General features: G+C 36.8%; 3 protein-coding genes across 4 annotated transcripts in view; 1 reads left to right on the forward strand and 2 right to left on the reverse strand.

The window, feature by feature from the left end:
- Positions 1-473: 473 nt before the first annotated feature.
- LOC116866182 (killer cell lectin-like receptor subfamily F member 2) lies at positions 474-31,779 on the forward strand. Of its 2 annotated transcripts, none has more exons than XM_032854943.1 (7): positions 474-550; positions 21,905-21,996; positions 22,827-22,925; positions 24,143-24,232; positions 27,683-27,837; positions 28,846-28,958; positions 31,540-31,779. In XM_032854943.1, the coding sequence occupies exons 2-7, from the start codon at positions 21,906-21,908 to the stop codon at positions 31,670-31,672; spliced, it is 681 nt and encodes a 226-aa protein (XP_032710834.1). In that variant the 5' UTR covers positions 474-550; position 21,905; the 3' UTR covers positions 31,673-31,779. The 2 variants fall into 2 exon arrangements, with proteins under 2 accessions (XP_032710834.1, XP_032710833.1); XM_032854942.1 differs by lacking the exon at positions 474-550 and adding an exon at positions 8,931-8,942 and having other exon boundaries at positions 21,902-21,996.
- A 6,908-nt stretch (positions 31,780-38,687) lies between these two features.
- Positions 38,688-46,835, reverse strand: LOC116866185 (C-type lectin domain family 2 member D-like). The gene is made up of 4 exons (XM_032854945.1): positions 46,705-46,835; positions 42,410-42,579; positions 39,940-40,043; positions 38,688-39,148 (listed from the first exon to the last, which is right to left on the reverse strand). The coding sequence occupies exons 2-4, from the start codon at positions 42,548-42,550 to the stop codon at positions 39,025-39,027; spliced, it is 369 nt and encodes a 122-aa protein (XP_032710836.1). The 5' UTR covers positions 42,551-42,579; positions 46,705-46,835; the 3' UTR covers positions 38,688-39,024.
- Positions 46,836-69,032: 22,197 nt separating this feature from the next.
- Positions 69,033-72,089, reverse strand: part of LOC116866186 (killer cell lectin-like receptor subfamily B member 1B allele A) — a 17,339-nt gene continuing 14,282 nt past the window's right edge. Inside the window, exons 5-6 of the mRNA XM_032854946.1 lie at positions 69,953-70,065; positions 69,033-69,374 (exon numbers count right to left, since the gene is read on the reverse strand). Coding sequence (XP_032710837.1) covers positions 69,260-69,374; positions 69,953-70,065 — 228 coding nt within the window. The 3' untranslated portion in view covers positions 69,033-69,259. The remainder of the gene's footprint in view (positions 69,375-69,952; positions 70,066-72,089) is intronic.

The following is a 72,089-nucleotide window of genomic DNA, read 5'->3' on the forward strand; positions in this document are numbered from 1 at the left end:
ATGTGGCAGAAACATAGCTTCCACAACTCAGAAAACCCTCCTCCATTTCCTGCACACCAATCCACCTTGAAGTGTTTTCCAGTGAAGACTTCAATTTCATCTCAGGCTTTACCTCTTCAACATGGACTCAAGCTTACCTTCTTGTGTAAGTGCTGTAGGTAGAAGGACTTGTCATGTTTCCCAGGAACAAAAGATGAAGCAACCAGTAATTGCTCAATGAATGACTCAAAACACCCTTCTGACAATAGGTTATTATTGTTTTTTTGTTATGTCACACAAAGGAATAACATACAAATATAATTGCAGAAAAAATTCCTTTTCTAGTTAGCCAACTAAGAACTGTGGACATTGCCAGGGACTGTTCAAGTCCTCATCTTTTTTTTGGATCCTGGGTCATGACTACAGCTGTATGTCTTTCTTCACAGATTATTCTGCTGGCCAACTAGGCATTGTTTTTCTGTGAACACCACTACTATGTTTCCTGGTAAGGTTTCCTCTCTGATGAACAGAGTAGAGATCTAGAGGCCTGTGGTGGCAAAATGTAAATAAGATAATGAGAAGATTGTCAGCATGGTGTGCCTTGGGAAAGCTCATGAAGAACATTCTGTGGTTTTCTTTTCTTTTCTTTTTTTTTTTATTTGTAAGCATATTTTATTTTAACTTTTATTTATTTTTTAAAATTCATTTTCAGTGGTCCAGAATTGTTTATGCGCCACACCCAGTGCTCCATGCAATATGTGCCCTGCTTAATACCTACACCATGCTCACCTAACCCCCCCTCCCCTCTAAAAACCTGTTTGTTTCTCAGAGTCCACAGTCTCTCATGGTTTGTCTCCCCATCAAATTTCCCCCAACTCACTTCCCCACTCCATCTCCCCATGTCCTCCATGTTGTTCCTTATGCTCCACAAATAAGCGAAACCATATGATAATTGACTCTCTCTGCTTGACTTATTTCACTCAGCATTATCTCTCCCAGTCCCAACCATGTTGATACGAAAGTTAGGTATTCATCCTTTCTGATGGAGGCATAATACCTCATAGTATATATGGACCATATCTTCTTTATCCATTTGTCCGTTGAAGGGCATCTTGGTTCTTTCCACAGTTTGGTGACTGTAGCCATTGCTGCTATAAACATTGGGGTACAGATGGCCCTTCTTTTCACTACATCTGTATCTTTGGGGTAAATACTCAGTAGTGCAATTGCATAGGGAAGCTCTATACTTAGTTTCTTAAGGAAGCTCCACAATGTTTTCCAAAGTGGCTGCACTAACTTGCATTCCCACCAACAGTGGAAGAGAGTTCCCCTTTCTCCACATCCTCTCCAACACTTGTTGTTTACTGTCTTGTTATTTTTGGCCATTCTAACTGGTGTAAGTGGTATCTCAACGTGGTTCTGATGGCTAGTGATGATGAACATTTTTTTATGTGTCTGTTAGTCATTTGTATGTCTTCATTGGAGAAGTGTCTGTTCATGTCTTCAGCCCATATTTTGACGTGATTATCTGTTTTGTGTGTGAGTTTGAGGAGGTTTTTTTTTTTTTTAATAGATCTTAGATATCAGCCCTTTGTCTGTAGTGTCATTTCTGAATATATTCTCCCATTCTGTGGGTTGCCTCTTTGTTTTGTTGACTGTTTCCTTTGCTGTGCTTTTGATCTTGATGAAGTTCCAAAAGTTCACTTTTGTTTCCTTTGCCTTTGGAGACATATCATGAAAGAAGTTGCTGTGGCCATTGTTGAAGAGGTTACTGCCTATGGTCTCCTCTAGGATTCTGATGGATTCCTGCCTCAGGTTGAGGTCTTTTATCCATTTCAAGTTCATCTTTGTGTATGATGTAAGAGAATGGTGGAGTTTCATTCTTCTACACACAGCTGTGGTTTTCTACTGCCTTTCAGCTCTACTCCTTCGGGGCTCTCCTTTCTGGTTCCTACTACCCACGTGGAAATTTCCATGGTCCAGTCCTGCCTCTGTCCTCTGACACCAGGAATAAAACAAATGGTTTTTAGCTAACTGATTTAATTCCTAAATAAGTTAACATAAACCAGGGTCTAGAAAAGCTAAGGATCGTTTCGGGTTAAATAAACAGCTTTAATCACGACTGCGTTGCATTGATTACAGTTCCCAGCTGTTCTGGTGCATAGCTCTTGAAAAGAATGTCTATAGGCCCCTCTTCACATCCCTTCCATTCTCTCCTGAACCCATTTGGCTAAGTGTTTGCTTTTTCTTTTACCCCTTCACCCAAATCGGCCCTGTCCAAATCACCTGTGGCTTTCTTTAGGGGGAATCCAGAGCGGGTATCTCCCTCCGGGATTCCTAGGCGCCTCCATGGTCTCGCCAGGCCAGCCCCCAGCTGCTCTCAGGGGCAGTCGGGATGCCGGGGCATCTGGGCCCCCAGCTCCAGACGGGGAAGATAGCTGAAGGCCAGCAGGGGGCCTCGCAGAGCCCCAGAGATCCCGGGAACTCGCCTGACGGGCAGAGCTCCCAAGCCCCGGCCACTTCCTCTCCTCCTCCAGTCCCGGCAGCACAGCGCCACCGCAATCAAGCGGGTCGCGCGGGAGGGCGGGCCGGGGTTGCGCGTCGGACCCGGGGGCACCCGAAGCCGATCCGCTGCCAGTCCGCCCCCACCCCTGCCCCTGCTCCCCTGCGCCCTTGCGAAGGGAAAAATCGCTACTGTGGGTGCACCACTTCCTCCAGCTGAGACCGGAGGTGTTTCTTCCCCGAAGGGTGACAATTCTGCAGAACCGTCTAGTTTATCACGGAATGGAAAGAAAACACGATAGAGCATTGGTTTTGTTTCTTTTTTTAGCCGGGAATATAATCAAATCTACTGCTGGTCCTGGCGGTACCGTGGTGAAACTTGGTATTCCCCTGTGCACAATATCATTTAATCCTTATGGCTACACAGTCCATATGTTCTTGGCAGTTGCAAAGAATCTCTGTCTCTAAGGCGAAATACTCTAGCTAGAACGTTGTCCGTGGCCAAAGTACTTTTAAAGCAAACAATTTTGGATTAAAAAAATAAGCTTACATCTCTAATGGGAGAAAACAGAGAGAGGAATGGTCAATTTTAAGAAAACCCAGGAGTCTTGCATCTGGGTAGGTTATGGGTGTGTGTGTGGGGGGGTGGGGTGGGGGGGCGGGGTGGGGGGGCGTGCTACCTCAGGCCAGAAGGGGAACATTTTGTAATTCCTCAACTCAGGAGAGATCTTCTAGAAAAGTACCCCCATCCCCTCCATCCCCAACTCAGGGTGCTTTTTATCCTGTGGATAAAAAGGATACCACATGACTAGCCGTGGTTCTCTCAGCTCCTTGGCGTTCACAGGGATTAATCTTGGTGGTTAAATTCTCTCCAGTCATACTTGACAAGACAGCTTCAAACCGTGGGCTCTGCAGGGCTTTCCTGAGGGAAGTGCCTCAACAACAGCACCTTAAAACCAGCAGGGAGGTGAGGGACTGTGGAACCTCAACCTCTAGGGATTGGGAGGGCTCCTTTCACTTTGCTGAGGAGGTGACTGGTTTTGCCAAAAGCTCCAGTACCACCTAGGCCCTAGAAGGTAGTGTGGGATTAGGTAAATGTAGGAATCAGGCTGCGTGTGTGGGAAAGCCTTGACTTTGAGCTTATTTCCTGTGTGACTCTGGGCAAGCTACTCAACTTCTTGTAATTCAGTTTTACCTTCTAGAACCATCCTGGGTGAAATAATAAACATTTAATGCATATGTGTAAAAAAGGTAAAAATCTCCCCGGAATCAAATTGGGAAGGGCGACCTTGTGAATGCTGACTCTCTTCTGTAAAAAAGAGAGCTTGCAATATTGTGATTTGGGCACCAAGGGAAAATAAGACCAGGCATATGATCTACCTAGTAAAGATTGAGATATTTGGGGTAATAAAAATAGTAACATGCTCAATTTTGCTTCTTTTTAAGCTATCAATATAATTTTAGTGAAAGTACATTTATTGAAGTAAAAGGGTCCCTTTTGTAATAACATATCTCATAATTAATAGAGCAGTATTGTATGATAAGAAGAATGCTGGAAGCAGACTCAGGTACACTGTGTGCCATCTTCTTTTATCATAGCTATCTGGGTGACCAGTTAACACCTTCACATTTTTTTTCTTTTCTTTTTAAAAAATGAACTATTAGTTTAGATCAATGGCTCTATATTATGATGTGTGTCACAACAATCTGGGGATTTTTTTGTTTGTTTGACATATATATCTCTAGGGGAGCCTCAGTGGCTCAGATGGTTAAGAGTCAGACTCTTGATTTTGGCTCAGGTCATGATCTCAGGGTCCTGAGATTGAGCCTGGCATTGGGCTCCTGACTGAGTGTGGAGTCTGTTTGGGATTCTGTCACTTTCCCTCCCTTCTGCAAACCCCCCCCCCCCAAATGCTCTCTCTGTTTCTGATTCTCAAAAAAAAAAAAAAATCTATCATTTATCTATCATCCACCTATCTATCTATCTATCTATCTATCTACCTACCTTCCTATGTACTGTCCCAAGTCTATTGGATTAGAGTCTTCTGGGTTGTGGACTAGTAATCTGCATTTTTTTAAAAGTTAAGAAGACAAATTTGGAGTAATGCTTATATTTACGATTGATTTCAGTTCCAAAGTAACAAACAAATGTAGTCCATTTCATTATCTCTTCGCACACTCAAATTCTATGATTTCTTTAGTTACAAAAGTACGTTTTATAACACTGTAATTATTTCTACATTGTTTCAATCTATATTGCCATCTCAGGGTCAACAACTCAAATTGTTTATATTAACAGGTTGTTACCATAGGAGTTATGAGACACAAGTCTAAAAACATGTTTTAGTTTTGGGTTAGCTTAAGATTTATTTTCAAGTGTCTTAAGTTTTCAACAACATGAAAAGAACAAAGGAAATTTTTACAATATATGGTGAGTTGCTATGACTAAATCCTGTACAGCTTGTGACTAAGCTCTTCTTTTTTCTAACGATCAGGTAACACAGGTTATGTATGAACAGGAGATGCTATCTTTCCTTTTCACGGAAATTGTGCTTGATTCTTTGACAAGTGCTTCCTTTCTCTACTACTCCAGAAATCAACTCCTTCATTCAGAATTAGTATTATTTCAAAGATGACCATGTCATTATCTTTCATAAGATTATTCAGACTATGTAGTAATGACTAGAGAAAACAACTAGAATATTTGCACTTGTTTGCTAGAGAAAAAAAATGTAAATTAATAGTTCAGGTGCTCACTTCTGACTTGAGACTTATAGACCTTTTTGTTTTTTCCCCAAAGTATAGTGTCAAAATGTATCAAGAATCTGAATGGACATTTTAAGTTAAAAAAAAAAAAGTGCACATATTTCTGATCTCATCCTATGTATTTCCTTAGTATAGTCCAGTAATTAAAAGTAGTCATTCTTTCTATTTGTGTGATGTAAGTTAGGATTTATCCTGGAAAAATAGGTAGCAAATAATTTTTTGAAGGTTTTTATTTATTTATTTGAGAAAGAGAGATAGCGAGCGAGAGCAGAGCAGGAGGGATGGGTAGGAAGAGAAGCAGACTCCCCGCTGAGCAGGGAGCCCAATGTGGGGCTCAATCCCAGGATCCTGGGATCATAACCTGAGATGAAGGCAGACACTTAACCAACTGAGACATACAGGACCACCCCTACCTTCCTGCTAGCAAATATTTTTTAATAATTTTCCAAGAAGAAAGGCATTTCAGGATAAAATAAGAAATCAAGAAAAAAATTAGAAACTATTTGTAAATGAACACAAACATAAAAATTTGTAAGACGCCAGTAAAGTGGTACTTACTGAAAAATTTACAGCTCTAAATACCATGTTAAAAAAGAAGAAAGATCTTAATGAAGGATTATAGTTTTCATCTTACAAAATTAGAAAAAAAAGCAATTGTAATCCAATGTAAGCAAAAGAAAGGAAATGGTTATGATAAAACTGAAAAATCAATGAAATAGAACACAGAAGAACTACAGTAGGTCAAGAAAAAGAAAAGGAATAAAGGGTAACCAGACTGGAAAGGCAGAATTGTAGGTGATTTGTAGAGAATACTAGAGAAAATAGAAAAAAGTTGTTACCTTCAACAAATGAGTTTGCCAGGTTGTAGGATATAAGATCAATACACAAAAATAATAAACTTCAGTGTGTAATTCACATCATATATAAGTAATAACGTGAGGATAAAGTTAATTATCTCTAAATTAATCTGTAATGGGTCATAGATCTAATATAAAGCCCTAAACTGTAATAGTTCTAGAAGAAAACAGAGGAGAAATCTTTTGAGCTTGAGATAAGTGAAGATTCTTTAAGATACAATCCCAAATGCCTGCTACATAAAAGAAAAAAATATATAAATAAATTGGACTTCATCAAAATTAAGAACAGGCTTAGAAAGATGCTCTTAAAGAAATGAAAAGACAGGCCATGGACTAGGAAAAACATTTTTTTCAAATCACATTTCTCATAAAGGACTTGAAGAAAAAATATATTTTACATCCATTATATATAAATATGCATATTTATATTTATTATATATATCACTCAAAACACAGTGATAGTAAAACAAGCAATTGAAAAAAAAGAGTTGAATGGCACTTCACAAAAAAAGATATATGGATGGTAAATAAGCACATGAAAAGAACCTTATCATTGTTAGTCATTAAGAAAATGAAAATGAAAATTAGAGACCAGGACATGTACAAAATCAAGGAGGTTGACCACATTAAGTGTCAACAAATGATGCAGCTTTTGGAACTCATATGATGTTGGTGGGGGAACAGAAAATGGTACAACCTCCTTGGAAAACAGGCTGGCTCTTTCTTAAAAAGACAATGACATTATGTAATACATCTAGAATAAACAAATCTGTAGCGACAGTAAATAGATTATCAGTTTCCTATGGTTTGGTGTAGGTAAGGACTCAGGCGGAAGGGGTGTGAGTGATTGCTAATGGCTACAAGGTTTTATGTTTGGTTGTGCAACCCTGTAAATATGCTAGAAAACATTTTAAGCTGATGGACTTTGTGGTATGTAAATCCTATCTCCATAAAGTTATTTTAAAAAGGTAGCATACACATTTCATATAACTGAACAATTCCACTCTTAGGTTTTTATTTAGGAATATTGAAACATATGTTCATATAGACACTTGTATACGAATATTCATAGCAAATTTATTTCCAGCAGCCAAAATTGGAAATAAGCCAAAAGTCCAATAACCAGTGAATCGTTTAAAGAAATTGTGGTATATTCGGATAAGACAATACTATTCAGTGATAAAATAGCAATGACATCTGACATATAAAATACCACCAATCAGTTTTAAAATAATTGTAGTGAATGAACTAAGTCTGTGAAAAATAAGTGTATACTTTGTAATTCAATTTATATAAAATTCCAGAAAATTCAAACCTAACTACAGTGATGGAAGACATAATCTAGTGTCTGAGGTGGGGCAGAGAGATTTGGGAAGATCACAGAGGAGCAGGAGTAAACTGAAGATAATAGATATGTTCAGATGCATATGTATATCAGATTTATCAATTTGTATTCTTTAAACATGTATATTTTATTTTATGTCAATTATACCTCAATAGATCTGTTAAGAAATTTAAGTATAAGAGAAAATGTAATTAATCAACTAATATACAATAAGTTGTGTTTCTGTCACTAGATGAGCCCCAAAGAGCTCCAGAATTTTTCTAAAAGGTGGGTGTTTTTCTAGTATATTCCCTAGAGGTGTTCCTGCTCAGATAAGACTGATGTCAGACCACAAGAAACTAAACCGATCCAGACAGGCCCAAGATGACAAAGTGGGCCAAAGTTCATTATATTCCCTCATTATATTACATTAACTTACCAAAATCTCCTCCTCAAAGGCATTGTGACAGGAAGTCCTTGACCAAATAAGGAAGGAAAAAGAATGTGGCCTACCTTCCTAGAAATCATGTCCTCCTCCTGCAATCTGGCCTACATTAAGCACTGCTGTTTTGCCTCCCAGCCCTGTCATCTATGCTCCTCCACCTCTCAGAAGAAGGAGCCCTTAGAGCACCTGTTCCCCTTCTACATTCTCTGGCCATTGAATAAGTTATCTGCGTGCCATCAAATAATGCTTTGTTATTTGACTATTTGGCAAAAGGTATTGAATAGGGAAGGAAACTTCTAGCTCCTTAATAGTCCATGCAGTTTTGTGGCTCTTTTTCTTTCATTTTTGCTATGATGTACACATGTTTCACATTTGATTATCAGTAATTCTATCCATTTTTTCATTATGATTCTTGTCTTTTCTAGATAATTATAGAAAATCATTTTCTATATAACTTATTTCTCCCTCTTGAATCTTTTGGTCAAGCCTCCACAGGACTAAATTGTTTAATGGTTGTCCAAAGACCACTTTGCTCTGCTCTCTTCATCTTGGAGACCCTGAAGTTCCTAGTGCTCATTTTGATTATTTTACCCATCAAAATGTTTCCTTAATAACAAGTAATTAGGAATATGGTAGTACTCTTGGTTGAATCAAATGCACAGTAAGTGATTGAAAAGGTGATTACTCACACATTAGTAATCACTGGTAAAATTTCTCATAGGATCAAGAGAAATTGAAGACTTTGAGATGGTATAGAATAGATGTCTTTGGGAAAATGCGTGTGTGTGTGTGTGTGTGTGTGTGTGTGTGTGTTTGCTTGTTTTGAGAAATGTTATAGTCATGTGTTTAAGAGACTGTAGAGATCCATTCTTTTTTTTTTTTTAAGATTTTATTTATTTATTTGTCAGAGAGAGAGACAGCGAGAGAGGGAACCTAAGCAGTGGGAGTGGGAGAGGGAGAAGAAGGCTTCCTGTGGAGCAGGGAGCCCAGTGCAGGGCTGGATCCTAGGACCCTGGGATCACGACCTAAGCTAAAGGCAGATGCTTAATGTCTGAGCCACCCAGGCGCCCCAAGAACCACATTCTTGATCCAGTTCTACATTAAGTAACTTGTTCTCTCCACCTCTTAGTTTCCTCATCTATAAACTAGAGATAATAGCTGTCATAAAGTGGTTTGAATGATTAAATGAAACAAGGTGTCCATTTAATACCACAAATACTCAGAACAATTAAAAAATAATATCTATTATTTAAATGAGTGATATAAATAATATCTGTTTTTATTATTTCAAAATAAGTGAACACCTACTTCATCTTTTTCATTTTCTGCCTCCAATCATAAGTGTGTTTGTGTAAATGAATTGCACTTTGTACCAACTGGGCTTTGTCAATCCCACTTGTGTATTTGTTTACTCAACACATACATATTTTTAAAGCTACATTCATCAAGTGTTCTACTAGATGATGTAAATCCAAACACAGAAAAGAAATGATCTCTGCTACTTACACAGAAATGATCTCTGATAAGCATAAGAATACAAACAATTCTTAGTTACTGAATGATCTTGAGGTCAATCTTAGCTTCTTATTTTGCTTTTTTTTTTTTTTTTAAAGATTTGATTTATTATCCATTCGTCCGTTGAAGGGCATCTTGGTTCTTTCCACAGTTTGGCGACAGTGGCCATTGCTGCTATAACCATTGGGGAACAGATGGCCCTTCTTTTCACTACATCTGTATCTTTGGGGTAAATACCCAGTAGTGCAATTGTAGGGTCATAGGGAAGCTCTATTTATAATTTCTTTTTTTTTTAATTTTCTTTTTTAATAAACATATATTTTTATCCCCAGGAGTACAGGTCTGTGAATTGACAGGTTTACACACTTCACAGCACTCACCTTAGCACATACCCTCTCCAATGTCCATAACCCCACCCCCCTCTCCCAAACCCCCTCCCCCCAGCAAACTTCCGTTTGTTTTGTGAGATTACGAGTCACTTATGGTTTGTCTCCCTCCGGATCCATCTTGTTTCATTTATTCTTCTCCTACCCCCTTAACTCCCCATGTTGCATCTCCACTTCCTCATATCAGGGAGATCATATGATAGTTGTCTTTCTCCGATTGACTTATTTTGCTAAGCATGATACCCTCTAGTTCCATCCACATTGTCGCAAATGGCAAGATTTCATTTCCTTTTTTTTTTTAATTTTTTATTTTTTATAAACATATAATATATTTTTATCCCCAGGGGTACAGGTCTGCGAATCACCAGGTATACACACTTCACATCAATCACCATAGCACATACCCTCCCCAATGTCCATAACCCCACCCCCTTCTCCCAACCCCCCCCCAAGCAACCCTCAGTTTGTTTTGTGAGATTAAGAGTCATTTATGGTTTGTCTCCATCCCAATCCCAATCCCATTTAGGTAGCATAGACATTTCATTTATTCTTCTCCTACCCCTTTAACCCCCCATGTTACATCTCCACTTCCTCATATCAGGGAGATCATATGATAGTTGTCTTTCTCCGATTGACTTATTTCGCTAAGCATGATACCCTCTAGTTCCATCCACGTCATCCCAAATGGCAAGATTTCATTACTTTTGATGGCTCCATAGTATTCCATTGTGTATATGTATCACATCTTCTTTAGCCATTCATCTGTTGATGGACATCTAGGTTCTTTCCATAGTTTGGCTATTGTAGCCATTGCTGCTATAAACATTCAGGTGCTCGTGCCCCTTCGGATCACTACGTTTGTATCTTTAGGGTAAATACCCAGTAGTAAAATTGCTGGGTCATAGGGTAGCTCTATTTTCAACATTTTGAGGAACCTCCATGTTGTTTTCCAGAGTGGTTGCACCAGCTTGCATTCCCACCAACAGTGTAGGAGGGTTCTCCTTTCTCCACATCCTCGCCAGCATCTGTCATTTCCTGACTTGTTAATTTTAGCCATTCTGACTGGTGTGAGGTGGTATCTCATTGTGGTTTTGATTTGTATTTCCCTGATGCTGAGTGATATGGAGCACTTTTTCATGTGTCTGTTGGCCATCTGGATGTCTTCCTTGCAGAAATGTCTATTCATGTCTTCTGCCCATTTCTTGATTGGATTATTTGTTCTTTGGGTGTTGAGTTTGCTAAGTTCTTTATAGATTTTGGACACTAGCCCTTTATCTGATATGTCGTTTGCAAATATCTTCTCCTTCTGTCAGTTGTCTTTTGGTTTTGTTAACTGTTTCCTTTGCTCTGCAAAAGCTTTTGATCTTGATGAAATCCCAATAGTTCATTTTTGCCCTTGCTTCCCTTGCCTTTGGCGATGTTCCTACGAAGATGTTGCTGCGGCTGAGGTCAAAGAGGTTGCTGCCTGTGTTCTCCTCAAGGATTTTGATGGATTCCTTTCTCACATTGAGGTCCTTCATCCATTTTGAGTCTATTTTCGTGTGTGGTGTAAGGAAATGATCCAATTTCATTTTTCTGCATGTGGCTATCCAATTTTCCCAACACCACTTATTGAAGAGGCTGTCTTTTTTCCATTGGACATTCTTTCCTGCTTTGTCGAAGATTAGTTGACCATAGAGTTGAGGGTCTATTTCTGGGCTCTCTATTCTGTTCCATTGGTCTATGTGTCTGTTTTTGTGCCAGTACCATGCTGTCTTGATGATGAGAGCTTTGTAATAGAGCTTGAAGTCCGGAATTGTGATGCCACCAACTTTGGCTTTCTTTTTCAATATTCCTTTGGCTATTCGCGGTCTTTTCTGGTTCCATATAAATTTTAGGATTATTTGTTCCATTTCTTTGAAAAAAAATGGATGGTACTTTGATAGGAATTGCATTAAATGTGTAGATTGCTTTAGGTAGCATAGACATTTTCACAATATTTATTCTTCTAATCCAGGAGCATGGAACATTTTTCCATTTCTTTGTGTCTTCCTCAATTTCTTTCATGAGTACTTTATAGTTTTCTGAGTATAGATTCTTAGCCTCTTTGGTTAGGTTTATTCCTAGGTATCCTATAGTTTTGGGTGCAATTGTAAATGGGATTGACTCCTTAATTTCTCTTTCTTCTGTTTTGTTGTTTGTGTAGAGAAATGCAACTGATTTCTGTGCATTGATTTTATATCCTGACACTTTTCTGAATTCCTGTACAAGTTCTAGCAGTTTTGGAATGGAGTCCTTTGGGTTTTCCACATAGAGTATCATATCATCTGCGAAGAGTGATAGTTTGACTTCTTCTTTGGTGATTTGGATGCCTTTAATTTCCTTTTGTTGTCTGATTGCTGAGGCTAGGACTTCTAGTACTATGTTGAAAAGCAGTGGTGATAATGGACATCCCTGCCGTGTTCCTGACCTTAGCGGGAAAGCTTTCAGTTTCTCTCCATTGAGAATGATATTTGCGGTGGGCTCTTCATAGATGGCTTTGATAATATTGAGGTATGTGCCCTCTATCCCTACACTTTGAAGAGTTTTGATCAGGAAGGGATGCTGTACTTTTGTCAAATGCTTTTTCAGCATCTATTGAGAGTATCATATGGTTCTTGTTCTTTCTTTTATTAATGTGTTGTATCACATTGATTGATTTGCAGATGTTGAACCAACCTTGCAGCCCTGGAATAAATCCCACTTGGTCATGGTGAATAATCCTTTTAATGTACTGTTGAATCCTATTGGCTAGTATTTTGGTGAGAATTTTCGCATCTGTGTTCATCAAGGATATTGGTCTGTAGTTCTCTTTTTTGATGGGATCCTTTTCTGGTTTTGGGATCAAGGTAATGCTGGCCTCATAAAATGAGTTTGGAAGTTTTCCTTCCATTTCTATTTTTTGGAACAGTTTCAGGAGAATAGGAATTAGTTCTTCTTTAAATGTTTGGTAGAATTCCCCAGGAAGCCATCTGGCCCTGGGCTTTTGTTTGTTTGGAGATTTTTGATGACTGTTTCAATCTCCTTACTGGTTAAGGGTCTGTTCAGGCTTTCTATTTCTTCCTGGTTCAGTTGTGGTAGTTTATATGTCTCTAGGAATGCATCTATTTCTTCCAGATTGTCAAATTTCTTGGCATAGAGTTGCTCATAATATGTTCTTATAATTGTCTGTATTTCTTTGGTGTTTGTTGTGATCTGTCCTCTTTCATTCATGATTTTATTGATTTGGGTCCTTTCTCTTTTCTTTTTGATAAGTCTGGCCAGGGGTTTATCAATCTTATTAATTCTTTCAAAGAACCATCTCCTATAGTCATTGATTTGTTCTATTGTGGTTTTTTTTTGTTTGTTTGTTTGTTTGTTTGTTTTTGGTTTCTATTTCATTGATTTCTGCTCTGATCTTTATTATTTCTCCTCTCCTGCTGGGTTTAGACTTTCTTTATTGTTCTTTCTCTAGCTCCTTTAGGTGTAGGGTTAGGTTGTGTATTTGAGACCTTTTTTGTTTCTTGAGAAAGGCTTATACCACTGTATATTTTCCTCTCAGGACTGCCTTTGCTGTGTCCCACAGATTTTGAACCATTGTGTTTTCATTATCATTTGTTTCCATGAATTTTTTCAATTCTTCTTTAATTTCCTGGTTGACCCATTCATTCTTTAGAAGGATGCTGTTTAGTCTCCATGTATTTGGGTTCTTTCCAAATTTCCTCTTGTGATTGAGTTCTAGCTTCAGAGCATTGTGGTCTGAAAATATGTAGGGAATGATCCCAATGTTTTGATACCAGTTGAGACCTGATTTAGGACTGAGGATGTGATCTATTCTGGAGAATGTTCCATGTGCACTAGAGAAGAATGTGTATTCTGTTGCTTTGGGATGAAATGTTCTGAATATATCTGTGATGTCCATCTGGTCCAGTGTGTCATTTAAGGCCTTTATTTCCTTGTTGATCTTTTGCTTGGATGATCTGTCCATTTCAGTGAGGAGAGTGTTAAAGTCCCCTACTATTATTGTATGATTGTTGATGTGTTTCTTTGATTTTGTTATTAATTGGTTAATATAGTTGGCTGCTCCCACTTTAGGGGCATATATATTTAAAATTGTTAGATCTTCTTGTTGGACAGATCCTTTGAGTATGATATAGTGTCCTTCCTCATCTCTTATTATAGTCTTTGGCTTAAAATCTAATTGATCTGATATAAGGATTGCCACCCCTGCTTTCTTCTGATGTCCATTAGCATGATAAATTGTTTTCCACCCCCTCACTTTAAATCTGGAGATGTCTTCGGGTCTAAAATGAGTTTCTTATAGGCAACATATAGATGGGTTTTGTTTTTTTATCCATTCTGATACCCTGTGTCTTTTGATTGGGGCATTTAACCCATTAACATTCAGGGTAACTGTTGAGAGATATGAATTTAATGACATTTTATTGCCTGGAAGGTGACTGTTACTGTATATTGTCTCTGTTCCTTTCAGATCTACTACTTTTAGGATCTCTCTTTGCTTAGAGGACCCCTTTCAATATTTCCTGTACAGCTGGTTTGGTGTTTGCAAATTCTTTCAGTTTTTGTTTGTCCTGGAAGCTTTTAATCTCTCCTTCTATTTTCAATGATAGCCTAGCTGGATATAGTATTCTTGGCTGCATGATTTTCTCGTTTAGTGCTCTGAATATATCATGCCAGCTCTTTCTGGCCTGCCACGTCTCTGTGGATAAGTCTCCTGCCAATCTAATATTTTTACCATTGTATGTTACAGACTTCTTTTCCTGGGCTGCTTTCAGGATTTTCTCTTTGTCTCTAAGACTTGTAAATTTTACTATTAGGTGACAGGATGTGGACCTATTCTTGTTGATTTTGAAGGGGGTTCTCTGCACCTCCTGGATTTTGATGCTTGTTCCCTTTGCCATATTAGGGAAATTCTCTCCAATAATTCTCTCCAATATACCTTCTGCTCCCCTCTCTCTTTCTTCTTCTTCTGGAATCCCAATTATTCTAATGTTGTTTCGTCTTATGGTGTCACTTATCTCTCGAATTCCCCCCTCGTGGTCCAGTAGCTGTTTGTCCCTCTTTTGCTCAGCTTCTTTATTCTCTATCATTTGGTCTTCTATATCGCTAATTCTTTCTTCTGCCTCATTTATCCTAGCAGTGAGAGCCTCCATTTTTTATTGCATCTCATTCATAGCTTTTTTGATTTCAACTTGGTTAGATTTTAGTTCTTTTATTTCTCCAGAAAGGGCTTTTATATCTCCCGAGAGGGTTTCTCTAATATTTTCCATGCCTTTTTTGAGCCCGGCTAGAACCTTGAGAATCAACATTCTGAACTCTAGATCTGACATATTACCAATGTCAGTATTGATTAGGTCCCTAGCCTTTGGTACTGCCTCTTGTTCTCTTTCTTGTGGTGAATTTTTGCACCTTGTCATTTTGTCCAGATAAGAGTATATTAAAGAGCAAGTAAAATACTAAAAGGGTGGTAAAGACCCCAGGAAAATATGCTCTAACCAAATTAGAAGAGATCCTTAATCGTGGTGGGGGGGGGGGAGAAATGGGATAAAAAGAGGTTCAGAAAAAAATAAGGAAACAATTAAAAAAAGAAAATGAATTAAGAAAAAATATAAAAAATATATATATATATATTAGATAAACTAGTTAAAAAACGTTAAAAGAGAAAAGGGTAAAGTTAAAAAACCTTAGAAGAAGAAAAAAATTGAAAAATAAGACTGAAAAAGAAAAAAAAATTAAATTAACTGCAAGACTAAAGAATCATGGGAGAAAGCCGTGAGTTCTGTGCTTTGCTTTCTCCTCCTCTGGAATTCCGTCGCTCTCCTTTGTATTGAACCTGTACTCCTTGGTAGGTGAACTTGGTCCTGGCTGGATTTCTTGTTGATCTTCTGGGGGAGGGGCCTGTTATAGTGATTCTCAAGTGTCTTTGCCCCAGGCGGAGTTGCACCACCCTTACCAGGGGCAGGGCTGAGTAACCAGCTCGGTTTTGCTTTCAGGAGCTTTTGTTCCCTGAGCGCTTTCCGTAGAGTTCTGGAGGATGGGAATGAAAATGGTGGCCTCCCAGTCTCCAGCATGGAGGAGCTGAGAACACAGGGCCCCACTCCTCAGTGTGTCCTCAGAGAATAGCGCCCAATTACTCCCATCTCCCTGGCCTCTGGCCACGCTCCGAGCTGACCGAGCCTGTGACCGGTTCAAGGTAACCCCGAGCTGAGAGCTCACTCCTTGGCTCTGTCTCTGTAGCCAGTGTTATGCCCGAGTTTTTGCATCCAAGAGACCACCAAGGAGCCAAGCACCGATGCAATCTCATGAGGGTTTATTTGACAAGCTTAAGCCTGTGCCCAAGTATACCTGACATAGTGGAGTAGGGACTTGGACCCTGAGCCAGATTATAGTCAGAGTTTTTAAAGGCAGAGTAGGGGTGGACTCAGCGGTGGGTGAGGACAAAAGGGGTGTTCAGAAGGGCTATCAGTGTAAAGAAGACTGTCAGGATATTGAAGGCCTGGTTACTATCAAGCCAAGGCCGTTTTTTCACTAGCATGAAGACAATTGGGAGTTTCCTGGTGGAATGCCACATTCTTGCTATCAAGCGTCCTTGTATTCTGGGCTCTGTTATTAGGAACTGGCCGACCTGGCCTTGTATTCTGGGCTCTGTTATTAGGAACTAGCTGACCATATTTCACTGGTTTCCCAGACTTGCTTCTAAGTAAGTTTCTTGGGGGAGGGGGGGAGGGTCAGTTTAAGTTTTACTTCACAAACAACAAAATGGATTTTAACCAAGATGGAGTTGCTCTGGCTAAATAGGTCCTTACAGCCGGCTTCCCCGTTCTAATACCTGCAAGCTCTGTGACACTCAGACACCCCTGATCCTTCTGTGACCCTGCGGGACCTGAGGCCATGCTGACCCCATGTGGGCTTCACCCCGGTTTAGCCTCTGGAGCTATGTCCTTCAGCGGAACAGACTTTTAAAAGTCCTGATTTAGTGCTCCGTTGCTCCGCCGCTTGCCGGGAGCCGGGCCCTACCCCCGCGGTCTATCTTCCCATCGCTTTGGATTCACTTCTCCGCCAGTCCTACCTTTCAGAAAGTGGTTGATTTTTTGTTTCTAGAATTGCTGTTCTTCTTCTCTTCGATCTCCTGTTGGATTTGTGGGTGTTTGATAAGATAGATAGCTTTAGATAAGCTATCTAGCTGATCTCCTGATACCTGAAGTAGTCTCAACCTGCTACTTCTCTGTCATCTTGACTCCTTCATCCTATTTTTAATTTCTTGAGGAATCTTCACACTGTTCTCCAGAGTGGCTGAACCAACTTGCATTCCCACCAGCAGTGTAAGAGGGTTCCCCTTTCTCCACATCCTCTCCAACACATCCTCTCCAACACATGTTGTTTCCTGTCTTGCTAATTTTGGCCATTCTAACAAGTGTAAGGTGGTATCTCAATGTGGTTTTAATTTAAATCTCCCTGATGGCTAGTGATGATGAACATTTTTTCACGTGTCTGATAGCCATTTGTATGTCTTCATCAGAGAAGTGTCTGTTCATATCTTCTGCCCATTTTTTGACATGATTATCTGTTTTGTGTCTGTCGAGTTTGAGGAGTTCTTTATAGATCCTGGATATCAACCTTTTGTCTGTACTGTCATTTGCAAATATCTTCTCCCATTCCGTGGGTTGCCTCTTCAACGGACGAATGGGTAAGGAAGATGTGGTCCATATACACTATGGAGTATTATACCTCCATTAGAAAGGATGATTACCCAACTTTTGTAGCAACATGGATGGGACAGGAAGAGATTATGCTGAGTGAAATAAGTCAAGCAGGGAGAGTCAATTATCATATGGTTTCACTTATTTGTGGAACATAACAAATAGCATGGAGGGCAAGGGGAGATGGAGAGGAGAAGGGAGTTGAGGGAAATTGGAAGGGGAGGTGAACCATGAGAGACTACCGACTCTGAAAAACAATCTGAGGGTTTTGAAGGGGTCGGGGGTGGGAGGTTGGGGGAACCAAGTGGTGGGTATTAGAGAGGGCACGGATTGCATGAAGCACTGGGTGCAGTGCAAAAACAATGAATACTGTTATGCTGAAAAGAAATAAAAAATTAAAAAAAAAAGATTTTATTTATTTATTTGACAGAGATTGGGAGATCACAAGTAGACAGAGAGGGAGGCAGAGGGAGAGGAGGAAGCAGGCTCCCCACTGAGGAGAGAGCCCCTTGCAGGGCTCAATCCCAGGACCATGAGACCACAACCTGAGCCAAAGGGCAGAGGTTTAACCCACTGAGCCACCCTGTCTTTTTTTTTTTTAAGATTTTATTTATTTTTTGACAGAGGGGGACACAGTGAGAGAGGGAATACAATACAGGGTGAGTGGGAGAGGGAGAAGCAGGCTTCCTGCTGAGCAGAAAACCCAATGCAGCGCTAGATTCCAGGACCCTGGGATCATGACATGAGCCAAAGTCAGATGGTTAATGACTGAGACCAAGGCACCCTTTACTTTGCTTTTTAAATTGCTTTAAGTTCTATTGCCATAACATTGTTATCATTTCCTTTCTTTTTAAGTCATTATCACTTTTCTCCTTTTTTTTTTTTTTTTTTTTTAATGCCTATTTGCCCTCTATTTTGCCCCACTTCCCTCCAGCTTTTTGGAGGATACTCTCTTCAGGTAAACATACTATTAAAAGAACTTCTTCTGGGGTGCCTGGGTAGCTCCGTGGATTAAGGCCTCTGCCTTCGGCTCAGGTCATGATCCCAGGGTCCTGGGATTGAGTCCCACATCAGGCTCTCTGCTTCACGGGGAGCCTGCTTCCTCCTTTCTCTCTGCCTGTCTCTTGTGATCTCTGTCTGTCAAATAAATAAATAAAATCTACAAAAAACCAAAAAAACCTTCTTCTTTAGTTCCAAATCTTCTCCTTTTCATAGCAAGTCTTCATACTATACCTGGCTCCCAATTAGTCAGTTTGCTGCATCATATCCACTTAGATGCATGCTGGTCTAATTTATTATTTTTTTCTGTAAAATTTTGAATAAATCACAAAAGCCTAGAACATATGTGATGAAGTTTTAGGTAAGCCACAGTCTTCAAAATATGCTGAGGAAATGCCAGAACCATTGCAGAGAGGAAATAAGTGCCCAGCAAAGGAAGAGACTGTGGTTGTCCTTCCATAACTGCTTTTCTTTGATGCATAAAAATAATTTATAGGTCTGTACACAACCCTTGGCAGATTGCACCAAATGTGTCTAGAATGCAAACACAGAATCATCCTTGTTCTATCCACCAATAATAAATATTTAAAACCTTTATCTCTATTATTTTCTCTACTGTCACAACAGAAATAGTATCTTTGCTCCTATAAAAAGCAAACTCAGCCTCTTGTACTCTGAAACCCATTTACTCTTGACTTCTCAAAACACTATTGAATTATTCTTTTTCCACACTTCCCTGAAGTATCAATTTTTTCCTTTTCAATGATTCATTTCTATTACCATAAAAATGTTCTAGGACTCACTATATTTTTAAAAAAACTCCCATGACCAGACATATTCCTCTAGCTACTATCCCATTATTCTTCTCAGAGTATACTTGTCAAAAGATTTGGCTAAGTATACACTCTCAAATGCTTCACCTTCTGTTCTCTTTTCATTATGTTTTCTCTTCTCTTCATAAAATAAGTTCTGATCAATGTTACTAATGATTCTACCTTGCCATATTCAATGGCCATTTTGCTATACTTGTGTTTCTTGAACTTTGAGCAGCATTTAACACAGTTGACCACCTCTCATTTATTACAAAATTTCTTCTGTGGATTTCTGAACTTGTCTTTGTATTTCTTCTTCCATCCATAGCTAACCCTTCTCAATCTTACCTACTGGCTTCCATCCCTCACATTTTTTTTTTTAAAGATTTTATTTATTTACTTGACAGATAGATGTCACAAGTAGGTGGAGAGACAGGCAGAGGTGGCAGGGAGTGGGGAGCAGTCTCCCACTGAGCAGGGAGCCCCATGTGGGGCTTGATCCCAGGACCCTGAGATCATGACCCAAGCTGAAGGCAGAGGCTTAACACACTAAGCCACCCGGGCATCCCACAGTCCCTCTGTTTTAGCTCCAACTGTCAAAGTTCCTCAAGGGGCAGGACTCATCCCACTTTAAGCACTTTCTAGAGCTCATTCTGCTTCACTACAGTTCTTTTTCCTGACTTCTGGTACAAATATCTCTCTGCCTATATGACATTTCCCTCTGGATATCTAATAGGCATCTCAAACTTATGTCCAGAATCAGATCATTCTTTTTCCAATTATGTCTCCTCAATTTTTTACTCCCAAGTCTTCTCTATTTCAGTGGAGTACAAGGGATTTAAATTTTAGGACAGTGAACTTATTCTGTATGATATTATAATGGTGGATTCATGATATTATGTTTAAGTCAAAACCCACAGAACTTTATGGCAGAGTGAACCTTGATGTATGCAAATTAAAAAAGTAATTTTGGAGGCTATGGTACTTCAGCATAAAATGCAAAAACTGCTAAACTACTCTGACTGTATTGAAGTGGTATGAAGCAGCCTCACTGAAGGGTGTGGAGATAAAGTCTATGTAATCTTAGAAATGTGTCATCTTAGCTTGTAAGACTAGTAACAAAAGGAACTGTACATAGCACTGTCAATGGTAATTTCCCACAGGGTATGGAATAAAAATCCTAAAACCACAAAATATATATACTGGAATTGAATAATTAAGTAAATGAATGGTGATGGTGGTAGCCATGGTTCTCATTACTGGAACAGGAAGTAATAGAAATGCAAGGGTAAGGGTTAACATGATCCATGTTATAATTTATTAAAGTTGGAGACATCAGTGTGAACTCATGGAACCAACTGAAGGAGTTCCAATGACCAAAGCTGGGACAATGGGAATAACAAAATAAATAAAGTAGTATTGGATTATAACAGAAAATATCAAATAAATATGAATCAGTTTTACTGATATAAATGCTTGATAAAGAAGTAAATGGGAGATTAGACAAAAATCACCTGTAGAAGATTTCTAAATAATTCATGTAGAAACTCTGTTGTGAAAGAGAAATGGTATAACTCTACATTTTTTTTTAAGATTTTATTTATTTATTTGACAGAGAGAGACACAGCGAGAGAGGGAACACAAGCAGGGGGAGTGGCAGAGGGAGAAGCAGGCTTCCTGCTGAGCGGGAAGCCCGATGTGGGGCTCAATCCAATCCCAGGACCTTGGGTTCATGACCTGAGCCAAAGGCAGACACTTGACAACTGAGCCACCCAGGCACCCCTAACTCTCCACTTCTTAAATGTGGGCTGCACATATTAACTTCCTTTCAAGGGTACAGTATGGAAGTGGAGGGAAAAAGAGTAACATTATAGTACATAAACAACAAACACTACTACAGTCAAGTGATCAAAATTAACATCAGTGATAAGGCATGTTGGTAGTATGCACTCTTTATAAATTGTGATAAGAATGTCAACTCTTCTCTGTGATCTTCCTCCAAAAAACTACCCTAAGTGTAATGATGAGAAAAACATCAGACTACCCTGATTTGAGAATATTCTACAAGCTATCTGACCCACACTTCTTGAAACTGTAAATAAAACCAAAACCAAACATCAAAAAACAAGGAAAGAGTGAGATACTGTCAGCCAAGATTATCCGAAAAGACATGAAGAATAAAGGTACTGTGGTATCCTGAATGTGGTCCTTGAATAGAAAAATGTATTCAGGAAAAACTAAGAAAAGGTGTTAGTTGAAAAATGAATTAAGTAAAGACTTTAATTAATAGTAATGCATGAATATTGATTCATTAATTTTGACATACCATACTAATGTAACATGGTAATCATAGGAGAAATTGGGTATGATGTATATGGGAACTTTCTCTACTACTTTCACAGTTTTTCTGCCAGTCTAAAACTATCCTAAAAGGAATAGATTATTTAAAAAAGATGAAGCTCAACTCACTCATGAATCACATCCTTTGTGGTTTTCAGTATTGGGTTTATTTCAATGCCACAGTTTGTAGAGACTGATTCTGCTTTTGATCAGGTAATCTCTCTTTCCATCTCATTCAAATATGGATTATTCTATTTACAGGATGTTTGGACAGACGCAGAACACAGAGAGATCAATGATGCAGAAGCCAAGAAAGCATTCCTATCTTTGCCAACACAAATGGGCATGCAAAGGTAAGGACCCATAACCCTCCATTAGACCACAGATTGTAATACAGTCAGAATTTTCTGTGGGTCTTTTAATCCTAGACTTTTAATGAGAACTTTTAAGGACTTCAACTAGAATCTGTTAATCAGAAAATGTTTTATCTTACTTTTAAATGATGTTTATATAGATCTTGTTAAATTGAATGTAATGGGTCAGATTTGATTTGACCAGGGTTGAAGATTTTGAAAGTGTTATAATGCTATTTTATTAAAGCAAAGTATGTAATTATAAAGGTTAGCATCTGAGGTTTGTTTCATGAATTGATATAAATATAAAACTCCTATTTCAAATAAGGTTTGAGAAGATGGCTGCAATACTCAGTCTTGCTTATGTTTCTCTTTTTGGCACTCATTTTTACTATTATTCAATTATTTTGGCATTACTTGTATTTTGCCTTCCCAGGCTTTATTCCCATTGAATAATATCTGTGTGATTCAGAAAAGACCTAAATGAAGGTAGTTGACAAATTTCAGTGGCAATTGTTTGAATAACCAGCTGATCAACTAATAATCCACCAATTTCATTGTTTGTGAATTGTAGTTTTTGAATGGAAGTGTTACATAAGAAGGATATTTAATAAATAGGAAATAAAACATATTAACCTCGTAGCATCAATAAATCCAATTCTTTAAAGATAATTAAGTATGGGTTCATCTCAAGGTAATTTAAACAGAGATTGTATGTTTCTTCCCCTACTTAAGAAAATGTGCACCCTCAGAATTTTACATTTCTGTGACGCATTTCAAGTTTGTTTTAAGTGCTTAAATGTTTCAGAAGGAAAAATTATTTATTACAGATTACCCTAAATGTCCCAAGTGGCATCGCACTGCTCTGAGACTAAGCTGTACTGTGCTGGTTATACTTATTGCTGCAGTAATAGGACTAACTACTTGGGGTGAGTAAATTGAGAGCTGTATGTTCAACTAGAGAAGTTTACCTTTATTTCTCGAACTTTTCCAGAATCATCTTTCACACTTACCTAACATATCCTTTCATTATTACTTAACTACATTAGTAATAAATGACACAGTTGATGATTTGTAGTGAGTACTTTTTTATATGAGTACTTTTCCCCCCCTATACAGAGGAGACAACAAACTTAGAAATTTAGAAGCCTATTATGCTTATAATTTTAATTAATTCATAAATTGTGTGGGTTTGGCAGTCGTAATTCTATGAAGTGAAGTTTTATATTTTGGTAAAAGCACTTACTTTTATGGAAGTTGATTATTTGGCCCTTAAATAAAATTTTTGGACTTTAGAAGTAATTTGATATTTTGAAGTTTTGACAAAATTTATCAGTTGCTTGAAAATTTAAGGCCAATTTAACTTGAATCATTCCTAAAATGAGCTCTACTTCAAGAAGAGCTATGGGTAATTATATGTTATTGTTTCTGTTTGTTGTGACCTTCTTTTTTTCTTTTTTCAAGGTAGGGGAGGGTTTCAGAGGGAGAGGAAGAGAGAGAATTTTAAGCAGGTTCCACACTCAGGACAAAGCTCTATATGGGGCTTGATCTCACAACCCTGAGATCATGACCTGAACGGAAATCAAGAGTCAGACACTTAACTGATCGAGCCACCCAGGTGCCCCTCTTGTGACCTTCTATGTGTTAGAAATTGAGATAAACATTTTACATACGTTACTTTTTAGTCTGGAGACAACTCTAAGTTTGTTAAACATTTTCCCCTTTTATATGTGAGTGAACTGAGAAACAGAAAATCTACGTAACCTGTTCAAGATCATGCCAAACAGACACAAATTTCAACGTATTTTTAATTTTACTTAGATGATTTTTTATTGTTTTTTTTCTACTTACTTTTTCATAAGTAGAAATCTACTGAGTTTCTAAGTTTATTCATCTTTTTGATTATTTTATTATTTTTATTATTTTTATTTATATTTATTTGATTTGATTTTATATTTATTTGATTTATTTGATTTTTTTTATTTATATTTATTTGATTAAATTATAGGGTTGAAATCCTATAGACAGATTCATCAGCCACCAGTGTGTGCATTCATTTGTAGTTTTGTTTTAATGGATAATTAAAAGGCACAAGCTTATATCTGTAGAAATCTAATTAGTGTTACTACTTTCCTTCACTTAATAGTAAGTCGCCTAAGTAGCAAGAATGGAACCAAAGATTGCGATTGTATAAATATTTCTCCCAGGAAACAGCAGAACAATACAAACTTCACAAGTAAGTGGTTATATTTCATTGTATTGTAGAGGAGGAAAAGCTTTTCCTCTACCCTCTTAAGTTTGGTACCAGGGTGCCTGTGAATTAAACTGTCAAAAGATCAAGTAATAGGAAGAAAAGGTTTATTTGCAAACAAAAGAAGTAGCTTGCTCTACCCGGTTTCAGTGAAAGGTTTATACACCTAGCTTAGAAGGAGAAAGTGAAGGGGAAGAAGTGGCTTCTCTGGGAAAAACAAATATATTTCTTTAGGAAAGAAAAATGGCCTCTTCAGGAGAACAAAGTGGAGATAATAAAGTGAATAATAGTGTCTGTATACACAGGTGCGCGTAGTCTTTCCTTCTTTGTAGTCACAAAATTCCTCCAGAAAGGGGATTTATGGTAGAGTTCTTAGTCATCTTTTTTTTTTTTTTTTTTTTTTTTTCTGGGAGTAAACCACTCCAAAGAGGAATTTATGACAACTTCCAATTTCAGAAGATTCTATTTTTAGTCAGATAGGGAAGCTTAGAGGAGATTTCTTCCTGAACCTGTTGATTATATTAGGCATATACAAAATATAGAAAGTCACTAACTCCTAATACCTTCACCAGTAATAGGAGGTTTTCAGGCAAAACACAGGGTGTGGTTGTTGTAAAGATTTAAATCCATGCCTTCTCCTTCAATAAGTTTTCTAGAGATTTTGGTCATCCTCTTCTTCTTGTTATGAGTGGAAGGACACCCTTACAAATGGAGATTTCCCTTGTAACTGTAACTGTCTCTTACAAAAGGATAATTTCTACTAGGCTTTTAGAACTTCTGTGTCTGCATTTTCTTAAAAACAGCCATCTCAGCATAAACCTCATGCCAAGGAGAGATATTTCGGGGTGGTATATTTTGCTCTCCTTTGGCACTCTTGGGCTTCAAACTCTCCAGTGACTTTCTATAGTCTAAGGGCTATAAATCTCAGGACTGTAAGTCTAAGCATTTTAACATTGTCTCCCTCTGGGACTTGATTTCCTACAATTGCAGTCTCATTTCTCACAATGCAACTCTCCCCTTTGTGCCTTAGGCTTCAGCAAAACAAATCTCAATATGGTAATAAAATGCAAGTAGTCTCTCATCCTCAATTCTTTGTTCATTACTGATCCAATCCATTTCTTTTGGATATTTATCTCTCTGTTGCGACTTGTACTCTCTGAACCCTTCTAACACACACATAAACACACAAACACACACACACACACACACACAGAGTTCAGACTATAACGCAGATATAATCTGGTAAAACTACACATAGTTGGTTTTAGTTACATTTCTCATATAATAGGAAATTAAAAATAAAATTACATACATTGGATATGTATATGTTTTAAAGTAAAAACTTTGTAAACTGGTTCTCACTTTGTCCTTTTATAAAAATTAGCGTTTATTTTTTTCTTACTTATCAATGCTTATTGTAGAATAAGAAAATTAACTTTTTCTCCCAAGTTACAACTATTTTCTAAGTAAAAAATTAGCCCAAACTATAAAGTTTTGCATGGTCGAAATACCATGAATTATGCCAAAATATATGTTTAGACCTTAGGTTAAGTTTGGATAACTAATAAATGCATTCTAATTAAATATCGATGGTCATAGAGAGTGATAGAAAATAGCATGAAAAATATAACCAATGTGTATGCTTATGTTGGCACTTTTCCTTAAGACTTAAGTCTTTATATAACATCTCTGTAATAGGTCAACTCATTGTTTCTCCATTATGGACATTTCTATATTGCTCCCCATATATTAGTCTTCTGGGTTCCTCTAGACCACTTGGAAGCCTTTCTACCATGAGGGTCCCAGAACTAAAGAACTCAAAAATTATTTGCTGTTTTCATCTCATTGTCTTTGGCATATCAATAATAGTCTCCCACATTCTAAATAACCATACTTTCCAGTGGATGAATTTCTTTCCACTTTACCGCACTGACAAGAGCCTGGGTTTCTTTATTGCTGTAATATGTGAATTTCAGGCAAAAAAAATAGAAGAGTCAAGTAAATGATTCATGTTTTGTTTTAGAGAACAAATGCTACCACAGCAAAAGTCATGTCACAATAAACATCTAAATAAGCACAAGACCTTAAAGTCATTTATTTCTGTCAATAATTTACAATACCAAATTTCAGTAAAATGAAAATTTGTCCCTAGCTTTAGTCTGAAGTGTGTTTTGAAGTATTTTTCCTGACCAGTGTAGTTAAATCTAGTTCATTAATATTTCAATGCCCATGTTGTTATGACTTATAAAACAAAATGCTCTGGGAAGAGTGTTGCAAAAATCAGGGTAGTTTGCTGATTCAAAACAGAAACTTAGTATATGAAATTTTCCCCAAGTAATATGATTACTCCTACCATCCCTCAAAAACCTTTACCAGTGATAACTAACTTTTGTACAGAGTATTTTATAATTTACATTTTCATTTCATTTTATTTAATATATCAGACAAGTTTGCACACAAATTTGTGGGTATTTTAAAATATGCAATACTTAAGATATACAAAAGTTTAAATATTTATTTATTTATTTGACAGAGATCACAAGTAGGCAGAGAGAGGAGGAAACAGGCTCCCCGCGGAGCAGAGAGCCCGATGCGGGGATCGATCCCAGGACGCCGGGATCATGACCTGAGCCGAAGGCAAAGGCTTTAATTCACTGAGCCACCCAGGAGCCCCAAAAGTTTAAATAGAATGCAATCAATACTTATGTATCTATCACTCAGCTTAAAATATAAGAAATTATTAGTTCACTTGAAACCTGTGTATACCTATTTTTGAAGATAAGTTTATTTTAATACCTATTTCAAGTTTTTCCTTTTCAGAGATACATGGCAGGCTATTGGGGTCATGGTGAACAGTTTGCTTTACAAAGTTAATAATAAAGCATATTATGAAATACATATATTTTTTGCACCAACAAGGGACTATGAAAAGGATATATATGTACTATTTTTTTCCACAGCAGTTTTCTCCTGATGCCTTTTAGAATCTCCTTTATAGTTTAAGTTTCCTTATGTCTTACCACTTACTATATTGGCAGTATTAGTTATAACCTTGAGTAAATTCCTTAACCTTTACATTTGTCTCCCCCTTTATACTTAAGTTTACTTCACCTTAACTTTAGTATCTTTATTTAAAAAATAAGGAATACAAAATTAATAATTTTATGTATCTTATACGTTTCTTCTAAGGAAAAACATTTCACAAATCTGTGAGCATGACAGGAAATTGTTTGACATGTGGTAATTACTCAGTAATTATGAATACTACTGGCATTTATTTCTTCTAAAGACTATTCATCAGTGGAAAGGGAGTTCTTTTCTTAGAAGTGGGACAAATCTTTACTTTTAAGGGAAAAGTTTACAAGATTAGTGCAAACAATTTTTTGATATTCAAACCTTGCTTTTCTCCTATTTCTTCCTATTTTTGCATTTCAGCAAAACCAAAGCTAAATTTATGTCCTAATAACTGGCTGCAGAAAAAAGGGAAATGCTATAATTTTTTTAAAAACTTTAAATCATGGACCGATAGCCAAAAATCCTGTTTAATAATGAAATCACATCTCTTGATGATCCAAGACAAGGCTGAACTGGTAAGAGCTAATTTGCTACGAAAATTAGCCCTTCTAAAGCTGAAAGAAATAAGTAGGTTTTTAAAAAGATGTATTTCTTATTTATTTGAGAGTGAACTAGAGCAGGGGAGTGAGAGAGAGAGAGAGAGAGAAAGTGAGAGCGAGCTTGAGCAGGGAAAGCGGCAGAGGGAGAGGGAGAAGTGGACTCCCCACTGAGCAGAGAGCCCGATGCAGTGCTCAGTCTCCCGACCCTGGGATGATGACCTGAGCTGAAGGCAGAAGGTTAAGGGACTGAGCCACCGAGGTGCCCCCCAAAGTAGGTTTTATAATAAAAGAATTATACTGCTCATAATTATGGCCATTTATTGAATTCCTAGCAGATGCTAGGCACTGTGGTAGGCATGCTATGAATGTTATCAAATTTAGTGCTCACAATAACTTTGAGATAAGCAGTATTTCCCCTATTTCCAGAAGAATCTTCAGAACTTGGCAGGTTGTAAAACTTGCCTGTTTCACTCAGCATATGAATGACAAAGCTGGGATATCAATGCCATCCTTCCACAAGACTTCTTGGAAAGAAAGACTCTCTTGGCACATTTTCAGTATCTGGCAATATCCTGAGTACCTTGGGTGGGGAAGATGGGCTCTTTAGTTTTGCTCGTGGGTAGGATACCGTAGGTACCGTGTCCCCAAGACTGCACATTGGCAACAGCACGCTGGCAATAGTTCTTGCTCCTTCAAGCCGACCTATTTTTCCCTAGATTTGCCTTTACATCCTCTTTGAGCCCCCTCAGCAGTTGCTGTTCGACCACCATCCCCATGAATTCCATTCAGCACCACATGCCTGCACATAATATATGAGTCATGAGTTGTGAAATCCGTCCCATATCGGTTTCCTTCCCTAAATACATAGAAACTTCTTAAGGCTTCTTAAGATTTTCCTGAATAAGGAGATAAATATCAAGACTTAAGTTTGGACCAAAGTCAGAAGAGGCTATTTTAATAGGGTTTAACTCCATCTTCTCTTAGGATTTCATACAGAATAATATACAAGATGGAATCTATTTTTGGATTGGGTTGAACATCACACACCCACAAAAGACATGGACCTGGCTGGGAGGCACTCCATTGAATGTACAGTTGTGAGTATTTAACATTTGAGTCTCTCAGCAGCCGGTTTCTCCTGAGAGTTGCCTAAAACCCCAGATAGCCAAATGGTTCTATAGACTGCAGACTTTGACCTTTGTTAATGTGTGAACGATTAGGAAATTTGCCTTAGAGAAATGAAGTCTGCTAAGAGAATTTATTTTCTTATTTGAGCTTTGAATTTATCTATAATACTAGAGGTAGAAATGGAAAATTGTAGGTAATGAAAATTCTCCAAATTTCATTTCTTTGAAGTATTAAAAGTTTACCAAACAATCCTTATTTTGATTAGTAGGAAGACTTCAATTATTGGGAAATATTATGGAATATTTTGTACATAATACAAATATCATTTGACTCTTTTTAAATACTGTCACTCAGTCAGCATTATGTGTATCTACTATTATGTACTTCATTCATTTCTGTTTGAATTCCATGGATAGAGAGTGCTAAAATCTTTGGAGGTTAGGCATTAATCCCCAAAACACAGGCAGAAGCTCCTGGGGGTCCAGGGTGAAACTTTCTACTCTAGACATCCAGGTTTCAGGAATTATCAAAAGTTAATTATACTTCTTGAAAATGTGGAATTTTGTTGTGTCTTTCAAAGAGATGTGAAGTTAAGGGGATTTAGGAAGACTATAGATGCTTTGGAGTGATAGACTGGGTGAGAGTAGGGGGAAAAATGCTCTGAAACAGAAAAAGTCACCCTACAAATGAATATTTTTATCCAGAGACTACTTACAATATTTCTTGTTAAAATTTAAACTCCATACCCACCCATGCCATCATACTCTTTGTATATCAAACACTAAATTAATTTTAAAACTTACCATACTTAACATTGATTCTTTTTTTCTTTTTTAAGATTTTATTTATTTATTTATTTGGCAGAAAGAGAGACAGAGAGAGAGCACAAGTAGGCGCAGTGGCAGGCAGAGGGAGAGGGAGAAGCAGGCTTCTCAATAAGCAGAGAGCCCAATGCAGTACTCGATCCCAGGACCCCGGGATCATGACCTGAGCTGAAGGCAGATGCTTAACCAATTGAGCCACACCCAGACATCCCAGCTTTGATTATTTTTAATAGAAATGCATCACCATATTTTTAAAGTGATGCTGTCAACCCACTTGCAAACTTGCTTAGAATTATTAATTTTCCAGTCTTGCTTTTAAAATTGAGGTTTTTTTTTTTTCTGATTTTTTTAAGGTGCCTTGTGGCTTATTTGTTTAAGACAAAAGAAGTTGGCTTAAAATATGGAAAAATAAACAAAAATATGGAAAAACAGAACTTAGGGGAGTTTTTCTTCTTTTGTGTACAGGGTAAAGTATTTGGATATACCCACATATACACAAATGTGTGGAAATTCCCTTGCTGAGGTGTCTATATGAGTTTAAAACATTTAAAAGTGAGGAAGACTTTAACTCCTTCCCTCATACTGTCTGGGGTTACTGTTGCCACATTTAACATGTACAGTGTAGATATACCATTCTTTCTTAGGATCTCTTATAGAAGTAAGGAGGCTTCTTATAGGCAAACAGTGAAGGAATTTTTTTTTTTTAAAGGTTTTATTTATTTGACAGACAGAGATCACAAGTAGGCAGAGAAGCAGGCAGAGAGAGAGGAGAAAGCAGGGTCCCTGCTGAGCAGAGAGCCTGATGCGGGGCTCGATCCCAGGACTCCGGGATCATGACCCGAGCCGAAGGCAGAGGCTTTAACCCACTGAGCCACCCAGGCGCCCCATGAAGGAATATTTTTAAAAGGTGTGACACTTGGGATTTGGGTCAGGAAAATGACAAGGGTAATAGTTTAATTTTCTACAGAAAATTGATTTAATACTTTTTGAAAAACATACATATTTTTAGATGTGTTGATATTTCTAAATCTTTCCATTCCATTGTTGCAGATATTCAAAAAATTGAATCGAGAATCTTTGGAGTAATAAAATGAATTTTTCTCCTAAAAGGGCAGGACTGTCCTCTGTCTTAATCCATTTGGGCTACTATGACAAAATACCACAGATTGGGTAGCTTACAAGCAACAGAATTTTATTTCTTACTCTTCTGGAAAATGAGTCTCCAAGATCAAGGCCTCAGCATGGTCATGTTTTGGTGAGGGCCCTCTTCCTGGTTTGTAGCCATGTGAGAACATAGTGGAAGGGGTTAGGGATCTCTCTGGAGTCTTTTTAATAAAGAATTAATGAGGGTTCCACCTCATGATTTAAATGCCTCCCAAAGGCCCCACTTCCTAATTCATCACTTTTATGGGTTATGATTTTTAACATATGAATTTTGGGGGGAACACAGACTTTTAGACCATACCAGATAACAGTCTTCTAAGATCTTTAATTTTGTATGATCACATGGAACTGGGAAATCAGTGCTTCTCATTCACATTTTTATTTTAATTCCATACAGCCTTTCCATTTAAAAATGACCATTTTTGTTTAAGAAACTATTTGGAGCAACTACCTTCATTAAAGTAATTTTTTAACAGGTGTTCTTTGTCTGAGAGAAAACATACAAAATACACACAGTTATGTTTTCACCTGAATGAGAACAGAATGTTTAACTTTTCCACAGATTTCAAGTCCTGGGCCAGGCTGAAGATAATGCCTGTGCTGTGATAACAAAGAAGGGTGTGTTTTCCGAAAAGTGTTGCAATCAGAGTTACCGGATTTGTCAACGCGTGCTTTCTGCAGACACTGACCTCTAAACTGATCCCAGTTTATCCTTCCTGTAAAAACCATTCACAAGGACTTTTTAATTTATGTATTTTGTTGAAACACATTATTTTTACAACAAATATGGTGATAATGATGATAATGGTGTTGATTTGTGTCACTCTCAATTTGGGCAATCAGCCTTAACTCATCGCCCTAGCTCTACCCGGTCACTGGTGCTATATTTCCACAGTTATCTCCTGTGCATTATGGTGGCTATTTTAGACACAGCTGTCCCTTTGTCTACTCAATAGTTCTGTCCCCGGGGCACCTGGGCAGCTCAGTCTGTTAAGCTTCCAGGTCTTGGCATTGAGCTCTGTGCTGGTGGAGGGAGGAGTCAGCCTGGGATTCTTTCTTTCTCCCTCTTCCTCTGCCCCTCCTCCTACTCTAAAAAGTTGATTAACTAATAAATAAATAAATTAATTAATTTAAAAAATTCTCTACACTTCTCATTCACCATTAGCAAAGGAGTTTTTTTTTTTTAAAGAAGCCATCAGATAGATGATATATTTATTATTCTTTGACTTTCTACTACTGAGTTTACACAATTGTCTGCATCTTATTTCTTTTTCCTCACTCCCTATTTCCAACAAAGGGGTATCTCTCTGTCTGTCTAAATAAAATTTCTAAGTGCTACATTTGGGATTGCTTCTCTTTTCAGTTTTTTCTAGGACAGTCCCTCCTCTATCATCTCCGTTCTGGTCCCTCTTTTCTTCTATCTCCTTTTCTTTCAGCAACAAAACATGCAAGAGCACAAGAAAATTTTCCCTGAACCACATGTGGCTTCCAGTTTCTGCCCAGTTTCTCCCACCTCTTTTAAGTCAAACCTCCTAGAAATTGTTTCTACTTGTACTTTCCTCTTTTCACCTCCTACTCCAGGTTCTTCTAAAATCTGGTTTCTGCTTTTCCTATTTCACTGTTCTCACAACGTCATAAATGCCTTTTTTCTGGCAAAACACAATGAAGATATTCTAGCTTTCATTTTAACTCTCAGCAGTGTTGCTCATTATCGACCTGTTCTTTCTTCTAGAAATATTCTCTAACCTCAGCATCTATGACACAATGCTCTCTTGAACCTGTATCTACGTTGCCTGCCATTGCTCCTCAGTTTTTTTCTGAAGGATCTCTTCTCTCTTCTGATCTCTTCAGTACTGACATTCCTCAGAGTTTTGGGTGAATTCTCAATCATACACAATTCTTGGCTAAACTCACCTACACTGTAAGTTCTATTGTCATCAATTTATTAGTAACTCCCAAACCCATATTTCTAACCCAGAACTTATTATAGGTTTTGGCCACTGGACATCTCTAGCTGGACACCTCAAAGACCCTTAGCCTTCACATGTTAAAATGAAACTCATTAGCTTAATGAATGACAGCAACGTGCCCATTAGTCCAACCAGAGTCCCTGGAGTCAACCATGACTTCTTTCTTTTCACCCATGATATTCAAACTCTCATTTCAACCTGTCAGTTTTACCACATAATTATTTCTGAATTCATCTACGTATCTGCAGACCGGTCCTGTGGTCATGGATTCTCTCAACACTTGTCTGTTTCTAGCTTTGCCTGCCAAAGTCCATTCTCCATATCATGACCACAGTGATTGTCTAAATCTGATATCATACCACATTACTCACTACATATTTCTGTGTAGGGGTTTTTCCTTGCTTAAATCTTTGACCATCTCTGACCAGACCCTTTGTGTCTTGGTTCCTCTTCATTCTTCCCCCCACCACCATGATTGTAATGATGCAGATAACCTAAACTTTATTCATTTTCTCAAATGTGTCATGCTTTCTCTTGCCTCATATCTAATCGTATGTTTGGCTTGGCTTGATATTCTTCCCTTTCATTTCTCCTGTTTAACTCTTGCTTATGTTTGAGAAGGCTAGTTAAATGCATTTGGTGGAAAATATTTCCTTAACCATTCTCCACTCCAGACTAAATTATATGCATTTAATGTATATTCTCATAGTTTCCTGTATGTATCTTAACATTTAATACCCTATTTTTGACTGTTGTTTAATTATTTGTATTTATTAACATACTGTAAGCTCTGGAAGGACATGATCCTCATTACTGTATGGAAGAGACAAGGTGTCTGATGCATGATGGATGATAAATAAGTACTTGTTCTGTTTTTGAGATTATCTGTAACATTTTATTGTTTAACCAGCACAACTTCCTATTTGTACAAAGCTTCCCTTGGCCTCAGTGATCATTATCTGCCTACTCTTTTTTGTTTTGTTTTTTTCAGTAAAGGTCAGTGTTAGGTATACACGAGCTAATAAATGACGTTTTCCAGGTTTATTATTTGTTTGTTTTTGTTTTTGACCTAGAACTTACAATGAGACTTGGAGCAGATAGATTATTACAGTAATATTTTTCAATATTTGTCAATATTGCAATGGAAAACCTACTTTAAAGTCTTATATCCACGAAGAGAAAAACTTAAAGGTCATACATGAATTTAAAAAAATTATTACAAACTGGTATGTGTGAACAGAAGTAATTATAGTTTATAGGAAATGAAATATAAGAACTTCAACTCACTTAAAAAATTAAAAACAAAGGACACAAGTCTATATTTAGTATAATAAATGCAAACATGTACTATTTTTTAAATGTGTACATTTGAGAAATGCAGGAAGAGTGTTAGGAGAGAATTTGCAGTTAAAGAAAAGGAAGGGAAAATGATGAAAAATTAAGAAGTCTGTGGATATTTTTAAAATTCAAAGCTAAGTTATCAATGCACTTTGTACTCAGATTTTGATTTAAATATTTAAGCATTCAATTAAATATTAAAACCTAAAACAATTAGCCTAGCTGGATTTTTTAAAAAATTCTGTTCAAGGATTATTCTTGAAATATTATTTCCCATTAAGTTAGAAAATTTGCATTTGCATCTAAGGAAATATTTTATGCTGAAATTTTGATACTTGAATTCTAAAAACTACTGTGAATTTAATTAGTCATGTCTAAAAATCCTTCTAGTAATCAAAGTTTGTCTTATTGTTTCCACTATAGACTACATATATATATATATTTCTAAGGGGTTAGACTGCCTGAATAATAATAACTAAAGTTACTTTTAGATTACCCAGTTCTCCAAATTAATATTTTTAATTATACAGTGATCCTAATTGTTGGGATGGGAGAATATTAAATGACATAAATCAGAAGATTCTCAATAGAAGATCCTTTAGGAATAAATTTATAATTTATGGCACTTCCAAAGTTTTTATCCTTAAACTTTAGACTTCTTTTGATACGTATATAGGTTTATGTGTATATATGCAGTTGGGGAAAACTGCTGCTTCACTATTGCTTCACTAAAGACTTTGATGAGACCACGTTCAACTTCCCATTTATACTTCTATTAAAGTTGAGTGCTAAGACTCCTTCCCTTCCCCTGGAAGGGAAGACCTGCTAAGATTCTTTTTCTCCTGAAGTCTTATTACATCATTTCTGGCTCCTACTGTTCCTTGACCCTTTTTCACCTTCTTTGAAAATTCTAACACTTTTTCACCTCATCTGATGCATTACCTCTAATAACCAAAAAAGAGCTAACATTAGGTAGATAGGAAATGTGAAAAAGATATAAGGACCAGTTGTACCGCCTGCTTGTCCCCTCAGCACGTTTCTCTCTGACATTGTTGTTAACACAGTAAGGTGCACCTCAGCGCATGCTTCCTTCACGCTGGTTTAACTGAGTAGCCAGTGTCCCACAGTGGACCTGTTGGAATACCCTTAGCTAAGGAACTCTCCATACTGCTTTTCTTCTTCACTCTTGAGGGCTTCCTTCCTTATCCTTATTTTCCCACTGAACATTTTTTAATTCCCAGAAACAGTTGGATTATTTCCCAAAAACAAAGAAATAAAAATGGGATTATTTTAGTAGTTAAGAGGTACACTGGATGGTATGGCAACACAAAGGTGGTGGGTCTGAGATAAATGTTGGGTGTGGCATTAGGCCAAACCCATTTCAGAACTCTCAAGGAGAAAAAAGAATCGTTCAATAAACCCTTAACAGTAAACTGTCCACACGTATTTTTTAAAAGACTTTATTTATTTATTTGAGAGAGAATGAGAGAGAGAGGGGGAAAGTCAGAAGGAGAAGCAAACCCCCTGCTGAGCAAGGAGCCGGGTGCAGGACTCCATCCTGGGACTCCAGGATCATGGCCTGAGCTGAAGGCAGTCACCCAACCAACTGAGCCACCCAGGCGACCTGTTCATATGTATTAAATTACTATTCTGGAAACATGCCCGTAAATACTGTATAGCAACTGAATTAGTATTCCCATTTTCAAAAAAGCATTTTTCAAGTCAAATGAAGAATCATATATTCATTCTTACACAGTGATAAGATTATATTCCCAAACATCTCCCCCTGCCCCATTTATCCTCAATTGCTTTGAATGCCCCGGCTTTTCCGCTAATCATTGTGTAAATTAACATGTTACTTTCATACTTTGTTTATACTTGCTATATATAAAATACACACACATATATATTATATATATACTATAAATATATACATACTAAAAATATATACTTAGTTGTTCTGCATATATATACATAACATATACATATGTACTTAAACATAAGTGCAAATACATTATACTTAAAGGTATAATAAAATTTTAAATCAAATATAAAAAATGTTTTACCTTTCATAAATTGTCTTTCCAAAATTTTATGGATATGCACTTCCAAGCACAATTATTCATTGTTTTCTTGCAAGACAGATGTAAGAATATTTTGATTTTATTTAAAAAACACCAAAACTCTTAATTTGCTTCTAAAGCAACAACTTTATTTTAGTACTAATTAGTACACTTGAGGCAGACAACTTTTAAATCTATGTTATTAAGTATGCAATAGCATTAGGTGCTGTAAAAGCCACAAGTCATACAAAGGGATTCTTGACATTATTGCTCTATTATTAGAGAGGGCTGATACAATGATCATATAATTTTTAACACCATACATTGAAAGGGCAAAGAAAGATTAGTACATTTTCCTACTTGATTTCGGACACAATTCAGTATTAGAAGTTTTGCAGATTTACTACTTCAGAGTATTTCGGCATCTGTCTTCTGAAAAATATGCACTTCTCTCATTTAAGACTTCTGTAAATACACATGAACTAATTTATTTGTCTAAAGTTGCACTATTATTCTACTAGTGCTCTTATGCACACAGATTCAGTTCTGGGACTAAAAATAAACAACCTAAATTTAGAGCTTACCTAAAAAAAAAAAACCCAAAAAATCAAGAAATAAGCATTTATAAAAGATTATTTTTTTATTAAGCAAATAATCATCTGCTCTTTGCTCCCAAGCTCTTTGCATCTTTTGTCATGTCAGCTCACCCCTCAGACCTCTGCAGCTCTGTTTGTATCCATGTCATATATCCAGCCCAGACTTGCTCATGAATTCAAGAATTCCAGAACAGTACAATAGACATCCTACTAAACATCACCTGGATTTCCCATGAGCTCCTAACACTCAGTAATCTGAAAATATCTCTTACTTTACATTATCAAATAAGAGCACCACGATTCATCTACCTAACCTGGGATTAATTCCTGCTGTCTATTTCCCCTTCATCCCCCTCATCCTATATTTCCTAAGATTTTATCTCTGAAAGAGTTCCTCAATCCACTCATTTGTCTCTGTTCTTCTTGACACTGTTTCTGGCACTGTCCTTATCATTTCTTCTTCTAATCAATTGAAAATCCTTCTAAATAATTTCTTTGTCTATCAGACATATCTTATATTGCCCTGAGAATTATTCTAAATTATATATTTGAAGATGTCCGTATCCTATCTGCAAGTATTCAATAACTTTAGACCAACAACCTAGAGCATCAATGCTAACCCTCCCCTGACATCACATAGAATTTCTCCTAAACTCGGCCCTAGCCCTCCCCCGTCCTCCTCTTCCTCCTCACTCCCAACCTCAGCTTCTGCTCTCTCCTATCTCACACCTCTCATCCCAGTGCTTCCAAACTAGTATAATCCCCAGTGGAGCAACATCAGTGCTTTCCCCTCTGCTGGCAATGTTCTTCCTGAGAATTTTCTTCCTGGAAAACCCTTACTTTATTTGTTAATTTAACAATAGTTTCCCTGTAATGATTTCCCTGGGAATGTCTTTGTCAGACTTTGGACACTTTCTTTCTTATGCTGCCACTGAAACTTTTCATACATCATCTACATTTGTCTGTGCACTCCTTACACTGTTTGTTAAGGACCTGTTGAAAGTTCCTCTAGCCCATCTCTGATTTTCTAAAGAATGGGGGAGGGGGAAGTACAGGGAGGAAAAGGAAGTGAAAATGAGTGTGCGGAGAGGGGTTGAAAAGATGGGAAATGTGGCCTGGCTTGTAAAAGATACAAGAATGAGACCTTCTTAAGTGATTTCCCTAAATTCTTACTCATCCCATTCTCCAGTATATGCTCTATTACAAGTGTTCTAATTTCTATCAATAAGTATAGATTGCTCACCCATAGAATGTAGATTGCAGATTTCACTTTTAAGAAAAGGATGATATTTAACAAAGAAATCTTGTTAACCTTGAGTAAACATGAAAAGTTACACATTCTGACACAGAACCTAATTATCATTTTCTCAACTAGAAGCTTGAGCCTCAAAATGCAAATTGCTCCCTCACCCATCTGCTCCCTAAATTTGTACCATTCATATTGTTCATTATGCAACAGCCTCGTGGCATTCACTACTAGAAAGCTGCTGGTCCAGCCTGTTCACTCAGAATCTTGATGCCCTTTGCATGATGGTCTGAACATGAATTTTTTTTTTTTTTTTTTTTTTTTTTTTTTTGCTGCGAGTTTGGTGTATGAAAGAGATTCAATTCACTAGGAAATCAGCACGTTTAAATACAATGCTGAGTTTAATTTACACTACATTCATGAGTGGATCTCATCTTGCCAAACTGAAAGAAAATCAACAACTAATATTGATAATATAAGTAAGGAGATGGGGCAAAAATATTATTAGAGTTCTTGAAAAAAAAGTAACTTTAAATGATCTTAGTCTGAATTCATATGAGTAAATATCTTAAAATATCATTTAAATTTTTCATTTATATTTTAATGTATCAGAAATTTTACTCCATAGGAGGTTTGGGGACATATATTGGGCATATATTTCTTGAATACTAAGTATTTAGTAGATCTATAAAAGTGGTTTAGAGATTTGGGAATAAAAAGCACCAATGAAAATTTCTAAACATGAATTTCATGTACTTTATATTAATACAATATATGTATCTTAAGAGGAATAAAAACTACATTTTGTGTAAGATATCTTAGAACTATGATGTCTTAACTTCTGGGTATACATGTGTCTGGTTTGCTGCAAATCCATTTCCTAACCAAGTGCGTACTGGCACTACTAATCCCAATTCTGTGTAAGTAGGCACATTCTCCAATTCCAATTATTTTAAACCTGAAACAAAACACAGAAGGAAAAATGAAAGGCAATAGATTGGTGAGCACTGTTTGGAAGAATTAGTGAAAAAATATTTTTCTGCCATGAGTTTTTATTTTCTTTAAATTTTTAAAAGATTTTATTTATTTATTTGACAGAGATCACAAGTAGGCAGAGGCAGGCAGAAAGAGAGGGGAAGCAGGCTTCCTGCTGAGCAGAAAGCCCTATGCAGGGCTTGATTCCAGGACCCTGAGATCATGACCTGGGCCGAAGGCAGAGGCTTAACCACTGAGCCACCCAGGTGCACTTTTTAAAAATTTTTTTTCTTAAAGATTTTTCTGCTGTGAGGTTTTATCTCACCCAACACTGCAGTGTTTGAATACAAAGCAAAGTGAATTCATATGCTTTGATCTAAAATGTGGCTTTATAAACTTGAGAAATCTATAAGCTATATGATGGAGACATGCAGGATTTATTGCCAAATGCATTTTATATATGTGTTGTAAAATAGTGTAGGTCTTCACAAACGTGAACAGCAAGTAAAGTGGCGATAAATATACCTACTTCCCACAGTTGTTGTGCAGGTCAAATGAGATCACGATTATGAAGCACTGTTTGGAATACTGTAGGTATTAATACTCTGTACAGTAATATTTACATTACTACTTTTCCTCTGGGCTCATTTTATTTTCCACAACAAAGGAAACATCCAGGAGAATAGTGCATATGGACTGTAACAAATCTTTTTGTGGTGGCAAAGGGCTCAGAGCCCCGACTTTCGGTGTATAAATTATATACCCAGGACTTACCAGCCACTGTATATGATTCCATCTATCCACTTCCACGTCTGTCCTGGTTCTCGACTCAGTCCAATCCAATACTGAGAATGGTCAGAATATCTTTTCAGGAAATCCTTTAATAGAATATATTTATAGGATGAATAGCAAATGCTTCATTCAGTTGCATTTTCTTTTGTCTCAGTATACTCTTTATAGAAATACAGACTTTTATATTTGGAAGTGATCATAGAGGGGACAGCATCCTTATCTGGTTCACAGTTTAGTTCATGGGTTGGGTTACTTCTCTAACAATTATCATAGTAAATTGCATTGAGTAGCTTTCTTTTCTATTTTCCAAAGAGTTTTTAAAAGACAGAAATGGCCTGTTCTGTGATACCTTGCTCCTATTTGCCAGTAAATCCTAGGTTTGGTGTCTTTTAGGATGGGAGAATCTTAACAGTAAGATAGTTGGTTCATCCAGGTTTTTATATATCTTCATAATTTATTCTGATACATTATATTTTCTGATGTATTACCATTAACCTTGCTTTTTTGTTTTGTTTGGATTTGGTTAATAATTGGTTTGCACACTCTTCCTTTCATTTTCTAGCACGCGCGTGTGTGTGTACACGCACTTAGGTATGTCTCTGTAAGTAGCATGTTACTGGACTTTGTTGTTTTTTTAAAAAACAGTCTGATAATTTTCGTCATTTAAGAAACAAATTAGAACATTCATATTTTATCATGATCACTGTTATATTTGGATTTATTAAGGTTGTGTTTTCTGACTACTAGTTTTTCTTTGTTCTTTTACATTTTTTGAATTTTATTGGATTGACAATTTTTCTACATCTTTAATTTATTTGAACACCTTCATTTGTTAGGACATTTTTTACTCCTTGGTGCTTACCATTTATCTAAAAATAAATGCCTGTCTGTACATATCTCAATATAGGTTGTCTATATTTATTATTTAAATAATTGTGAAGGCAATTATCCATTTCTTCAAAGTTTTCAAATTTATGGACATAAAATTATTTGAAGATTTTTGCTTTTAAATACCTACTGTTTGTATTTATTAGGTGCATGTCTTTTTCCCTTTTCTGTGATCAATCCTGTCTATGCACAGAACCAGTTTTGCTTTTGTATATCCTCACTATTTTGTTGGACTCTTTTATGTTTATTCCTCAAATTATTTCAATTACTGTGTTTTTAGTTAAAATATTTCTTTTGTTTTGTTTTAATATTCATCATTTCTCATTTTTTCTCTGCTTTAGTTTTTCTCAATTTATTATTCTATAGAATGGACCATATGACTTCATTTATATTTTTCAGCCATCCAAATGTACTTATCTAAAAATCTTTGTCAGAATGGTCTACCAAATTAATATCAATTTGGGACAATCCCTCTTCTGTCCTTTCCTGGTAGAGTATATGGTCAGTAAATGTTAAATATATCCCTATGCTCCTTGAGGTCTTAACTCTTCTGCCTCCTAACACTTGTTGTTCTACATCTCTATTATTTCAGGTTTGGGGAGATTTGTACTGTGTGGTTGGTTTCTCCATTGATCTTTTTCTGTGCCAGAAGCTCCAGACCTTCTTGGTTATAGTGACTCATTTTAAGTCTTTTCCAGTATCTTTGACAAGTGGTTTGCCATAACTTTCTGCTTATTATGTTTTTGAATATAGTTCCCCCAAAGGCAACTTTAGTTTGGTGTAAAATAGGTAGGTAATAATAGTTCATTAATGAGGGCTTTATTATGGCTTCATGGGTCTGAACTTCATGGGAGGTGGTTTTGGGTTTTCCCTGGATTTTGGTGCTGTATTCCAACTTGAAAATGTAGAGCTGGGTAATATGTAGTTGAACTTCTTTGCACAATAGTTGGGGTCTTTCTAGTGAGTAGTAGTATATAAATTTCTCTATACAGGGCATAGGGAAAATGCCTACTATGTAACTTACTTCTAAATTCTTTTTACTCCCACTTGAAAAGTCAAGTAGGGCAGTCATCTCCTGATAATTTGTACTCTAAGGTTTGCTCTGACCTGATGTGAGCTCTTTCTACAATTAAGCTGATGTGGATAAAAAGGGCTTTGAGGCTGGGTGAGAGGGTCTTTTCTGGCTCTTTCCATTTCCAGTGCCTTCTCCACAATAGCTATGATCTCTGAAAACAGAATTATAATTCAAAAGAATTGCCTTACTAAGTTGAGAGGCAAAGTGGGAGGTTTGGGGGGTCGGGAAGGAAAAAATGAAACAAGATGGTATCAGGAGGGAGACAAACCATAAGAGACCCTTAATCTCACAAAACAAACTGAGGGTTGCCGGGGGAAGGGGGCTAGGGAGAGGGGTTTGGGTTATGGACACTGGGGAAGGTATATGCTATGGTGAGTGCTGTGAAGTGTGTAAACCTGGCAATTCACAGACCTGTACCCCTGGGGTTAATAATACATTATATGTTAATAAAAAATAAAAAAAAATAAAAAAAATAAAGAATTGCCTTACCAGTTCTTCTATGGTGTTGAAGACAGCAAGAGTGGCTAAATGAGAGGCACAGAAGTTCTGGCTTGCTGCCCAGGTTCTTGTACTTTCAGAAAAATAGAAGCACTTTCCCAGGTAACCAATCCAGCCATTCGAGCATGGCATAGGTTCAGTAGAATATCTATGTTTTTCAACTGAAAGTGATTTAATAACATATTAACTACTGGTGGCATAACCTGAATGTCCTGCTCTGAGATATAATAGAATTTAATTTAAAACAGTTATCTTATCCACATCAATGAAATTCATCAAACTAGCTTGGCCCTTTGATCTGAAGCTTTTGGACTTCATTAATCATTCTTTATTTTTCTCCAAATGAGGTCAGCTCCTAAATGTTTGTATTTATTTTTCTTGATAAATTGAAAGAAATCCTTGGGAGATGGCGCTCATGTATATGTTGTTATGGATCAAATTCAGGGGTGGGTGTCTTTTCAAGTGACACACTCACCTAGGAGAACATAGTCATTCTCATGACGTTATATCATGTTTATACAGATAATTACTAAAGTGATATGTCCAACCCAGGCCACTCATCAGAAATTTCCCATATACAACTACCTAATGGACACCCATTCATTGAATAACAAAGTATTTGTGAGTACACACTATGCTAAGCACTGTTGTATATGTTTATTAGAGACATAGTCCCTGCCATCACTGTGCCGAGTCTAGTGGGCAGATAGATATTCAACAAATAATTACAAAATCAAGGAATGGTACAAGCGGAATAGCCACAGGTACTGAGAGACAATGAGTTGAGGGGAACTGGTCTAGTTCAAGGATGGGAATTGGAGTAGACATTTCAGCTGACACTTTAAGGATACAGAGAGCTGGATCGCCAGATGAAGAATGAGGAAGGCATGTTCTCAGAAAAGAGGAAGTGAATGTGTAAAGGCCCTGGGGTGAGTGATCTTTTCACTTGAGAAAAGAAGATCAATCCAAGTGGAGTATAGATAGAAAGAAGAAACATAACAAGAACTGAGGCCAGAAGAATGAACAGGAATGAGACGTTGCCTATGTACACGGTAAAGATTTTACAACTTATACTAAAAGGATTGTTCCAAACTAGAGATAGGTGATGATGTATGGGCTGGATGGATGGCATGTTGATTCATAAAAAATACTGTCAGAAGAAAATCAGATTTGGGAAAAAGACAAGTGTTCCATTTAAAGTGTATGAAAACAACTAAGTGGGATATATCTGATCCAGTTCTACCTATGCTTCCACTAAGCTTAAACAATGTTTAAAGTTTAGCTTTTCTTTATTTTTGTTTTAATTTTAAAAAAAGTTTTAAAAATTTTACTTTATTTATTTATTTGAGAATGAGCAAGAGAGAGAACACGGAAGACAAGAGCACAGAGAGAGAGGGAGAAGCAGACATCCCACTAAACAGAGAGCCCGATGCGGGGCTTGATCCCAGAACCCTGAGATCATGACCTGAGCCAAAGGCAGAAACTTAACCAACTGAACCACTCAGGTTCCCCTAAATTTTTCTTAAAACTGTAATGAAATGTGCATCAGGATTTGATCTTTGTTTACATCTTTGGCTTTATTTTGTCTTATTTTTCTGTAGGCACTTTGTTTTCCTCTTTATTTCCTTGTATACCAAGCTTGTTGTAGTCCCTAATACATGTCATGTTACTTTTAGGTGATATATGGGCCTTTGTTCATGCTGACCTGTGTTCCCCAATGCCACAGCCCCACCCTAACTTGCAGTAAAAAAGTCCATCCCTGTCCAACTGGAAAGTATCTACTTGTATTTCAATAATCTATTACGTTAAAGCTAATTTCCTCTACAAATTCCCTCTACTCTATCCCAGTGGAATTGATCATATTCTCTTTTCCATGCTTTTGGCTTCTCATAGACCATCAGATTTAATACATTCTAGTAATGACTATAAATTTTGCCACTTCTTTCTCTATCCCAGCACCTGAAAATTATGTCATGTCTGTTTGCTGTATAAATAAACAAAATATATAACTGCCATATGTCTCTGAGAAAAATCTATGTAACCATTCTCAAGCATACCTAAGAGAAAGAAAAATTTTTATTCTAGACCTGATTAGATTTTTGACTTATGTATTGCAGACTATTTTAACCTGAGCATTAATATCTATTATGTACGAAATGTCTAGTTTTATGCCAAAGCCCAAAATCAATCATCTGATCTGGCATAGGAGTTCAGCATATTTATTTCTCCTCTCCCCAAATTATGTTAAATAACCCTTATTTTTACTTAATAACTTTAGGAAATCAGAGTTTCAGCACTACAAGCAACACTGAAAATTATCCTGTCCAGTCCTGTGTTGTATAAATAGGGAAGCTGAGATGTTAGACCCTAGAAGACTTATAACCAATGACAAAACCTCAAGGTGGAATTCTGGCCCCACATTTCAGTATCACTGCAGGATAAATCATATTAACCTTTATAAACTGTCTAGAGTGTAATGTGATACAGTTTATAAAATAGTCTTTTGAATATAACTTGAATCAGAGAACAAAAATGAGAATTCTTAGGAATTCCATTGAATAAATTCCACTGAAGGAAAATTAAGAGCCCCTGGTAAGGGGCTAACTGCACGGACTTCAGCAGGTGGCCTAGAAGAAACTTTCTAATAACAGGTTGAACATATTTTATTTCCTTTAACAAATTACTGGATGCTTATATTATATAAACTGTAGGAAATAAGCTCATTTAGGAAGACACAACATTGTAGACGTGGTAAAGAACAGTGAATAAAGTTCAGAAGACTTAGACTCAGTTTGTAACTTTACTTAGCTGTGTTTAGATAGTCAGCTACTATCTCTTGAAATTCAAAGTCGTACATAACAAAAGACAATAAGGGAAATAATACTTCATTACTCTCTGGGTCACTCAAAAATGCAAATAAAATATTATGCATTAAAATATAAAGCATAAAACGCTTTTTAAATAAATAGCTTTATCAAAAACCTTTTTCCTCCTCCTTTTCCTCCAACTCTTCCTCCTCCTTTTCCAACTCCTCTTCCTCCTCCACCTTTTCATCATCCTCCTTTTTCTCCAGTTGAGTAAGTTCCATGAGGGCAAGAATCATTGGTCAACACCTAACATAATGCCCATTTCACATAATGATTTTTTTCTCTATCTCCTTATCTATATATCTAACCATCCATTTATATATATACAGTTTACTTACATATTTATTCATTTCTATACATGTAAATATAGTCAAGTATATGTACATAATCATGTATATATGCAAGGCTTAATGCCTAGTTGATAGTATAAGCTTGGTCATTATAGCTATACTATATAAACTCATTTATACATATTTATGTGCACATTTATGTATACAAGTGTATATAATACATATGCACATTAATTTCTACAAATTACATATCCATGTATAATATATACATTTATAATACATATATTCATGTATAAACCATATACATATTTTTATATGCACATCTATATAAACATATTCTTGTGTATATATTTTTAAACATCTTGTTAAAATTGCTTCAAGTTATTTTTAGCATACATGTGCATATTTTGCCATCATGAGGGGGAGATATATCATTCTAAACGTGCTTTTAGAGGCTAAAAGTAATCTATATTTTGTATAAAAAATATGGTCATTAGTATAGTAACAACTTTTTCTTGTCCAATTCTCTATAGCTCATATGTATAGCTATGAATTATGATTGGGACTTGTAAATCTGACTGCATCATTGAAAGCTGCACAATCAGAGAGAGAGAGCAGATGTTTTACACCTTTAACTCAGTTTTCCAGTCTTGTAAAAATAGTCATTAGCTAAAAGCAGCTTAAAAAAAGATACCAATATTTATGTAAAAGTATATGGTTTAGGGAAAGGTAATCCATGTCTAGATAATGTTGCATAAACTGTTTGCTATTATATGGTTTGTAAAAGAGTCTCCAAAGGGAGATAAGGACCTTGTGGCACATTGGTAACTAACTGTGTCACCAAATATACTGTATAGTGATTTACATTTTTACCATGATCCCCTTACCTTGTAAGGACTATAGCTAATACTGGTTTAGAAGGAAGTTTCATATGTATTAAATTACTATTATCCTCACAATATGCAGTATAGATATTATCCTCATTTTATAGAAGAAACATATATTCATCCCATGTACAAAAATGTCTGAAATTACCCTTAATCTTGAGCTACAGTGCAAAAGGCACACAGATGATGTAATATTTTGTAGTAGAGTTAACATGAGAATATTTGGGAAGTGGGCAACTCACCTGCTAAAATTGTGGCCAGTGTAGTTATCAAAAGCACCAGGAAGAAGATGACAGTGGTGATAATTTTAGAGCTACAAAGGTGCTTTTTGTCCCTTTTTGAGGGTCCTTGTGATTTTCTAGTAAGGTTGAAAGTAATAACATCTCCTATAAAGAAATCAATTTTTAGTTATTTTTAGTTACAATCAGTTTTTAGTTACTAAAATGGGAGTTTAGAATGTTGTAGGAGCAAGGTCAATATATACAAACTGATTATATTTCTATATGCTAGCAGTGATCAATACAAAATTAAAATATACTATTCACAATAGCATAAAAATATTAAATACTTATGGATAAATCTGACAGAAGATGTGCAAAACTTGTACATTGAAGACCAGAAAACATTGCTGAAATAAATTACAGACATGGAGAAAGATACCATTTAAGTGATTCAGAAGACACAATTTTGTGAAGATGTCAATTCAACTCAAATTAATTTATAGTTTCATCACAATTCCAAACAAAATTCCCAGCAGGCATTTTTTTTTTGGAAAGTAGAAATTGGCAAGCTCTTTCTAAGCATTTTCATGTATGTCAATTTTATCTAATAGAGCAATTTTATCTAATAGAGCTTTTAAATTTTATCATACCAAAAAAGTTACCTTTTATCCACACAGTGTGGGTCTTTATAAGATACTTTGGAAAGATAGCTAAAAATAATATGACACAGAGAGAAGAAATGAAGAGAATGGAGATACCAACTCTCTCAGGAGGGTTAGCACTCAGAATTGATAACAGGTGCCCATCAAATGTAAATTTATTTACTTTACAAATAGTGCATAAAGCCTGGCATACGTGTGCTTCTTACCTGAGGACTGAAAATCTCCTGAGTTCGTCAGTGTTCTGTTATCATCCATGCCTCCTTTTCAGCAAAGCAAGAATACAGATTGGTTGTAAGGAAAGCACTGGATTCAAGATCCCTGACTATGTTGGATCTCCTGTCAGTAATATGAAGACAGTCTAAAATAAGGATATAGAGTTAAAGACTAAAAGGAGTTAAATAGTTAAAGTCTAAAAGGAGAACACAGTGTTACAACATCCTAAACTGAGAATACCACACTAATATAAGAATTATGATGAATTACCTCAGAAGTCTGATCAATGACATAACTCCTGCCTTTTTGCTACATTTCTGTCCAGATATCATTCTATCTCACTGAAGTTGGAGGAGCCACTGGAGGTGGTGGGAGACTCTGACATGATTCTTCTGACTGTTGGGGTTGGCAGAAAGGAAGTGAGATCCAGTAGTTTACGAAGCCAACAAACTGAGTCCTCACACTATCACTCTGACCTACCAACGTTTTTAGTTAATTTTGGCCATTATGAATCCCAGTCACGAGCCAGTTCTAAAGGATTTGAGCATGAAATAGCAATTTAGATTGTAGTGAAAAGAACATCAATTGTCTTTAATAGTAATAATAACAATAATAATAATAGGAACAATCATATCTCCTATTTGTTGTGTGCTTACTCTATGGTAAGCCTAGTTCTGAGCTTTTAACTTTTGTGATTTAATTTACACTTATAATCACATGAAATAGGAGCTAATTATTATCATTAATTTACAGTTGAGGCAAATTCCTTAAAGTAACAGAGAGGTAAAAAGCTTTTCCTTAAAGTAAGATAGCCAATATGTGGTCAAATTGAGATATTAGTTTGCTCTGATCATTTAACCACTCTGCTCTACTGTCCTGCTTCTGTCTGTTTGGGACCTTGCTGTGAGTGTTCTCATAAGCTGAACTCCTACTTCCAGATATAGAAAGCAGACTTCAAGCTCAGCAATAACAATAAAACTATAGTGTCATTGGTATTATGCCAAAATCATTTTAGTCATCTAGTATCATTTGATATAGGCTCTCATGTATTCATGACAAACATGACAGCCTATATTTCAAAGTCCCTTCCATGAGAGACAAACAGAAAGTAATGGGTTGACATTTTTAAAAACTGGATTATAAGGTATACAGTTCTTCCTAATTTTGTATGTTGATGTCTTTAATATGTGGATATTAATTCACATCTCCAAAAAACCAATTACTTCAGGAGCCATGAGTGTGTGTTAGAGAGAGATAGAGAGAGAGAGAGAGAGAGCACAACAGAGATACAGACAGACAGAAACAGAGAGAGAAAGAAAGATTGGGAAGACCCCTGGCTAGACTATTTTATTCACCTTTATCTGAAGCAAAAATTACCCCCACACTCTAAATGCTATTCAAAAACCATAAATTTTGCTCATGTACCAGTTAGTTATTGCCATAGTAATGCTATTTTACAAACCATACCCCAAATGCTGGCTCACTCACTAGTCTGTGGTGTGTTGGCTGAGTCGTCTGGGTTGTTGGGCTGAGGCTCAGCCTCAAACTGTGAGTCTGTGTTCTTATCTCTTTGCTATCCTGGGGTCCAGGCTGAAGAGGCAGCAGCTACTCCAGAAGCTTTTCTCACAGAGGTGTCAAAGAGTTGCAAGAGACTAAGCCCATCAACTCAGCATATTTCAAGTCTCTGGTTGACCTCAAAGTCAGGGAGTGGGGAAGTACACTTTACAACTAGTAAGAGGAATTGCAGAGCAATATATATATCTATAAGGAGTGAATCAAGGGCCAACACGTCACAAGCCACAACTTGTGTTCCTTCTTGAGGACTTCCGGTCAAATTTTGCGATTGGTCTTTTAAATTTATTTATTTCTTTTTGGGATCCATCTCTTAGATCTTATTTGTTTTGTTTTGCTTTTTAAATTAAGAACTTTACCTAAGATTGCTACTTTCTGCCTCTTCTTTTTTTCCCTTATGGTCAATAGCATCGTTATTCTAAGTCAGGTCAATCTTTTTTCAAAACGAGTTCCATATAAACTTTTCTTATTTCTCCTATGTATTTTCACTTTCCTTTTTCCTTCACTCCACTATTATGCTTGCTTCATGATGGTTCTGCTATGTTTTCAAAAAGATGTGTTGCAGATACAGTACCATAACTCTGCCAGGATAAAGTTGTATAGCGATGCAAAACTAATCCACACCAGTAGTCATGATTTAACAGATGAAAGGCTGTGTTTCAACCACTGTGTTTTATCAATGAAGAAAATGAATCAAACATAAATGAGTAAATTACTCAAGGTACTCAGCTGATTGGTAAAGGCTTCTAGTTCTTTGTTTGCCAATTCATTTTCTCTCCAACATCTATGTCCAACTTTGTAGATAAACTTGCCTGGGATTTGAAAGCCTATTCTCACTTTCTTAAGACAGTCAAATCATTGACTGAGAACTAGTATTCAAATTGTTTAATTCTTTTACCCACAAATAATATTGGTCACAATTATACATCAAAATCTAATTTGTTTATTTCTTTCCCACCCCAATTTTACTAAATATTTTAGTTGCTTATCATCTCTCAACCAGACATTTGTGACAGCCTCTAACTAGTTACTTCTCATTCAGGCCAGTTTCTTCCTTCTCTTTCCATCCAACATTCACATCACTGTCAAAATCTTTTTTTTTTCCTAGATCACTAATCTATTCATAAGTCTCACTGCTTAATTTTTGTCAGTTCTTCTCTATCATCTCCAAAATAAAAACTAAGCACCTTAGAATAACCCTAAGCAATTCAAATGTCGAATTACATTATCTGGGCCATCTCTTTTCCATCTTTTCTGTAGTGGACTTTGCATCATTTTCCAAACACACATTCTTTCACTCTGTTGCCTTAGCTCAGACTCTTACCATTATCTGATGTGCCCTCCTCCACTTGTCTACTCAGCTCAAGAGTTGAAACCAAATTTACAATCAAACAAACAACCTACTCTTTCTCTCTCTCTCTTTCTAAAGTTTTTTTTTTTTATTTATTTGACACAGAGAGATCACAAGTAGGCAGAGAGGCAGGCAGAGAGAGAGAGAGGTGGGGGGAAGCAGGCTCCCTGCTGAACAGAGATCCTGATATGGGACTCGATCCCAGGACCCGGAGATCATGACCTGAGCTGAAGGCAGAGGCTTAACCCACTGAGCCACCCAGGCACCCCAACAACCTACTCTACTAAATCTTTTGGCAGAGTTAGGAAACTTCCCCATCAATCTTATGCTTCTATTTTGGGTTGTATATAACTTATTATAGAACTTGCTATATTAAATTATATTTATTTGTTCATATCTATCTTTTCTAATGGACTATAAACTCCAAGATGGAAGGGACTCTTTTCATCTTTGTATCACCACACAGTCATTGACCCAAAATAAAGTGCTAAAACCAGTGTCTGATGAATGAATAAGTAAATGTTCTAGATCCCTCTTAAAGAGGCCAGTTCAGTATAGTTGGACTCATCTGCATTTTGTAAAAATGAATTTCTTTTGACAAATTACAAAACAAGCATTCGTTCCTCCCTATCCTGTTGGTTTCTGGTTTTATTTCATGTCACTTTCCCTAGCTTAGCTAAGTTACTGATGATATTTCCCCAGGAGACAAATAGTATGACTCTCATTAAAAACAACGTAGGTCTAACACTAACATGGTTTTACTTGTCCCCTCTTGCCTGCAGTTTCTCACATGGGCACCTTCGTCTTCCATTGACCTGTTGCTTGCTACCATCTCCCAAGTTGTATTTCTTTAAGAGCCAGAAAATCATCTTTTGTTAAATAAAGAATAACCAGAAATACTTAATAATTGGCAGATCACAAGCTTAATTGTATCACTGAATTATCTCACAATATCCAATTATATGCATTTTGAAATTCTCCCTTAATTTTTTTTTACTTTGAAATTGTTTGCTAGAATAGCAAGGTCATTCATTCAATTCAGACTTTTGATAATGATCACTCTAAAAGAAAACAGGAAACAACTTTTTCTTTCTAGTTCTCTCCTTGCCTTGGGGGAACCTCATACTCAGAAATTTTCTCTATAGTCCTTCCAGCTCTGTTTACATTACATCTAGTTCATTGATATCCTTGTAGGTATTCAATACCTACCAGGGACATTTCAGAGCACCGACCCCTTTTCAGTGTGTTGATACAACTTATTTGGAACACCTCAAACATGCATTTATTATTAGTTATTTTTTTTATGAGTAGCCTCCTTTCTTTGATGAAATAAATATTGTTTGAAAGAATCAGCATGTCAATCTTTCAGGATAAAGTATTTTAGTACATGTCAATGGAAAGGAAAGACCAGAGTTCCTCAAATTCTTTTTCATTGCCCTCTTCCTCTTACAGTTAACCATAAACATACTAGTTGCTGAAGATGAGAAGTATATTAAAAATATTAGAAGAAGTAGTTTTGACACTTCAATTACATCACTTTTCATATTTTCAAAAACAACCCATGCTTTTCTCACCATGCCCAATCACTGCTATTTGAGATTTCCTTTTTGTTCATGGAAAAAAATATGCCATTTATTTTAATATTTCTAATTGATGAGATTAATTTCTTAATCCTACATGGGGATTTAATTGATTAGTGTTGGATATAAAAACTCTATTCAAGACCTGAAATTTCTGAGTCCACACCACTTAATATTGTACTAGGTGCTGTCATTTTTTTTAAAGGCAAAAGATACTATACTGAAAGATACATTATAAAGTAAGTTCTTGAACTTCAAGGGATTTATGAACCATTTTGCAAAAATCAAGAAGTGTGGGTGTGTGTATGTGTATTTGTGTGTCTGTTTTTGTACTTTTCTGTGCCATCCTTTCACTAGACCCTCAGAGAACTTCACGTGAGAGATCTTTTCAGTTGTTGGTAGCCTTAGCTCCTGGACTTATCTCATCAATCATCCCTATGTGCCTTTATTTTTAAATTTGTCTTCTGTTTACCCTCTTTAGCGTCATGCCAAGGCCCTACTCCACTTTCCTTTGTTCCCATCAAGACACATCCCATCAAATATTTATACGAGTAGACAGGTAGCTGCAGGATAACTTCCAGGCATTTGACTTGGATAACCAGAAGGATATGGTGTAGTGGATATTTATTTGTCATTATTTCAGATGTACGGCAACTGAGCCACTTTCCTCTGCTGAGGCTGTTCTTCGCCACATGAGTCCAGAAGGCAGGTAAGCCTTTCTCCATTGTAGAAACTAAAAAGGTTTCCCTTTCCCAGCTTCTCCTGGAACTGAGGATGCTGAGGAACATGTGGGATATACCCAGTTAGAGGCACCCTAGTCAGATCTTGAGTAGGGAGATATTTATTCTCAGAAGCATTGGATATGAGGAAGTCAGTCTGGGGTAGGAGTGGGATCATAAATATTTAGATTACAGAGTATTCATGGAGTCAAAAGTGTTTCCATTGGTGCTAGCAGTTTCTTCTTGCAGCACCTGAGATCAGAAATTCAGAAAGAACATAGTTGAATAATACAACTAATTCATTTTGGGGCACATTGGTATTAAAGTTCCTCTGAACATCTAAGTAAAATTGTCTAGTAGGCATTGGTATACACAATTTCAGATTGTAGGGAAGTGATAAAGCTAAAGGTTTGACATTGTCCATATATATGAGGCAATAGAAACCATAGTTGATTTTTTTAAAACAAAACATATTCATCTCTTTTAAATTTTATTTTTTTTTAAATTTCTTTTCAGTGTTCCAGAATTCATTGTTATTGTTTATGCACCACACCCAGTGCTCCACACAGTACATGTCCCCCCCAAATATTCACCACCAGGCTCACCCAACCTTCTACCCCTCTCCTCTCTAAAACTCTCTGTTCCTCAGAGTCCACAGTTTCTCATGATTCGTCTCCCCCTCCAACTTCCCCCAACTCCCTTCTCCTCTCCATCTCCCCATGTCCTCCATGTTGTTCCTTATGCTTCACAAATAAGCAAATCCATATGATAATTGACTCTCTCTGCTTGACTTATTTCACTCAGCGTAATCTCTTCCAGTCTCGCCCATGTTGATACAAAACTTCAGTATTCATCCTTTCTGGTGGAGGTATAATACTCCATAGTATATATGGACCACATCTTCTTTATCCATTCATCCATTGAAGGGCATCTTGGTTCTTTCCACAGTTTGGCAACCGTGGCCATTGCTGCTATGAATATTGGGGTACAGATGGCCCTTCTTTTCACCACATCTGTTTCTTTGGTAAATACCTAGTAGTGCAATAGCAGGGTCATAGGGTAGCTCTATATTTAATTTATTTTTTTTAAATCATTTTTTAAAATTTATTTTCAACATAATAGTATTCATTGTTTTTGTATCACACCCAGTGCTCCATGCAATCTGTGCCCTCTCTAATACCCACCACCTGGTTCCCCCAACCTCCCATCCCCCCACCTCTTCAAACCCTTCAGATTGTTTTTCAGAGTCCATAGTCTCTCATTGTTCACCTCCCCTTCCAATTTCCCCCAACTCCCTTCTCCTAACTCCCCATGTCCTCCATGCTATTTGTTATGTTCCACAAATAAGTGAAACCATATGATAATTGACTCTCTCTGCTTGACTTATTTCACTCAGCATAATCTCTTCCAGTCCTGTCCATGTTGCTACAAAAGTTGGGTATTCATCCTTTCTGATGGAGGCATAATACTCCATAGTGTATATTGACCACATCTTCCTTATCCATTCATCCGTTGAAGGGCATCTTGGATCTTTCCACAGTTTGGCAACCGTGGCCATTGCTACTATAAACACTGGGGTACAGATGGCCCTTCTTTTCACTACATCTGTATCTTTGGGGTAAATACCCAGTAGTGCAATGGCAGGGTCATAGGGAAGCTCTATTTTTAATTTCTTGAGGAATCTCCACACTGTTCTCCAAAGAGGTATACTTAATTTCTTAAGGAATCTCCACACTGTTTTCCAAAGTGGCTGCACCAACTTGCGTTCCCACCAACAGTGTAAGAGGGTTCCCCTTTCTCCACATCCTCTCCAACACTTGTTTACTGTCTTGTTAATTTTGGCCATTCTAATTGGTGTAAGTGGTATCTCAATGTGGTTTTGATTTGAATCTCCCTGATGGCTAGTGATGATGAACATTCTTTTATGTGTCTGTTAGCCATTTGTATGTCTTCATTGGAGAAGTATCTGTTCATAACTTCTGCCCATTTTTTGACGTGATTATCTGTTTTGTGTGTGTTGAGTTCGAGGAGTTCTTTATAGACCTCAGATATCAGCCCTTTGTCTGTAGTGTCACTTGTGAATATCTTCTCCCATTCTGTGGGTTGCCTCTTTGTTTTGTTGACTGTTTCCTTCACTGTGCAGAAGCTTTTGATCTTGATGAAGTCCCAAAAGTTCATTTTCGCTTTTGTTTCTTTTGCCTTTGGAGACATAAAGAAGTTGCTGTGGCCATTGTAGAAGAGGTTACTGCCTATGTTTACCTCTAGGATTCTGATGGATTCCTGCCTCACATTGAGGTCTTTTATCCATTTCGAGTTTATCTTTGTGTACGGTATAAGAGAATGGTAGTGTTTCATTCTTCTACACGTAGCTGTCCAATTTTCCCCAGCACCATTTATTTGAAGAGACTGTCTTTTTTCCACTGTATATTTTTTCCTGCTTTGTCAAAATTTAGTTGGCCATAAAGTTGAGGGTCCATATCTGGTCTCTCTACTCTGTTCCACTGGTCTATGTGTTTGTTCTTCTGCCAGTACCATGCTATCTTGGTCATCACAGCTTTGTAGTAAAGCTTGAAATCAGGCAACGTGATGCCCCCAGTTTTGTTTTTCTTTTTCAACATTTCCTTAGTAATTAGGGGTCTCTTCTGATTCCATACAAATTTTAGGATTGTTTGCTCTAGCTCTTTGAAAAATGCTGGTGGAATTTTGATTGGAATGGGATTTAAAGTGTAGATTGCTCTAGGCAGTATAGATATTTTAACAATGTTTATTCTTCCAATCCATGAGCATGGAATGTTTTTCCATTTTTTAGTGTCTTCTGCAATTTCTTTCATGAGTGTTCTGTATTTCCTTGAGTACAGATCCTTTACCTCTTTGGTTAGGTTTATTCCCAGGTATCTTACGATTCTTGGGGCTATACTAAATGGAACCGATTCTCTAATTTCCCTTTCTGTATTTTCATTGTATAAGAAAGCAACTGATTTCTGTACATTGATTTTGTATCCTACCACATTACTGAATTGCTGTGTGAGTTCTAGTAGTTTGGGGGTGGAGTCTTTTGGGTTTTCCATATAAATTATCATGTCATCTGTGAAGAGAGAGAGTTTGACTTCTTCATTGCCAATTTGAATACCTTTTTTTTTTTTTTTCTCTTTGTTGTCTGATTGCTATTGCTAGGACTTCTAACCTATGTTGAATAAGAGTGGTGAGACAAGGTGCATTCTTGTCATGTTCCTGATCTCAAAGGAAGGCTATCAGCTTTTCCCCATTAAGGCTGATATTCACTGTGGGTTTTTCATAGATATATTTTATGATGTTGAGGAATGTTCCCACTATCCCTATACTTTGAAGTGTTTTAATGGGAATGGATGCTCTATCTTGTCAAATGCTTTTTCTGCATCAACTGAGAATACCATGTGGTTCTTCCCTCTTTTCTTATTGATTTGTTCTATCACATTGATTGATTTGTGAATGTTGAACCACACTTGCAACCCAGGGATAAATCCCACCTGGTCATGGTGGATAATCTTTTTAATGTACTGTTGGATCCTATTAGCTAGGATCTTGTTGAGAAACTTAGCTTCCATATTCATCAGGGATATTGGTCTGAAATTCTCCTTTTTGGTGGGGTCTTTGCCTGGTTTGAGGATCAGGGTAATGCTGGCTTCATAGAAAGAGTCTGGAAGTTTTCCTCCTGCTTCAATTTTTTGAAACAGCTTCAGGAGAATAAGTATTATTTCTTCTTTGAAAGTTTGGTAGAATTCCCCAAGGAATCCCTCAGGTCCTGGGTTCTTGTGTTTTGGGAGGTTTTTGATCACTGCTTCAATCTTGTTACTAGATATTGTTCTATTCAGGTTGTCAATTTCTTCCTGATTCAGTTTTGGAAGTTTATAGATTTCTAGGAATGCATCCATTTCATTTAGGTTGCTTAACTTATTGACATATAACTGATGATAATAATTTCTCATGATTGTTTCTATTTCCTTGGTGTTAGTCATGATCTCTCCCTTTTCATTCATAATTTTATTATTTTGGGTCTTTTCTCTTTTCTTTTGGGTTAGTTTGGCCAATGGTTTATCAATCTTATTGATTCTTTCAAAAAACCAGCTTCTAGTTTTGTTGATGTGTTCTACTGTATCTCTAGTTCCTATCTCATTGATCTCTGCTCTAATTTTGATTATTTCCCTTCTTGTGTGTGGGGTTGGCTTAATTTGTTGTTGATTCTCCAGTTCTTCAAGGTGTAAAGATAGCTGGTGTATTCTGGATTTTTAAAATTTTTTTGAGGGAGTCTTGGATGGCTATGTATTTCCCTGTTAGGACTGCCTCTGATGTATCCCATAGGTTTTGGACCAAAGTGTTTCATTCTCATTGGTTTCCAAGAATTGTTTAAGTTCTTCTTTGATTTTCTGGTTGATCCAAGCATTCTTAAGCAAGTTGGTCTTTAGCTTCCAGGTGTTTGAATTCCTTCCAAACTTTCTCTTGTGGTTGAGTTCCAGTTTCAAAGCACTGTGATCTGAGAATACGCAGGGAATAATCTCAGTCTTTTGGTATCAGTTGAGTCCTGATTTGTGACCCAGTATGTGGTCTATTTTGGAGAAAGTTCCATGTGCACTCGAGAAGAATGAGTATTCTGTTGTTTTAGGGTGGAAAGTTCTGTATATCTCTATGAGGTCCATCTGGTCCAATGTGTTGTTCAATGTTCTTATTTCTTTATTGATTTTCTGCATAGTTGATGTTTGAACAACTTGTTAAAATTGCATGGGTTCACTTATATGTGGATTTTTTGGATAAATGATACAGTACAATACTATAAATATGTTTTCTCTTATGATCTTCTTAACATTTTTCTTTTCTCTAGCTTGCTTCATTGTGAGAATACAGTGTATTATACATATACTCTTTATGTTTATCAGTAAGGCTCCTGGTCAACAGCTGGCTAGTAGTAGTTGAGTTTGAGAGGAATCAAATGTAAACTGGGTTTTTAACTGTGCAGTGGGTCAATACCCTTGACCCCCATTATTGTCCCAGGGTCAACTGTACATACAAATAATGTATGGAGTAAGAATACATATAAAGGACAAATAAAATTTTTATATAGGGATATCATATTATTCATGATATTTTATAATTGACTCTTTTTTCAAAAACTTTGCTTCATTCTTAAAAAAAATATTCTTCATACACTTTCCCTAATATATTGCAGAGACTTATTCTTTTGTCCATTTTTCTTCATTCTTCCTATTTTTTTAGGCAATGTGGCTTCCTTCTTTCTTGTGGAACCTGGGTCCCGGACCAAAGCTCACCTCCACTCGGCAACAATTCAATTCAGTTCAGTTATTTGTACAAATTGAGTCGTTCTCTATAAATAAATTGAACCAACTGCTAAGAAGAGCAAATATCTTATTATTACATTTGTATTTGTGGGTGCTGTGGATTCTTTCAAAACAATAGCATATAATGAAAGTTTAATCTTCATTGAGAAAAGTCAATTTCCACTTTGCAATATAACAGATATAACCTCTTCATTTTGATAGAATATTTGTAATTTTGTGTCTTTAACAAAAGTTATATATTTACTTATTAATGTGGAATTAATTATTTGTATAGATGAAATTTTTCTAATTTTAACTTTTACTTTAAGAATCAACATATATATAAATAAATGTCTCATGTGTAATTTTGTAAAGGTAAGATCTACTGCACTGCGTTTCAAACTTCAATATAGAATGTGAAATAATTAATTTTTTCTTTTAGCCTCAAATTTATATTTATGAGTACTAATTTTTCTTTCCCTTAACTTAGTGTTAAGACATTTGATATGTGGAGGGCTATTTGCTAATTCACCTCCACTAGATTGCTTGATTGATATGGTTGAAAACAGACAAAAACTAGTTTAATTTTTATTTATTTATTTTTAAAAAGATTGTATTTATTTATTTATTTATTTATTTGGGGGCGGGGAGAGGGAGAAAATCCCAAGCAGACTCCACATTGAACACAAGCCCTACAAGGGGCTTGATTTCATGACCCTGAGATCATGACCTGAGCCAAAAGCAAGAGTCTGACCCGTAACTGACTGAGACAGCCAGGTGCCTCTCATTTTTATTTTTAATGTGTTTATTTTCTCATTACAAAAGTACATGAGATATTACCTCTTTAGTACAGGTGCTGTGCGTCCCTCTTTTGATGACATTGATCTCTGGGTAATCCAGGATCCAATCTTCTATTTTTGTGATTGGAGATGCAAGAATGGGGCATGTGAGTTCTGAATCATTGTGAGAGGGGGAGGTGTTGTCTACACATGGAGTTTGTGTCAGCTGGCATTATTCTACCAGATAACTTATACTGTTGGCAAAGAAAATACAGACATATGAGTTCTTCATGGAAAATAACCAGCACTTTTGCCCTTCTTGCTATTTCCATCACCTTGAGCTTCTTCATACCTTGACTCTGGGCCAAGGCTACAGCAGATGAATGTCTTTTCCTTTCCCAGAACTTGTTTTCATCAGTATCTTGGTGTACCCAGATTCAGGCACTGATGTGCATCTTGGAGGGACAGGGTAGGGTTAAGACTCTGCTCCGGTGGGGCCTTCATTTGCTGTTGCAGTTTTTCTTTGTTATCCCATTTCCATTTTTTCCTGAGGGGAGCAGATCTTAGCAATGGATCATAATTTATCACCTTCTCTAAAATAATTGCTCTTCTAATCCAGACCTAGGCAAATATCACAGCCCCCTCCTTTTGGAATAATTATGGTTATGTCTTTTTTAATTAACAGAAAAGTGAGAGGCCCAGTTGGATTGTAAGTTTATACTGAGAAGTGGTCAATATTATTAGAGGGGTAAGATGGTCCAGATGCTGACAGGGTTTCCAAAAACAGTGAAAAGATTCTCACACCTGTACTTTTTTCTTTTCTTTCTTTCTTTTTCCTTTTTATTTTCTTTTTCTTTTTCTTTTTTTTTTGTCTTTTGTGAGTTTTGTTTTATTTCTTCCATCTTCCTCTTTTCCAAAAAGGAAGAAAGTTTGAGGTAAAAGTGTGACATGTAACCCAAAACCTAACAAAAATTTGTCAAAGTTTTAGAAAAATATAAATTGTTTTCCCATACATAGTTGATCCTCATGAAACTTCTGTGTTTTATAGGTAGAACATTTTTTTATGATACACATTTTATAGGTCAGGAATCAAAAGATTAAAATATTCGGTATGACACAGCTAAACATATGTTGTCTGATTTCAAAACTCATGTTTTTTTCCTATTGCATTTCACTTCAAAAGCCAAATTTCCTTTTGAATATTTTATATTTCCTTGGGGGAAAAAAGTCTCTGATTCAAAAGGTGAAACCTGGTCACCTATGGATGGGATTCAGTCTTTATACTTCCTTTGTTTGCATAAACAATGTTTCAGAAAAACATTGTGCCATATTAGATGACCCTTGAATGTCATGAGCTGCTACACAAAAAATAAGGTTTCCCGAAATACAGGAATATATAATCATTGGGTCTATAATCATTTTTAGTAACAACCTCTGTGGGAGCTGAGGGCGAGAATGGAAGATGACAGGGTTCTCAAGCCTGAATACATTAGAAACACTTCGATTTTAAAGCACACAAGCCTGTCCCACTTGTGACCAACTCAACTGTAATCTTTGAATGGAGGCTCAACCATAGTAAATTCTATGTGCAGGCACTGACATGGGGTATGAGGTGGGGTACATGCTCTTTGGTTTACCACTGAACCAGTCCTCACTTAAATTTCCATACTCAAACGACCTCTTGACCTTTGTAGAAGTTTGAGTTGTCAATTCTGTATTATCACATTCTCAACTCATAACTCATCTGGCAATTTGAACATCTGTGTTCAATAATCAAAACTTACTTCTTTTAGTTTTACTTGTTCTCAGAAAATTGTGCCATTCTCTTTCAAATGAGGGTTATCAAATTAGAAATAATCAATGCATAGTCTAAGAGTCTAAGAATGACAATACATGAACCTTTTTACTATAATCCTCTTTATAGTACAAGCTGCAGAGAAGTATTTTCTGTTTGTTTTTTGTTTTTGTGGATGATTGCTAACATGAAACCTGGTTGTATCTTGTTTCCAGAATGTACCTATTACAATGAAATCTCAGGAGAATGCTATCGTATTTTTATGATATTTTTTATTTTATTCTTTCCTCCTTCCACGAAATTCTTCCAGAACACCAAAATCTGTACTGTATGATCACTACATCCTACTCCTTTCCATATTATTTTGGAAAACCAGGTTCATTTTATGTTGATGTCAGGAAAGCAAGTCATTGTAAAGATAAATAGTTTTATTCCATTTTATTTTGGAATATTGATGGGCTTTGCAATATGCAGTCCTCGGATGCTGATGCTATAGGATGAGACCTCTGTGGTGTAGCTCATATTCAATCATTCTCTGAATTAGAGGGTGGGTAATATAAAGCTAATGTGCAGACTTGAAGGGAGGGCTTTTCAGACTGAGGACTCTGGTGAGAAGGTAAGTCTATTCTTGACTGAAGGGTCCTTTATGAAAGGAGAAGCTGTCTCTCTCAGCATTTCCCTTTTCGCCCCCGTGAGAACAGGGACTTTCCAGAAAAACTGGCAGTTTCTGTCCTCCATGCAGGAAGTGAATTAGAAGTTTATGTTTTTTAATGTTAACATAATTTTTAATACTCAGCAACAGAAATTAGAAATCCATCCTTTAAAAAAATCTTATTTTATTTTTTCAGTTTAATATTCAGCTACAGAAATTAGAAATCCATCCTTTAAAAAAATCTTATTTTATTTTTCAGTGTTCCAAGATTCATTGATTATGTACCACACTCAGTGCTCCATGCAATACGTGCCCTCCATAATACCCTCCACCAGGCCCTCCCAGCTTCTCACCCCCTTACTCTCCAAAACCGTCCATTTGAGAAATCCATCCTTTTAAACATCCCATCCCATCCTATCATTTCCTCTCGTTTTGAGTCCACTTTCTGGTTTAATAGAAATAAGGCATTTGGTTCAGGGATCCTTAAGTTCTTGCTACCTTATCTTATAGCTTCACAATTAGGTAATTGGATCGGTCTAAAGGACATTATTTTATTTCTTGAATAAAAAGGAACCAGTTATAACCAATACGCCAATTCAATTTGTAAATTTGGAGGAAGGTTCTTTATTTTATTATACATAAGATGGACACAGAGTTGTTTCTCAATGTTATGAGATCTGAATGTTTGCAGTCCCCAAAATTTGTATGTTGAAATCTTAACACCAAGTGTAATGGTATCAGCCAGTGGGGGCTTTGGGAGTTGATTAGTTCTTGAGGGTGAGGCCCTCATGAATGGAATTAGTGCCTTATAAAAGAGACCCCATGCAGCTCCTGGCCCTTTCTACCATGGGAGGCTACAACTGGAGGTCCACAGCCTGGAAAAGGCTCCTCACTCACCAATGCTGGCATCCTGACCTGGACTTCTTCCATCCTCCAGAACTATGAGAAATAAATTTCATTCAGCCTGTGGTATTTTGTTAACAGCAGTCCTAACTGACTAAGACACTGTGTCCTGAGAATCTTCTGTGTTCCAGAGAGATGTTTCAAGACAACCATGGGCAAAGAATGAGGAGGAGGAGAAACCACACCTAAGGCATCTTGCAATCTATACCCACTTAAATCAAAGCCCTTTTGTTTTTTATGCGTTATACCTATTGGTATTCCACGTGGGTTTTTGTCTCTAAACAGGATTCCATTACTTAAAATTTCGAATATCACTGAATCAAAGGGAAATTGTAGAGGCACTAGAGGTGAAAAAAAAGGATCAAGTAAAATTTCAATCAATTTACTACATTCTTATATCATGCAGGGTCTAAGCAAGGGATTGGAACCCACGATAAGTTGAACTGGGAAAATTTAATAAAAATATTAATAGAGGATTAAAGTTATAGGTTGTTGGTTAAAAGGAGGTAAATAAAACTCTAAAGAATACAATATCAGACACAGGAAGCAGTCATCCACTAGTGCTTGGGCTGGGAGAGAAGACGGAAAGAAGAGCCTCCGTCCAATGCCACACTGCGGATTGAAATCCTGATCTCAGCATAGGGACGCCAGCATGGCTCACCAGATGACTGGAACACTTAGAAAGGTGCCAAGTCAGCAGGAATCTGCAAATCTTCTGGGTAAAGTGTCCACAGGAAGGTGCTACCATCAGGAGTTCACTCCAGAGCCACCAGAGCACATGGGGGGAAGTCCACCATCAGGGTTGCCCTGCTGGCACCACTCAATTTTGAAGGCACCTGAAATAGTGTCATCAAAAGTTTCCTAGGGGCAGGTGCTCGGTGCAGCTGGCCTTTGGGTACTGAAAAAAACCCAACTGTGTTACAGTCTGGTGAATCAAGTACACTGGAACTAGGAAGAGAAACTACTTTGTCTTACAGAGTTCTTCCGGTACCCTCAACTGACAAAACTTAACTCTGTGCCATCTGGCATGGCAGAAAAATTTACAGTCCATCTCCATGGTGAAGTGGCAATCGATTGCTAGGCCAATTATTCATGTGAACTCTTGTGAACTAGGACTCTTCTGATAGAAACTTGAGATAAAACTGAATCCTTTGAGTTCATAGGTTGCCACCTAGACCCCAAAGAAAGGAGAGTTAGAGACTTGACTGGTGTTTCCAAGCTCCTTGAGAATGAAAATTTTGACTTCATTCACTCATTTATTAATTAATTCATTCAAATGACTACTCTGTTCTGGTACAGAAGAGGCAGAATATGTAGTTCCTTGTGGGACAGGAAGTGATACAGGTAAAATAAGACTCTTGGTCTTCAGTAGCCTAGTCTCAAATTATTCTGGAAGATATTTTGGTGTGAATGCAAATCCAGACATCTACTAAGAGAAGAAATATCCTGGAGTTGTCTCGAACACAATAAATAAAACAAAAATAAATTTATTTCTACTAAAATTTATTTTAAAAGCTTTTGAGTTGATTTATAAAAATATATACACTTAAAGAAATATTCACTCATTATAAGGAATGAAAGAAAGGGACGAAACTTAATATACTGCCGTAAAACTAGGCAAAACCTATGATTTTTCAATACTCAATCTAACTCTGAGCTTTCTGATAGCCAGAACTAACTTTGAGATTTCAGGTAGCTAAAAGTGAGAGTGAAGCATGATTATTTATACAGTTCTCACTATTAAAATTATGGAGCATATCAATTCTTTAGGGGTTGTAAAATTAATTTTGTAGTACTCAAAAGTGTATCTCTTACATGATCTTTTCTGTATTGAGGTATATTAGATCACAGGCAAACTTTTATTTTGTTGACACACTATTGCCAAAACACAGGTGGTTCCTTTAGAACTAAGAGAATTAATGATTGATGTTGTTAATATTTCTGGGCTAAGACATATGTGTGATGTTCATAATCAAGTTTATTTAATACTGGTCCAAGGGAGACTTCATATCATGGACAACTATGGTATTTGGTTTACAATTATAGGATTTTTGTCGCACAGGAGGTTTAAATAGAAAATACCAATACCAATTTTGAAGGGCCACCCAAGTTCGCCACAGACCCCACAGCTCTCATCTTTACTCAGCTAACTTTCCCATCTGGCTCTTAGATGCAATATAACTGAATGGTTAGACATGGACTCTGAGAGCAGATTACCTGAGATTAAATTTCTACTCTATCACTTACTAGATGTGAGATTTTGTAAAATTTACTCAGATTCTCCAGAAGGATAAGTTTTTCCATCTTTAAAATGAGAATCATAACCATGCCTACCTAGCAGTTAAAAAAAAAAAAAGATTTATTTGTTTGAGAAAAAAAGAGTGGGGGTTGCATAGGGGCAGAGGGAGAGAGAGAGGGAATGTCAAGCAGACTCCGTGTGAGCATTGAACCCAGTGTGGGGCTCAGTCTCATGACCCTGAGATTATGACCTGAGCTGAAATCGAGAGTTGGATACTTAACTGACTGAGCCACCCATGTGCCTCTACCTAGTGCTTTTTGATGAAGTTCAAATATATTTAAAATTCTTAAGTACCTTAGAACTATGTTCAATAAGTAGTAGCTACTATTTAAGTGGTGACTTTTTAATATTCAAGTTGGGGACCCAAGAGAGTGAGGTGTTTAAAGCAAATTTGGGATGATTTTGTATGATTACCTTCTATTTGTTCAATTTACATCAGAGATCCTTTTCATTTCAACTGTTCTAAGCATTCTGATGAAAATTTGTAAATCATACCTCTGTAGTCAATTTTTTTTTCACAGAGCATCTGATTTTTAGTATTCATGTTGATCTTGTAGTGCCCTGATTTTTGTTTTCTTTTCCCCCCAACTGGTATATTTCATAGTTACTGTCCAGGTTCTGTTGCCACCGTTCTTATCAAACAGTCTGTGTCAGTTTTATGGTTCACTTCTATATTTAGAGTCGGGTGGTATGGTTCTCTGGTTAATGGAAACTGCAAAAATGAGATGTATTGATACTGATTTACTTACATGTTTCCATGCTTTCTCCCCCTCCCCCGAAATTTAAGGCTAATTTAACTATTTGATTGGGCTGTACAAGGAATCAGATGCATTGTGGAGATGAACAAAAAGTGATCTAATGATTCCTTATGAATCATATCTCAGCTTTCAGTTTCTGGGTACAGGTTTTGTTCCAAAGACATTGGTAGACAGCTTGCCTGGCTGCAGGAAACTTGAAACTTTCTTTCAGTCTCCTCCCACCCTCATTCCCTAGGAAGTGCCCCCGCATGTCCCTCCTGTTATTCTTGAGAATCACTGGAGACCACAAAGTGTCACTGAGCTCTGCAGAGGAGTCAGCTCTTACTTGGATATTCTTGTCTCCCTATCAATTTGTTCCTGCTGTGGTCAGGGTTTTCTCTCATTCCCTAAGTTTGTTGTATGGTGTCTACTAATTGCATTTTTTTCTTTTTTCCTTTCTTATTGGTAAGCTGCAGTAAGTCAGTCAGTTACTGATGTGAATAGTTGCTGTCAGTATCCCAGAAGACCATAGAGAAAAAGGGCAAAGTTTTCTGGCTCCATCTGCTGGAGAGAGTCTGTACTGCTTGTTTTTGTTACTAGATAAAGTTGTCTGAGATAAGCTAGAAAAGTTCCTAGATACAGCTGGACATTTTTCAGGAATTTGGCCTAAAGATAAAACTACTGTTAGCAGCATTGTGAGGGACTGAGTAGAGGGAAATTCTGGATTTTCAGCATTGCAAAATGTCTTTTATTAAAGTTGAGGGCATCAATTGGGAAAGACTGGGATCTTGAAAACAGGAATGGGGACATACGGAAAGATTCTAATCAAGCAAGCTAGGGACATGGAACCCTAAATTCTATTGAGTTTTTTCTTTTTTCTCTCTTTTTTTTTCTAATTAATGTAGTCATTTCACCCATCCGAAGAGGTTAACCTTGCTTTGCTTGAAGCACCTGTAATGCCCTCCCTTAAGTAGATGGATTCTAGGTCAAGTGAACAGAAGTCTAACCTGAATTCTATAAATAAGAGATCATGTCCCTTCAGTCAATTTCCTGACTTGAAACATTGTACAGGCCCAGAACTCTTTAATTAAAACTGGGAGGCAAGCTTTTGAGAAAAACTCTATGAAACAAGAAAACAAATTATATAGTTCATTTTTCCCCATTCTTCCCCAAAAGGATCTATGACCATTAACATGAATGACTATGCATTAAGGAAAGGGAAATAATTAGACTTTTGAGGAGTTGCTGGGCAGTGGCTCTGAATGGACACTAATTTCAGGAGACCCAAACCGTCATTGTATTATACTGATCAGAGTGGGGGCATAAGGAGTTCAAATGATGAATGAAGTTGTGGCTTAGGTCTGCTCATAGGTCGGCCTATTTTCCTCATCCATCAGAGACTTCTTTCTAGGAAGACCCCTTAGCTAAGCCCGTAGATGTCAGCAGCTTCTATCTCCTGAAGACTATAATCCAAGAACTCCTGGAGATATATATATATATATATATATATATACACATATATATACATATATATATATATATATATATATATATACACATATATATACACACACACACACACACATATATGTGTGTGTATATATAAAAATACATACATATATATATATGTATATATATATATAGGAATGGATTTCCAAATTTGAGTGAAGAAAGAAAGTAAGGGATCATTCCCAAAATATCTGAGGCAAGATTAGCAAACGAATTATTCTGGGACCACCAAAGAATCACTTGCTAGACTCCACCCTAGAATCACATGAGTGGAAAACACCCCACCCCATGCCCTTTAGTGAAAGAATGTGAACCAGAATACCTGCAGTGTCATCAGCAGTGTCTGAATTCCAAGACCTTTGTAGACCACTTGCAGCATAAAGTGTTAGGTATTTTTTTAAATTTTTATTTGTTTATTTAGAGAGGGCAGGTGCAGAGGGAGAAGCATACTCCTGCTGAGCAGGGAGCCCGATGTGCGGCTTGATCCCAGGACCTCAGGATCATGAACTGAGCTTCTTAATAGACTGAGCCACCTAGGCGTCCCAAATGTTAGGTATTTTTGTGTCTATCCCTTGTACAAAGCAAGGCCTTGGTGATTATTGTGCCTTGAAATATTTTGTGTTTTCAAGTAGTTTAGTCTGAAAATCAGGCAAGTACATATTCTTATAGTTTTATAATCACTATTGTGCTCATATAATAAAACTTTTTTTTGCTGGGATGCAGTGCCAACATACCACAATACAAAAGTTTTACCCATCAGTTTATATAACTGTCCAACTCAACATACACAAGTTAGTTTGTTGTTGTTATGATATGATGTGCAAGAAAACGTGTAAGTTTGTGATCACCATAAAGAGGGGAACATAAACATCACAAATAAAGTTTGTCTCTGAAGCATTTAACCGTTCACATAAACTTCCTTGGCATTTGTACGATTCTCTTTCAATATCAGTCTCCCATGCAGAATAATTCTTCAGTTTTACCTGGCACAGAATGACTTACCAATTGATTCTCCATTGTCAGAGTCTCTGTTTCTTTTCCAGCCTGTCTCCCCAGCCACACATCAGTATTTTACTTCTGCGATCGCTTAGAGAAAACTTAATATACTAATATACTTAATATACTAAATTGTCTTTTGAGGATTTATTATGTGCTCGACAATTTAAAAGACACTAGAAATACAAAAACAGATATGGAAACCTTATGTAATTTACAGTCAGGTGAGGGTGGAGGGTGGAGAACATTAATCAAATATTCACTCAAAGATTGATATATGTAAGACCAAAAATGTGGTAAGTATTGGGGAAAGGTCTATAATGTTGGGATATTCGACCTTGTTATGGAACTCAAGAAAGGGTTCTTAAAAATTCAGCTTATATACAAAGGATGTTTGAGAGTTCACCCAATGGAGAAGAGAGAAAAGAGAATTCAAGATATAGGGAAAATGTCTGTAATGCAGTCTGGTGAAATTCTGTATGAGTTCTTGAAATTTTGTCTAATGTGGCTGTGGTGTTGGGAGTTTGGGTAAGTTTTGTGTAGACAGACACTGACTAAGTAAGCAAGGATGAGACCTAACGAGGGATTTCTAAGCTGTGTTACAGAGTTTGGTCTTATATCAAGAAAGATGTGAAGTGTTTTTCAAAAGAAAGTGTGAACTGTCAGTATATGTATTTTTTAAGTATCACCTAGGTTGCATGACAGAGAGTAACTGAAACGGGTTAGGAGTAGAATAGGAAGACCCTGTTACGGCAGTTATTTAACATTTTAATTCTTTGTTATTAAGATTGTGAAAACGGTGAAGAGAAGAGGTCAGATTTGAGAGATATTAGTAAAAAAAACAGGTGACAAGACTTGGTTTTGTGAGAAGTAGAGTGGAGAGCAGCCCGGAAGTGTGGGCCAGAGAGAAAGTGGTAACGAGACAGCCAGTTTATAGGTTGTGTAATTTCTTATATGTTGTGCCATTGATTGAGAGGCTAAGTACTGGAGGGTTTTTCCTTTTGTGAGGAAAGTTAATGAATTATTTTTATATATTGAATTTGAAATGCCTTTGAGATTTTAGATTTGATAGGTTAAATAAGCACTAGGGTGATCAGGGAAAGACTGGGCCAGAGATGTAAATTTGAGAGGAATTGCTCTGTACGTCATGGTCATTAAAGTTGGAAGAATGTAAGGATATTGTAGAGGCAAGATGTAGAGAATACCGAAGTTCCAAAAATACAGGCAAAGAGAGTCATTGGTCATTGATTATGCAGATGAAAAATATAAAATATATTCATTCTATCTACTCAGTTTCTATGACATTTCATTTCCTCTATTAGCCTTCCTACATCTCTGAGAAATAGTACTATACCCACACGAATGAACAAATGTGTGTGTGTGTGTGCGTGTGCACACAGATAGAGCCCTCTGGACTCTGATATGGTCTGACATCAAACTTCATGTGGTGTCATGTGTCTTTTAGTCAGAGAAATGGAGACTGATTTTCTGCAGTGCGGATTAGAGTTGACAAATCCACTGGTCATTTTGCTCACAGTTTTGGTTGGTAACCTTCCTACGAGACACCTGGGCACATTTCATGCTCCGGGTTATCCGTTTTTCTTCTATTGGAAACCTATAAAGAAAGAAAATGCTTATCTTTACATCAGTATGTGTCCAGAGACTCAAGAAAGCTTCAGAAAATACTTTCTAATTTTTAAAATAAAAATATGATCATGAAAACAACGTAAACAATACATAGTATGATGGGTAAAGTAATTCTTCCCACCCTCAGTTTCATTTCTCAAGAGAAGTTAATAGCTAACGATGGTTAGTCAGAGATGTGTATGGATGTTGCCAAAAGGGCACCTCTGGTTTGCTTATTTAGAAATTATTGAAATGAGCATAAATTTATATTTTGTAAACTAAACTTGTGCTCTTATAAGAGATTTTACACTTTTCCATTTACCTCTTGAATAAGGTGATAAAATAAAAAGGCACCATTGGCAAGCCCTATTTCACACCTAAATCTTCTGAGTGGGTCGAGCGAGATTTCTTTTGTTTCTCAACTTTCCAACTAGACCATTTTATACATGTATTTATCAGGTCATGAGTCAGGAAATTTATACCTGTTTCTAACAACATCAGACGACTCTTTCTTGTCACACAATATGGGATTCGGACTGCAAGAAAGCTAAAAAACAATAAACTCACAAATGGGAGTCAAAAGGTTTGTTGTCTACCCATGTCCATGACTGCCCTCCAGGTGTAATAGATAGGCCAATCCAGTAAAACACTGAGGTATTGAGGTACCGCCACAGGAAACTCTAAAGAGAATCGGAAATGTTACATGAAACAACTGACTGATCCTTACAGATACAAAAAACTATATATCTCTAGCGAAGCTCCTATGTGTTTGGCCCTGTGCTAGAAGCAGGAAAGGGGCAGGTAAGACATATCTCACATTTTTCTTTTTTTTTTTTTTAAATTTTATTTATTTGAGGGAGAAAATGAGTTGAGGGGAGAGGCAGAAGGAGAGGGAGAAACGGGGCTGGATCTCAGGACCCTGGGATCATGACCTAGCTGAAGTCAGACACTTAACCGACTGAGCCACCCAGGTGCGCCTACTTCACATTTTTCTAACAGATCAGAGCAGAGGGACAAACTACTGCCATGCCATGTGGCAACAATAAGGTGGAATTATGTATGGTTGCAGGAGATACTAAGGCTGTGAGGTCAAACTTCCAAATTCGTGTCCCGTCTCTACTGTTTACTACCATGCATCTCTGCAGTTATTAAATTTTTTACTTGTTTTCCCCAATCTCTGCAACTCAGATTATTATAGTACCTATCTCAAAGAGCTACCATTGTTTTGCTATTAAATAATATTATGATATACTGCCTGGCACATAATAAATTCTCATTACATAAATGTTAGTGGTTATTGTTAAGTATGAGTATGAAATAATATATAGAAGGAGGGGAATATACAGGAAAAATTAAAGAAAGCAAGCAATGTCTGAGCTGGTGTGAGACATACTGTTCATAGTTTCTGAATATCTCTTATTCTTTTTTTTAACATTCTTTTTTTTTAAGATTTTATTTATTTATTTGACAGACAGAGATCACAAGTAGGTAGAGAGGCAGGCAGAGAGAGAGGAGGAAGCAGGCTCCTCACTGAGCAGAGCCCGATGCGGGGCTCGATCCCAGGACTCTGGGATTGTGACCCGAGCTGAAGGAAGAGGCTTTAACCCACTAAGCCACCCAGGCGCCCCATGAATATCTCTTATTCTATAGGAATATAACCCCTGAGCCATATATATGGCCAGATTAATGAAGGCTATATTTCTAAGGCTCCCTTTTGGCTTAGTGTGACAATGTGACTGACCTAATTTCTGGCTAGTGAATTAGCCAGATACTGAAATTCTAATCGCACATTTAAAAGCTAGGGCTATATCCTTCCATTTGTCATTTTCTTCTTTTCTGATGGCTAGCACATGGATATGTTGTAAATCAACCGGAAATAGGTAGACACAGAGAGCACTCTACTGTTGAGCCCAGAAATCCATAGCTGTACGGACTACAATGTGGTTGACATGACCTATTGCATATATGAATAGACAGATTTCCCTCCTATTTTAACACTTTGAAATTGGAAACATCAGTCTATAGCTTGTAGCAGTTTAATTGGGAGCTTTGTTTTTGCTTTTTAATCGTGTTAATGCTTTTAAGTGTACTAATGTTACCTCTTAATAATTAAAAGTGTTTTAGATTCAATAAACAAAGTACACCACTACCTTGTTTAAGCTCCAGTGATTTTGGTTCTCCCCCACCTGTAGCCAAACTCATATGCCAAATGTCATAACTGTTTGTAGGAACATAAATAGTCATTGGCATACATGAGAGGGAATAGTGTTTTTCCATTGAATTATCTTTGCACTATGGCCAAAAAATCAGTTGACTAAATTTTGGTAGGCCTGTTTCTAGTGTCTCTGTTCAGTTTACTGATCTACATATCTCTCTTCTGCCAATTCTATACTATATTAATTAATTTTGCTTTATAGTAAGACTTGCATTTAGTAATGTACATTTTCCATTCTTCTGCTTGCTTTGGGTCTAGTTTTCTCTTTTTCTAGCCTTTTCTTTTTAAAAGAGAAGTTTAGATGATTGATTCTACATTATCTTCTTCTCAAATGTAAATACTCAATGTTATAAATTTCCTTCTAAGCTCTTTCTTAAGCTGAAACGTGTGACTTTTGATGTTAAAATGTTGTTCTCATTCAATTCATCATATAATTTAAAAATTTTCCTCTGATCACTACTTCTTTGACCCATACATTATTTAGAAGTG

Source organism: Lontra canadensis, unplaced genomic scaffold (assembly GCF_010015895.1).
Source record: "Lontra canadensis isolate GAN:19392208 unplaced genomic scaffold, GSC_riverotter_1.0 scaffold9, whole genome shotgun sequence".
NCBI lineage: Eukaryota > Metazoa > Chordata > Mammalia > Carnivora > Mustelidae > Lontra > Lontra canadensis.

Coding starts and splice junctions, on each gene's coding strand:
- LOC116866182 (XM_032854943.1), top strand. CDS start 21,906: ATGTTTGGACAGACGCAGAACACAGAGAGATCAATGATGCAGAAGCCA. Junction 21,997..22,826: donor ACACAAATGGGCATGCAAAG/GTAAGGACCCAT, acceptor TATTTATTACAG/ATTACCCTAAATGTCCCAAG. Junction 28,959..31,539: donor ACTCCATTGAATGTACAGTT/GTGAGTATTTAA, acceptor ACTTTTCCACAG/ATTTCAAGTCCTGGGCCAGG.
- LOC116866185 (XM_032854945.1), bottom strand. CDS start 42,550: ATGCCATGCTCGAATGGCTGGATTGGTTACCTGGGAAAGTGCTTCTAT. Junction 40,044..42,409: donor TCAACACCATAGAAGAACTG/GTAAGGCAATTC, acceptor ATTCTATTAAAG/GATTTCCTGAAAAGATATTC. Junction 39,149..39,939: donor GGAATCATATACAGTGGCTG/GTAAGTCCTGGG, acceptor GTTTTGTTTCAG/GTTTAAAATAATTGGAATTG.